At 33.1% G+C, this 72,089-nt stretch overlaps 4 protein-coding genes and 2 long non-coding RNA genes across 10 annotated transcripts in view; 4 read left to right on the top strand and 2 right to left on the bottom strand.

Annotated features, from left to right (window-relative positions):
* The window catches only part of LOC132755024 (hillarin-like), a 15,340-nt gene extending 3,491 nt beyond the window's left edge, over positions 1–11,849 (bottom strand). Inside the window, exons 1-7 of the mRNA XM_060745810.1 lie at positions 11,823–11,849; positions 11,109–11,338; positions 10,088–10,612; positions 9,674–9,844; positions 8,528–9,018; positions 7,741–7,800; positions 6,982–7,149 (exon numbers count right to left, since the gene is read on the bottom strand). Of these exons, the coding sequence (XP_060601793.1) occupies positions 6,982–7,149; positions 7,741–7,800; positions 8,528–9,018; positions 9,674–9,844; positions 10,088–10,612; positions 11,109–11,338; positions 11,823–11,849 (1,672 nt within the window). The remainder of the gene's footprint in view (positions 1–6,981; positions 7,150–7,740; positions 7,801–8,527; positions 9,019–9,673; positions 9,845–10,087; positions 10,613–11,108; positions 11,339–11,822) is intronic.
* Positions 11,850–18,007: 6,158 nt separating this feature from the next.
* On the top strand, positions 18,008–20,830 carry LOC132755029 (uncharacterized). The gene is made up of 3 exons (XM_060745812.1): positions 18,008–18,760; positions 19,751–19,944; positions 20,445–20,830. The coding sequence occupies exons 1-3, from the start codon at positions 18,285–18,287 to the stop codon at positions 20,735–20,737; spliced, it is 963 nt and encodes a 320-aa protein (XP_060601795.1). The 5' UTR covers positions 18,008–18,284; the 3' UTR covers positions 20,738–20,830.
* Positions 20,831–25,004: 4,174 nt separating this feature from the next.
* On the bottom strand, positions 25,005–48,917 carry LOC132755022 (uncharacterized). Of its 5 annotated transcripts, XM_060745800.1 has the most exons (14): positions 48,572–48,917; positions 47,940–48,314; positions 44,634–44,831; positions 43,649–43,878; positions 42,847–43,380; positions 41,295–41,465; positions 40,367–41,011; positions 39,451–39,614; positions 39,142–39,204; positions 36,226–36,393; positions 33,275–33,401; positions 28,052–28,205; positions 27,367–27,552; positions 25,006–25,454 (listed from the first exon to the last, which is right to left on the bottom strand). In XM_060745800.1, the coding sequence occupies exons 2-14, from the start codon at positions 48,192–48,194 to the stop codon at positions 25,308–25,310; spliced, it is 3,042 nt and encodes a 1,013-aa protein (XP_060601783.1). In that variant the 5' UTR covers positions 48,195–48,314; positions 48,572–48,917; the 3' UTR covers positions 25,006–25,307. The 5 variants fall into 5 exon arrangements, with proteins under 5 accessions (XP_060601784.1, XP_060601783.1, XP_060601782.1 ...); XM_060745799.1 differs by lacking the exon at positions 48,572–48,917 and having other exon boundaries at positions 47,940–48,520; XM_060745802.1 differs by lacking the exon at positions 47,940–48,314 and having other exon boundaries at positions 25,012–25,454; positions 48,572–48,911.
* Positions 48,918–55,871: 6,954 nt separating this feature from the next.
* On the top strand, positions 55,872–61,344 carry LOC132755018 (tryptase-like). The gene is made up of 7 exons (XM_060745798.1): positions 55,872–55,964; positions 56,834–57,041; positions 57,275–57,323; positions 57,879–57,996; positions 58,273–58,437; positions 59,298–59,443; positions 60,052–61,344. Exons 4-7 carry the CDS (start codon positions 57,900–57,902, stop codon positions 60,211–60,213), a joined length of 570 nt encoding a protein of 189 aa, XP_060601781.1. The 5' UTR covers positions 55,872–55,964; positions 56,834–57,041; positions 57,275–57,323; positions 57,879–57,899; the 3' UTR covers positions 60,214–61,344.
* Positions 61,345–62,161: 817 nt separating this feature from the next.
* On the top strand, positions 62,162–63,937 carry LOC132755028 (uncharacterized). Its single transcript, XR_009629157.1, has 3 exons — positions 62,162–62,321; positions 62,696–62,840; positions 63,835–63,937. It is a non-coding gene; the product is annotated as an uncharacterized LOC132755028 (long non-coding RNA).
* A 1,832-nt stretch (positions 63,938–65,769) lies between these two features.
* On the top strand, positions 65,770–70,281 carry LOC132755026 (uncharacterized). The gene is made up of 3 exons (XR_009629156.1): positions 65,770–65,950; positions 66,847–66,977; positions 70,193–70,281. It is a non-coding gene; the product is annotated as an uncharacterized LOC132755026 (long non-coding RNA).
* Positions 70,282–72,089: the final 1,808 nt, after the last annotated feature.

Genomic DNA, 72,089 nt, shown 5'->3' with positions numbered 1-72,089 from the left:
CCTGTGTCCTTGGGACATTAAGGAGTCCGTTTCTCTCTATATTTAAAACCCATAAGAAACATGCATCATCAGAGGGGATTAATACCTCGGCATGTCGGAAATTAGATAAAGACTAGAAGTTGTAGCTACAGAGCAGCTGTTAAAGTATGCTACGTAAAGTTTTCAAAACACCATGTCTTTACTGTGAATAAAGAAAAATGCATGAAATGTCCCTTGGGTAGTCAGTGTGTTCATAACATTGAATGGCATCAAATTATTTGTGCATGTTGTGTAAGCAAGACGACCATGTATTTATATGCACTAGAAACATGAGTCTGATACTCAATCTTTGCTGGCACTTAATAGAAAACGTTCATAAAATTCCAATTATCACAAGAGGGACAAAAAACAAAGATGTTTAACTTATTTATGTTTAATGATATTTTGGCAAGATATGGCCATGGCTGACATAAATTCTAAAACATGACACTAAAAATACAATCGCAGTGTATGTAAGATTCAAATATCGGAAACTATTTAAACTTAGATTTTAGAAACTGCAGTGTAGTCGTTAAGTAGTAACTCCGGATCAATCGGAAGTACGTTTAGACAGTAGAGTAGCTCCGGAACATCGTGAGCTAAACATAAGATGTGAATCACGCTTCCTTATAAGAAAGGCTATATGGCGATCACATTACTCCGGAAAATCGGGAGAAGAACTGGCTCCGGACTATCGGCAGCTTGTAATATTACTCCGGAAAATCGGATGCAGAACACCGGAATATCGGAAGTAATTAAAATTACACTGCATAAATGTATTTAAAATTCATCAATGATGATAAAGCTTAATATTTACCCTGCGATTGTATCTTACTATATATGAAATGTGTTATACATAAATATAATGTAATGTTATAAGTGACAGTACGAATCGACATTAAGCCGTAGTTATAAGTTCACTGTATATGTCCATACATATGTCTAGTTCATAATAACGTAAATCTCACTAGAGTTAATGCTGTTAGAGGGTGATCTGATGAAAAATTCTTATAATGTATGTAAAACATGCACAATCACATTATGATTATATAACTTCAGCAACATGACAATGAATGTTCCTTTGCAGTAATGTCCTATATTCACGAACAAGACATCAGATCTCAAGAGAGCCCTCCAACGTCAGCCATGACAATGTTGATGCAACATGCACATATATAAACGTAGTTGACTTGTGCAGCAAATTCTGAAAAATAAAATTAGAGGGCAGCGAGAAGTTTTGTTCATAAAATTGCATATAATTTGGGTTGGGTGGGTGGGAAATAAAATATTTTTCTCCAACCTTTCTCTTCTATGTCCAAACGAAAAAGAACCCCGTTCTCAGCTTTTGGCTACGCTATGACGAAATTCATAATGACGTCACAAGTACCATGCGGCCACCATGTGCGTAATTGAAATAAGGTCTGAAGATTTGTCGCCCTTGGTGATAACTACTATCATTTAAAGACACGCTTGAAATGACAGGAAATTTATCACAAGAGGGACAAAAAAACAAAGATGTTTAACTTATTTATGTTTAATGATATTTTTGGGCAAGAAAATGGCCATGGCTGACATAAATTCTAAAACAGGGAACTAAAAATACAATCGCAGTGTATGTAAGTTTTAAAAAATATCGGAAACTTTTTTTAAATTTTAAAATTTTTAAAACCCTGGCGTGAAATTTCTTTAAAAGTGTAACTGGGTTTTCCCAACCCGGGAAGTAACCTTTAGACTTTAAGAGAAAGCTCCGGAAATCGTGACTAAACAAAAAGATGTAATCACCCCTTCCCCTTATAAGAAAGGCTAAAAATGGCGATAAACATTACTGGGGAAAAATGGGAAAGAACTGGCCCCGGACTATCGGCAGTTTGTAATTTTAACCCCCGGAAAATGGGAGCAGAAAAACCCGGGAAAGGGAAAGAAAATTTAAAATTAAAACTGAAATAAATGTTTAAAAAATTCCCTAAATATGATAAAGCTTAATTATTTTAACCCCTGGCAATTGTATCTTACTATATATGAAATGTGTTATACATAAATATAATGTATGTTATAAGTGACGGTACGAATCTACATTAAAGCCAAAGGCGCAAGCTCATTTGGCTAGAAAGTAGCCAACAAAGAGCAAGCCCGCATAAAGAAACTAATCGTATGGGGGTGATGATTCGGAAAGCTGTCACTGTCAGCCGGATTTAAAATATGCTAGGAAAACAGTTACTGCTCTGTAAAGATGATATTGTAAATCCATTCCTGAGAGTGTCAACCATAATGTCAAGAACCCTTAACAGATAAATGAACATTAATCTCTAAAGAATTCCTGAGACTCTTGAATATCTGGATACCTAATAATATCCGACCAACCGTTTGTAATACAGAATTTAGCGCAAAGAACTAATTTAATCTTTTTCTAGCCTTATCCAACTTTTGTGGTTATTTTCTCCTCTATAAATATAATCTTGGAAGAACCCCGGACCAGACAAGACGTACTCCAGGAATACTAGATAATACAGTGGCAAAATTATTTGTAAGTAGCCATTTACAATAGTCTAAAGGGGTTTTCCCAATATTATTGCCTCCACAATGTATAATTATGGCAAACGGTAATTTAAATTACAATTCAACATTGTATTAAACTCATGAAGTAGGCCTTCAGTCAGCAAACCAGGCTTAAATTTCCAGGTAATAGTTATATTTTCTAGACCGAGGTCCTTCCCATACCTTTGTTTGGCATGATAGAAGGCATTCCTTATAATAGATGAACCAATAATCCACACATGTGTGTTATTTATTTCTAATAAAGAAACATTTGGGTTAAACTTTTAAGTATTTTCAAAATAGTAATAATAAAGCATAGCTTTTTTTCTTTATCATAATTACTGAGCCATTTACTTAGGGAGCTCGTGTCTATTGGGTGTTTGACCTAATACCAAAAGGTTTTTTGATTAGGTTGGAATCTTGCTGGATCTCCGGTCTGAATAATCTTGGGTCTGAAAGGAATTTGTTATACTGGTTGAACCCCGACCCAGGTCTGGTCGAATGGAAGGTGCACGACATACATACAAAGGATGATTGCACTGCATTTTTTACACTTGTGTTGATAAAAACAACCTGGTTTGTTACAAAAGCCTTTTGTATTGTAAATCAAAACATATATTTTGGGTATATACTGTGGTACAAAAGCATTATGATTTGCTGTCATTGTAATGAGCCAAAGCTCAGCATCAATTACTGACCAAGGCGTCACCGGGTGTTGCGCAAAATATTTCTTCTAAACATTTTATCATATTGTGCCCAACCAGATGGGTTCCTTTTTAGCAGCTAAACGTAATTGTATTTAAGTACTGCAATAAATGTTTAGCTAATAATGGACTTTTTGTAACCATAAATAATATGTATATAAATCAAAAAGGCATCAGTCTACCTTTCGATATTTAAAACTGTATTTTTCTTAATGGCATTAGATATCACCAACTCGCCATTCACTAATTTGATGGATTGTTGTCCATCTTCTTCTTTTTGCAAGAGAATAGATAAATCAATGAATTCCCCCTGCCATATTTGTTCTTTAAGTTTTTTGGGAATATGAAGTGACAAATCATTACAAACAGAATTGAAAGGCGAGTTAGTACATGTATTACTTATTGAATTATTATTAAAACTATTACCCGATATAGCAGTCTGGTCAGCTGATGCGGTCTGAGCCTGTGGTTGCCACAAGGTATGTTGTTGTATTGGATTACCACCTTGACAATATGTAGGTGCTATCTGAGCCTGGGGATAGGTGTAGATTCCATCTTGGCATACTGGACCATAATTAACATGTGTTGTCTGTGTCTGAGGTTGTGGATGATAATAACCTGTTGTGTCCCAGGTACTGAGTTGTGCCAATATTTTGATCATAACCAAGGTTATATTTGGTAATCATAGTCCCTTGTAGGATGTGCCCAAATAAGGAGATGTGATACAGTGCACATTGGGTTGTTATTACCTGGTTATCAACACCTGTGAATGAAGGACCACCCGAGAATGAACTACATGTTCCATGTTGTTGTTCTGTAGAACAAGACATGTTCTGACTGGTGACTGGATTTGTTTTCCGATGGCAATGTCTGATTTTGTATAGTGCTATTTAGAGGAACTGTCTGTGACTATATAGAGCACTGTACAACCGAAAGAAATTCTGCTGTATACCTGCTGTATTACTATTAGATTCTAATACGTTTTGCCCCTTTTCTGGTTGACTTGAGTCGCCAATAGTGCTCTTTTCCGTGGCATTTTTCAAATCAAATGCAAAAAACCATTCAGAATGATATATGAAAAATAAAAAGATAGACTGTAAATTTACAACCAAAAAAACAGCAAATTCATTCTTAGAACTATATCGTATTTGGTTTAGGCAAGTCTGAATCTATTTTAATATAAACTTCAGTACTGTATAAATGTTTTTTCAGCTATAAAAATTGTATGCGCCTTTTCGTATACCAATTTGCCAATGCGATAACATACGGGCTGAAAAATTACCAGGTCCGAAAACCCTGCCAGCAAACCTGCTTCACGCTCATTCTCAATAAAACACAGCACTTGATGTTCCACTTGGTAGCTCTTATACGAAAGTTTTTTCTTGAGGTCAAAATGTCGTTAGAAAGGTGGCTGCCACTTTGTCTATTAGGGACCACTCTCAGTTTTTACATTTCTATCTGTTATTTTTCTTTTTACAAGTACCATTAATGCCTAAAAATGTAACATACGTTACTGTCGCCACCTAGAATTTTCAACTTTGAAATTGTGTCCCAGAAAAATAAGTTCCAGAATAAACGAAACATGTGCAATTAGTCATTGTGGTGTGTATATGAACTTTGATTATTGGTAAAAATTATATTTGACTGTTAAAATCTCATTGATATAATGGATGATCAAATGTCGCCAAAAGCATATAAATAAATAGTGACAAAACCTTAAACAATAATAAGTGGAACCAAAATTACATAATTGAATCGATGCATGCTTAATAATACAGCATATATATTAATTATAAGTAAAAATAAGCTTGCAGCCTCTCAAATATCATTATATTTTCGGAAATTTTCATTTTTTTATTCAAATCTTTTCAACAGCATTTTAAAAAGAAACATACGTTACCATTATTTAAGAGCCAAACCATTTAAAGAAGAATCCAAACAAGAATAGAAAATTAACATGTGTGTAACTCTGATATATAACCGCAAATTATGGCGGGTTAAACGGTCTTGCGTCATTTTTTTAACCCACTTTCAATGTAAAATGAAACATACGTTAAACTTACAGAAACAAACGTTATCAACTTTTTAAAGTAAGTTTATAAAAAGGGGGATTGAAGCAGAAAGCACGTATAACAGTAACATTAACTTCTATTTGACATTAGTAAGTAAATTTTGATAACTTTGGTCGAGTTTTAACTTGTTTAAGTAACCACAGTGAAACAAACGTTACTTTTATCAAACAGACTTTACATTGTATATTGTTAATGTTAAAACATGCATATATAAAAACATAAAATCGCATTTTTACAAAAAGTAAAATTGTTTTCTCAACCTTTACTTGCATTTGAATAAAATGAAACATACGTGACATCCTATATAGGGGTAAATATAGAACTGCTTAGCAATAAATTTTCCAAATATTAAAGAAGTTAAAAGTTGAATGTTTTGAAAAAAAATTGCTAATACAACAACATTTGTGAATGCATTCGACCTCTCATATATTATATATAATATATAGTGATATCCTTTGAATGAAGACATAAAATAATCATTTCCAAAATTGGACTATTTTTGCTTTCTACGAATATTTAAAACTTTGAAGAAATTAACTGAAAATTTAGCAAGGTACCCAACTTCCTTGAAATTTTCCTTAGGGTTTAGAAAGTCCCTCTAGATAGAGAATTTACAGATTTTGGATATATATTAAAGAACATTTGTTGTTAATATGCAGCCAATATGTTACATTATTAGATCTGAAATCTACGTTACGAAGAAATACAGTGTCATTACCGAAATAAATGCCATCCTGTTATATCATAGTTTCTTGTTCAAAAATATTTCTGGCAAACTTGCAAAATAACCTCTAAAACTTTTACCTCAGCGATAAAAAAAAAATGACACAATGACATCAAATTTTTAAAAATTTTCAACCTCAAATGCTTTATTTTATTGAGAATGGGCGTTAAAGCATCACTTTAACTTTCTTTTGACCTATACAGTAGACCATAAGACAAGCTGGAATAATCTCAAAATTGTTTGTCCAGCTCTATAAAAATATTTCATTATACTTACAATCCATTTAATAGATTTTATAAAAGCCTTAAGGCGTGTCTATTTTTTCAGTCAACATTCATTTAGATCTACCTCCATTGCTAAGCACGAGGCAAATTTCTTTATTTCTAATGTAGATCTTACATTCCAGCTAAATCTGATTAACTATCTTTTTTCCTGACAAAGCACAAAACATTTTTATCTAAAGAAAGTAAATTTAGCTTCTTTTTTACAGAAATTTATAACAAATAGAAATAAAAAGTAAAAATATTTTTCTCCAACCTTTCTCTTCTATGTCCAAACGAAAAAGAACCCCGTTTCTCAGCTTTTTTGGCTACGCTATGACGTAATTTCATAATGACGTCACAATACCATGCGGCCACCATTGTGCGTAATTGAAATAAGGTCTGAAGATTTGTCGCCCTTGGTGATAACTACTATCATTTAAAGACACGCTTGAAATGACAGGAAATTTGTAGAAGGTATTTATCGAATTGATTTTTTAACGGGTGGTTAAAAAAGTGGACAAGGGCTCTTCATCGTTAGACTGGCGAGGCACGTGGTGTGCACAACGCGGTTATACTAAGATTAGAGCATTAAATTATTAATTTTGGGAAACCACGCTTCGACATTACTTGCAAGTAATTAAGAAAATAAGTACAATATTGATTACCTTTCTTTAACTCAAGCAATTGTAACGATTCCTCTCCGTATATGATGTCCGGTTGAATGGACGGTTCTTCTAGTGCCTTCATATCCTTTATAACCGAACTTAATTCTTCCGGACTATTTTCTTCTATCGATACGCGCATGCGTTGACGAAGCAAATCATTCAAGTTTTCTGGAAATTGAAATTGTAGATGTTAAAAACGTTGGTATGTTTTAAAAATGTAACTAACAAAATATTAACCAAGATATTCAATGTCAAAGGAGGGTATTATTCAGAAAATGAAATACATTTGTATATCAAACAGTTATTTGCACTTTAAAATCTATTCTGATTCAAAGACTAAAGAAGTGTTTCAAGTCTGAATTGACTTACTCTGACAGTTTTTGAAAAAATATGATCTGAAAAGAAAAGAAATGTAAAAGGGGCATTACTTTTCAAAACTATTTTTTAAGATTATCTGCCCTTATGAGATAGTGTCATATATTGATAGTGAACATGTATATCAAGTTTGAAGTGGAATACTGTGGTAGTTTCTGAGAAAATGGAACCTGATAAAAGAACACCAAGGTACCGATCATTTAACATTTCAAAGTCAAGTAGAAGAAGTACTTTGTGAGAGGGACACAACCGCAAGAACAAATAATAAACAATAAGCCAGGAATAAATAAAGACATTCGTGAGTATCTAGTAAGCATGCAACAAGAAATGATAACAATTGTTAGTTCACCAAGGTTATAGCTCGAGTTTTTTTTTTTTTTGTACCTGACTTTTCAATCGGCTCTTCAGTGTCCGCTTTGTCCATACTTTTATCTGTTGTCTCATCTAAATATGTTATTGAATTTTGACAATTAATTAAGTCATATTATGACTTAAGGGCATACTCAGGAAAATTAATGACACAAATATATATTATGATTGTATGTACTCAAATCACGCTATATTTAAAATAACATTTTTTAAAGTCCAAGCATGAATTTCTGTATTATTTCCATATATTTTTGGTTTGAAGCGTGAATGTATCTTTCTATATGTTGAACGAAAGTTAGACGCCGACAGAAAGGCCGAGTAATTTTAAAACAAGTCATGTGGCTTTAACAAACCCTGGAAGTTACAATAACAGATATTGTGGATAGTGTATGATTAAAAAGTGTAAGTCATTCATTTGTTTTCAGAGTTCACTGTGACAACAATTGTGAAATCATAACGCCCTAACCTGACTCACGTAGGTCAAGTTAGCAAACCACCATTTTATTCTTTATTAGGAGAACAGTTTGTTCCTGTGACAATCTAGTGTTTTAATCTTGAGGACATTTACAGAAAAAAAAATGAATGAAAAAATCAAAACTAAGAAATGAAAATGTTTGTGTCCCCCTTAAAATAATTAGTTTTTGTTTTTTCTGTTATTTATAATTTGATTTAAGATCTTCTTAACATTATTAGAAAAACATCACCAATACACACGATCCATTCAATCATCGTTTTTTCTTGTAATGAGTTTTGACAATCTACAAACTGTTTTAATAATAATCAATAAACACTTTTAAAATACCTGTTATTTCAACTGTTTGCGCTTCTTGCTTGATCGTAAGGTCCGATTTGACATTATTCTCTTTTCTTTCTTGAAAACCTTTTGGATACCTCTCATTTCCATCTTTTTGATTTGATATAAGTAAAAATTCACAAAATTCTTGCAGATTACCAGCAGGGCTATCTTTAACAGACAGTTTAAGAACAAATTCTCCCTTTTCCGGTGTCACGACGTTAAACATGACGTCACCGTTTTCAACTCGATGAACGCAATAATCTTGAAGTTCTTCCATTGTTTCTCCACCAGTATATACCCTTGCTGTAAAGAACATGTCACCAATCCTCGTCTTGTCAGAAATCCGAAATTTAATTTCCGCTCGTCCATAATCATCCATGTCCACCTCACCAGATAAATGACTGAGGGGAACCAATCCCGTTTCTATAGCAACGCGGCCTGGACCCCATCCTATAGCAGGGTATGGTGGAAACGGTTTGCGTTCATATTTTCCTTCGCTTTAAATGTATTTTAAGCTGATATTAATTAAGCGCAAACAGGCGTTTTGAAAGAACCAATGTTAGATGTTTGTATATCATTTGTTAAAGACACTTTTATCATTAAATTAGGTTACCTTTTGCTATATTAAAATGAGATAAAACGTTTTGTCAAAGAAAATTTGAACTCGGTTGTATCGCAAAATATATATAAAAGTTTCGATTTCATTTGACAAAACATCTAAAAGTGAACTGGTCTATAATTGCAAGTCGGTAAAACAATAGTAATAACGTTATATTATTAAACATGAAAATAAAACAAGAAAGATTTGTATACATTTGTGGCTTTTGTTGACAAATGTTAGATACATTATCATATATTATAATTATGTATTTATAATGCAGATAATTAAATATTCTAGAACAACATAATATTCTATCATCAAGAAATATTGCATAAGAATTCCCAAATGATACAATTCTTGTTTTTACCAATAATTGAAATACTTAATTGAAAATGTGCTTATTGTAGACCAATTCACTCTAAGTTTTTCTTTAAAATATTCATGTATTACCAACACTAAATTTGTGACAAAAAGCATCATTAAGCCTTAAATATGAAACACATCTATAAAAGTTTAGTGATCTTACTCTTTCAAAAACAGTTTACCCTTACTTAAAAATTAATTTATAAATCACTATCCAATCATAGTCGTAGTAATCTCCCTTGATTGTGACGTCCTTGCCAAAAAGCTCGAACCTGTACACGTGCCTCTCCGGTGGCCGTATCTTCACAGTAAGAGTCTTGTTATTGTTTGTGCGGTGGATGAACACATACCGGTCTTTTCTGCTGAAAAAAAATAATACAAAAAACAAACAAAACAACAACAAAAAACACAACACCCGAGTGATGATATGTGTGTGCTAAATTAAAATATCAAGATTATTATCTACCGCCTCAGTTGCAGGCGTTGATAATACATACGTATTTTAATTTTATATCAATTATATATCTTAAACTTAACATCTTTTGTTCCACAATATATGAAACATGTTCCAAGATATGAAAAAATAGCTTAGAAATGGTTACCTTTTCTCGACACCATCCTCCAGAAGGAACAGACGACACTTGAAGTCTATGTTCAATGACGACTGTTGTGGAATCGCGAATTTTAGTTCCACCTGGTTGGAATCACTCACTATAATACACTGTGTATGAGTCAATGTTTGTATATGCAAATTAAAATATCCATCCTTTACATATGCCATGGTCTCAAACTCTGTTTGCGTTAGAGGATCTTTTCTTAGCTGCCATTTTTGACACATTGGTAAATGCGTTGTACCAAATTGATCAGGATCAGTCAAAAAGTAATGGTCATCACATAAATAATACAGTCTAAATGGTGAGTCGCCATTTTTGATGACGTCATCTCCATTCGGATTAATGACATCGTGAGTGACTGTGCCCCAATAAGCGTTAATAAAACGCCAATGTCCGTCGACCAAGACAGCGTTCCATTCACCATAGTGTTTGACCTCGTCGATTCGGTCTCCAACCTCGTATGTTGATCCCTTAACAGCCCCGTGTATGATGACACAGGGTATGTCCGCATATCTGCATATAAGGAAAAAGTTGGTTTCTTCTTGTATTAGATCTATAAATGTTTCTAAAATAATTTATTCTGATATGTCAACAACCGTTTAATGTTAAATAAATATGTTTAAAGACTAAGTTTACCACAAAATTTATTGTGCTTACGGAAATCTAACTGTAATGCTTTCCCGCCAAATCGTAAGAAATCGGTTATTTCAGAAACGTTATGTTTTTTTTTTTTTTTTTTTTCCAAATCTTGGGCATTAGATTATTTAAGATCACTCATCATTTATCTCTATGTACTATATTTCGATTATAAACGGTCAGAGATATTATAAAGTTATTTAATACCGAAGATTGAGAAAAAATTACGTTCCGGAAATTACCGATTTATTACGGTTTTGTCCGATGTTAGAAATTTGGGCGGGGAAGCATTGCAATAGACCGGATTGCAATATTATAACCTGGCCTGGTGTGTATGTATATTAAATTAAAGTATCTGCCATTTTTGATCTACCTGCATAGCTTAGAAACAAGCTCAGCATAACTTTTTTCTTTATTTTTTATACGCCACAGTTCAAATAGAACATGACTCTTGGAAGGTTTTTTCTCCAGTGGAAGGTGATCAATAGGCTGGCCAGTTATCCATCGGTAAATGGCCCGGATTTTGGACATTTCATCGTCATATCCGGCGATAAGGTAGTTCACCAAATCCTTAAATGGTTTTTGATAAAACTTGGTTGGTGTCTGAAGGAAAAAAAAAAAATATAAAAAAATCTTTTTTTGTTTTTTTTATACAGGTTTTTTTCTTTTTAAATATTTTCTTATACTTATTAGAAATGTAACAGATTTAAAACAGTTTAATATACAAATAAACAAGGGGCTGTGGTACAGTAAAATAATCCCGGGGGAATACTGTTATATGAGCGCTAAATAAAACACGCAAATGAGTTTTGTTTCATTTAGAAATCAAAACACAGACCCCTAAAAATAAAAAAAGAAAGATTATTAGCCGTGTACCAAAATAGTGTCCTACCTCTGTTTTAAATCTTCAGTTGTTGCAAACTTTAATCGTCTGGTTTTATTTTGATAAAAATGTGCTAACGATGTTTACTCTTTGTTTTGCTATTTAACCAAGGAATGTAGACGCGAAAAGTACTATTGGTTAAAAAAATCGCTTGAACTACAATCACTTTTATCATGACCTAAGTACTTTAAATGTTGATAGTACTGTAACAGCAACGTGATACACTAACATCTTAACTCCAATTGGCCTATATAATAAAGTGATGAGGTAATAAAATATTTTTTTTTTTTGGGGGGGGGGGGGGGGGTTATGTCAAAACCAAAAAAGCAAAAAACTGGGGGGTTTCCCCCTACTAGCAGGGGAACCTTTAGAACATCGACGCCCCTTAATTAGCTATAAATCGTCGGAAATAAAAGAAAAAAAAAATTTTGAATAAGAAGAATTCAAATGGTATTACATTTGAAAAAATTTTTTAAAATGAACATGTCTTTGACAATAAACGATTTTAATGAACATTCCTTAAACACATTTTTTTGCCCCTTAAATAAATCAGCCCCGGATTAAAAATATTTCAGCTTCTTTGTCGGGGGGTGGGTTGGGGCCAGACCGGATCTGGGGCACTGAGTCGTCGCTAACAAACAATTGTCGCTATATTTAATGTCGGCTGGGGGGAGTAAAACCCCTGAAAACAACGAACTTGCTCTTTTAAATTGTAAATCGTATTTTTTTGTAGCAGTCGTAAAATTTAAAGTGTCCCCCAAAATAGAATTTTGTCTTTTTAATTATTTTTTTTTCTTATAGAAAATGGCATTGGGGATGATTTCATTTTGTTGTAAATTGTAAAGGGGAACTAAATTTGAAAAATAAGCGTGACGGCTTTCAATAGCAATTTGGTTGAAACGTTTCTATGAAATAGTTGTTTAAAAGCTTTTTTTAAAGAAATAGTTTTGAAACAATAATTAAAGTTTGATTTTTTTTAAAAAGAATGTATTAAGAGATTGGGTTTTTTTTGAGACATAAATCATTTAATGTTTGCGGGTTTTTAAGTTACCAAACCCGAGTTTTCGGAATTTTTTGAAAAAAGGGGCTGTGCTTTTAATTAAATTTAAAAATTTTTTGGACAGTTAATTGTTATAAAAACCCCCACTTTTGATTTAAGGTTTTTTTAAATCTTTAGGGTTTAAAGTATTATGTTAGCCAAGTTATCCCCATTTTTTAAGTTTATTAATATTGGAAATTTCATTTTTTGGAAAAAAATTTTTAAACCCATTTCCCTAAGCTTGTTTTTTTTTAAATATATTTTTAAAATATTGTGAAAAGTGGTTTACTTTTTGGAATCCCAAGTGCGTTACGCACTTTTGGCCAAAATTTCCCCAAAGTGTTTTCCAAAAGTGATTTTACATCGACCAAGTTTACGAATAGAAATTTTACTTTTAAAAAAATTAAAAAAAGGTAAATTAAAATTAGTAAGGGTAAAAAATAGCAAGGGGAAATTTTTATTTTTGTTTTTTTTTAATTAAAGATTTGTTTTTTGCAATTAATTAAAACTTTATATTCAGTTATGTGTCTCAAATAATAAAGGCTTTGAAGTGGAAAAGATAAATATATTTGATGTGTAATGAGTGCAATAAATAATACATTAGATCACGTAGATATAACGTTGTTTAAACTTTGTCCATTAACTAGCATTGTGTACCGATAGTTGTAGTGGTTGCGTGATAAACATAATTATTTCAATCTGATTAAAATACCATTTGAAGCGGTGACGACCCATTGAAAACCTGAATTTTCCCTATTGCTATAAGGTTATATATCCAAAGGAGATAACATTTGAGCCGCGTCAAGACAAAACCAACATAATGAGTTTGCGCAGTCTGATCAGGATTCATGCTGTTCGCTATCAGTTTCTTTACTTGTTATAGGGTATAGGGTCTGTAAGCGAACAGCATGAATTCTGATCAGACTGCGCGGATGCGCAGGCTGGTCTGGATCCATGCTGTTCGCAAACCCATTTTGTTGGCTTTGTCATGGCGCGGCTCATATTTATATTTATAACTAATAATCGTTCTTTCTCTGTTGAATGTTGTAGTGCAAGTAAGGTGCCGGGAAAAAATGCACGTTTAAGATGGCTTCGAAGATGGGTGCCAAATAAAATGATTAAGTTGTTAAATCCATAATATGGTGAAATCAATGCCATTTATTGCAGGAATAATTGATTAAACATGATTGTATAAGGTAATTTCTGGAAAGCATTAAATTTATCTATTTTCTGAATTGGTGGTCATTAACGTTTACATTAAATTACTCTGTGTCATTGATATACACTAACGGACTTTGAAAACGCACCAGTTGAGCTTTTGCTTTTTGATAGGGAAGAGCATATTTGATTTTTATTTTTGCATACTATGAGGGACACATGTGTTTATAATTCTCACCTCAAAATTGTTACTGTATCACTGCTTCTTTTATTGAGTTTAAGCCGAAAATACGTGGTAACCGCATAAACAAAAGTCACAACGCAACTTTATTATAAAATATAACAAGTTTGGGTTTTGGCTTAAATCTTTATTGCATTTTATAGGTAACATTTACTGGAAACGTTTTCGTTTTTAATCTGGATTGATGTTTATATCAAAATATAAGGCAAAAGTATTATTTCTAAAGATGAAACACTCTATTTCAAGGCTAAATTAGCAAAATGGGAAGCGCCGCAACATTTACTATATATTCAAACAAAAATTCATCAACTTCGCGTTTTCTTATCATGTCTATATAGTATAGCATTCTTCAATGCATAGCTTGCAGAAAACATAAGACAATATTGTACCTATGTTGACAATTGAATTCGGCGACATGCACTCGCTCGAAAGTAGCGATAGAGCGATTTACCGAACGCAACCGAAAGAGATAGCTCTGTTGCTTTCCAGGCACGGGGTTGGTGGTTAACAGACGACCCGGTGCACTCATTGCCTGTAAGAATGGAAAAGAAATTTACATATAATTTCAATCTATGTCAAGCGTTTGTGTTGATAATTGTTAAAGACACATTATGCTTCTTAAATGTTTTTATTTTTATTTCTCAAAAGCTTTTTAATGTTGGTTTACTTTTATAGTATCACAAACGTTACTTATTGGCCAATTACCTGAACCATCTTTTCATCTGTTGCTTTTTGGCAATTGTAACTGTTATAGTGAATCAGTATTTTGTATGGAAGTCAAAATATTACTTAATTTACATTTTGATACATTTATGACAAATTATTTAACATTTATTGCCTCTTTCTTTAAGTAACACACACATAATATTTTCTAAAAACATTATCTAAAAGTAAAAAAAAATCATGTCTGCACTTTCTAAAGTCGTAAAAAAATTTTTGTTTTGAGGACTAACGTGCCTTTAATTGAAACCACTAAAGGTTTAACGAGGAAGTTAATGACCTCAGATCCCCTTTCAAAGTTCCATTTTATTTAGTTCCGTCATTGTTTTCTCGTTTAGGGCACACGCATTATTTTGATTAATAAAATACGCCGCTATGGAATGGCACGTTAGTGTCACATTGAATGTTCCATGATAACCGCCGTATGAACACATCTGCGGATGTTTTTCAATTCAAAATGTTACCGTTTTCATGTTTAAATTATGAATTCTGCTTAAGCCGGTGCTAGGGGGCGTGGACGGTAGTTTGCACTTGACAGTCCATGAACAGGCTCAATCAAACCGAGCCTCCAACTTTTTCAATTTTGCCGTGTTGAGCTTTCCTTAGGGATTCTTACTTGATTGATTTCCGTGTGATTGATTATCAACAAAAGAAAGAAAATAAATAAACAGGCAAGACAACAACACAAATCAAATTCAAACTACTAGTACATTCAACCTTGTGTCCTATAACTGTGTCCAAAGGACAAGGTTGCCCACAGTTTCATTGTTTGGCCAGTCTACGGACAGACTGCGATAACGTGACAAAGTGACGGTTGGACAAGGGTATATCTATATGTCCCCTAAAGTTGTGAGGAATAAAACCTGCTATAACCAACATAATGGGTTTGCGACCAGCATGGATCCAGACCAACCTGCGCAACCGCGCAGTCTGATCAGGATACATGCTGTTCGCTTACCAACCCTTTAACAAGTAGAGAAACTGATAGCGAACAGCATGGATCCTGATCAGACTGCGCGGATGCGCAGGCTGGTCTGGATCCATGCTGGTCGCAAACGCACTATGTTGGTTTTGTCGTGACCCGGCTCATATCTTAAGCGTTCAAGTAACCGCTCATTATGAAACAATTATTAACACGCTAAAATTTATGATCTGATTGATATAATTAAATAATTTAAATGTTTTAAAAAGAATACCTGCTTTAAGATGCCAGGCGTTACCCTGTCAGAAATCTTTCTTTGTATAACACCGTCTTTATAATTAACCAATACACTTTATCAAGATGTTAAAACTTATAATGAAACAAAACACTTTTATTTAACTTTAACTTTGTCCATTTATTTACACGTATATAATATCTAATAATTGATACTCCTGTAACTAGTTTGTTAAGGAAGTATCGATCAACAAATTTAAGAATTCTTTGTTAAAGATTTTATGTGCTGTCTATTGATATTATCACATTCAGCGTACATTAAACAATTGCATTGTCATATTGATTAGTACTTCAGATTACAATCAAATGATCGCATTTCCTACTTCGTGGTAATTTAATACGTCTATAGTTATGTCAAACTGGCATTTATTATAAGTTTACACTTACAAACTTGCTTGCATGATTTCAGTCGGCCATATTCCCTAGCCATGAATGATAACTCCCTGTTTTCCCTGTCTAAAATTCCACCAAATCATTCCCCTTTCAAATGAACTCGAAGGATGGACCTTTTAAAAGACTTTGTATTTTTTTATTCGATTTTTATTCAGAAACGGACAATTTTTTCTTTACCTTTGTATAATTTGCTTTCTATCTATAATTATATGGTTCCTATGGTAAACATATGAGTTTTGATGGTAAACAAATGAATTTTCTGAACCGAAAGTAATCTAACACACAGCGTTGCTGTCATCACATGTAAACAATACATTAAATCGGTAAGAATATTGAGATATTTGTTTGACTATCAGTTTCAAATGCAAAATATTAATATGGAAAACAACTATGTGTAGTTTATGTGTATTGTTTTAATGTGTTTGTCTGATATTTTAGTTGTAAAAGCCATGTACACTTAGTGTCGTTTCATAGCAACCGAGTTTAAAACGTGAGCGGTAACTGAACGAGATATGCCAAAGCGCATGCTCGCGCACTGACTTCCGCTCTATCGAAATACTGCATATACATATAGCGAAAGTTCGTAAGTGGTTTATTCTGCTCCTCAAATGGGAAAAACTTTATAATGACCGTCTTGTTCGTCCGCCCGTGTGTCTATGTGTCTATATGACTGACCGTTCCTCGTCTTTTACACACTCATGTACGGTAATAACTGAAAAGTATTGAAGGAAATTGATGAAAATTTTACACAATGATAGAGAAAAGTCGAGATTTTACAAGTTAAAATGGCGAGGGCTCGGGGCGAAAACACGCTCAACAGCTGGGGCGCGGGGCGAAATATCAGGATTTAATTATAATATTAATTAATTAATTGTAATATGTATTAATTAATTAATTGTAATAATATATTAAAATGGGCCGCGAAGAGAAATATTTATTGTTATAGGGCGCTAATTAGCGTGCTGTTGTTCGCGCCTATGGCAAATAATTCTTAAAAATCCCGACTTTTTGCTCCGCGCCCCTGTTTATTAGCGCCCCGCCGTTTTAGTAGTTAAAATCTCGACTTTTCGCACCGCGCTCCCGCTAATTAGTGGGGCACACATCACCACAATAACATTCTTTTTTGTACCTTTTTTTTTTGGTTCTTTTTCTCATATAGGAGCTATTTTATTCTAATATACTTTCCTATATTTTATTGTCGTATTTTTGTACCGCTTTACCGGCTTACGAGGTTTTACTGTGTCATACAAGCGCGTTAAAAAACGTTTTAACTATAGACAAAATTATACTTATCTATCAGAAAGTCAATTAAAGCTACTCAATCTTCCTATTAGTTAATGGTGATATATTACATATGTGTGTCAAATTATTTTCAAAGTGTCCCTTCATTCTACTACAGTACTATATCAAGATACATGTATATATCTACACACGTATATGTGTTTACTTTTTTATCTATATTATTTCATCATAAAATTTGAATGAAAATAGTTTTAAATTTTACTGTAACATCTCTTATTAATATTATTAGGTTAAAATATGTAGATATAAATTATTGATCATCTGTACCTTGATAATGTTATCATTGATAAGATAATTGTGTGAGTAAGTGTGATAGAAAATGTGACTTCACAGTCATAGGATCGCAAACTTATCAAATTTCAAAATGATTTTGTTTTTAATAAACATTAAACATAAAGTCACAAGACATTGTTTTAATGAAAGTAGAAGTTGGATTAAAGATCTCATAATATTTTGTTAAAAGTTTGTTAACATAAAGTTGTTGTTTTTTTCTTTGAGTTGTACGTTAATTTAATTTTGTTGTTCGTTTGTTTAATTGTAACAAACATTTTGTTCTATGTTTGTGTATTTTGGAATTCATTAACATATTCAAAAGAAATGGATAAATCTGTTTTAAAGAGAAAAATATTATTCTTGTTTGGAGTTTTAGTTTTTGCTTTTCTAATCTTTCTCGGGCGGATAGCCGAATATTTAACATCCGAATATATTTACTGTACTCACAATTATAATGCAAACGAGTCATGCGCAGAGTGTATAAACAAAAAGCCTCAAAACCCTTTACCGGGTAAAATACCACAACACATTCATCAAATCTTTTTCTATGAAACTAGCAGTCAACTACCAGATAAACTAGTAAAAGCCAAAAATAGTTGGATACAGTACCATCCGAACTACACGTACACTTTATGGAACAAAACTTCTATAAATAGCCTTTTAGAGAGAGAGTATCCGTTCCTTAAGAAACTGTACGACAGTTATGGACACTGGGTAAGACGAGCTGATGTTGCTCGATATCTCGTGCTCTATCATTATGGAGGCTGGTATGTGGACATGGACGTTGCTTGCCGTCGAAGGTGAGTGGGATTGATCCTTTATTTTATATTGTAAATCTGTTATCAAAAGTGTCAAAATTTTAACTTGAAATAAACATTTTATGATTAGTGTTAACTTTGATCGAATATAGTAACTATTTTAAATTGTAGACATTTTGTTTTGAAATATTATTCAAAACGGAAACATTGGTCAATTGTATGTATTTTTTGATTCATGTTATCTAATTGAATCATTTAAAGAACACTTTCTTTCGTTTTGTCTATTGAAACATCAATTTAGTTCTTGTTTTTTTCTGTTTGCTGTGATATTTAGAATTTGTAATAGTTTAGCCCTTGGTACAAGGTATAATAAAACGTGTAATGTGCTCATTTCTCTTGTCATGTATCACACATACTTATTTATACGAGCTCTTTTTTAATAGATTGTATGTAAAATAAACCTGATTGATAATATCTTTTAAGAAACTACTTACTGGTATGTACTAAATTGATAATGATTTGTCATAGGAAAACAGAAATTTAAGATAGTAATTACTGTTACTTATTTACTTGATTGGATGCGCAATAAAATATTATGTACTTCATTATTTTTGGCTCGATTTTAAAACCACATGGACTTTTTAAGCTGTTGTTGTAAAGAAGGTCTCATAGACGAAGGTAAAGCCTTGATTATAGAAAAACTAACTATCATGTTCCTTTATATCGCAATATCAATACTGGAAATTTATTTATTTTTATTATACATGTAGTAATTGTCTATGAGGCAAGAACCTGTTACCACCGAACTTTAATGAATATACTGTCCTTCAAGAGGCTGATGGGATAGCTTTTGTAACGCAAAGAGAAACTGGTATTGGTAAATAAAAAACAGTCAGGGAAATCGACATGCACCTCGCAACTCAAGATGTCTCCTTTTTATGCTATTTATATATAGGGATTCATAAAATTAACACACACTTACAGGTCATCTACATATGTAAAATTTAATAGGTTTATAATTTTATCTTACAGTGTGAGAAATTTAGAGCAGGAGGCACAGGAACTCAATAAAACTGCTATACTCAGGGTAACCGAGCCAGTTGGATTTTCTAACGATTTTATTGGGATTACTAAACGTCATCCATTTTTATTTTCCGTCCTGACGTCACTCCACATGTCTAACAGATGGTTTATTTTTCCATACGCCAATACTATGTTTTCTACAGGTAAGAGCGTTAACGCCTTCTTCTTTATCTAATATGTCAAAGACAAATATAAAACTCGAAAAAACTAACTATAGTCCTGCGGTTTGTGTTTAATGAATGTTAGAAATTGAAATTGGAATTTTAGAATTCTCGAAATCAAGATTATGAAATGAAAACTGTGGTGACATGTTCTCTTGTAGAAGTGTCCTTTTTTCATTCATAAATTTTTTTTTCAAAATAATCCCTCCAAAATACATGTATTTCTTTATCACCTTTTGCTCATTTTCTGTTTCGAGGGTCCTTTCGGTTACATTTTGTGTTTTTAGGCTATTAGTCTCAGTGGGGCTCCTTTATCGATATCGAAACTGACAGAATACACCGTACTTTCACGAACTTGAAAATTGTCAACTACCATCTGTTTTCTGACACAAATGGTGTGAATATATAAGATATAAAAAGCAGATATCATTTAGTAAGTACACGAAGGCTTTTATCAACATTCTAATGATCTTTATTTTCAGGACCAACGTTCCTATGGGGACGGTACCTCAACTATCGGGACCAGAATCAATTCTACATCATTAATAACTCGTCCTACAGCAACTACCTCGTTTTAATGCACAATTCATCATGGCACAGTTGGGACGGCATTATTGTATGGTACCTGTTTCGGGACACGCGCATGCTCCTTGTCGTGATGACGTCATTAGCGTTGTTTTTATGCATGACGCTGTTTTTGTGTAAATATAGAGGTGTTTGCCCAATAAGAAATAGAACTTACAAGTATACTGGATATAGAAAACGTTCGGTTTAAGTTCGGACTATTAGCTCTATGTTATATAGCAAAACATCGATGTTCAAACACATTTTGTTTTGTCAATAAAATAAGAAGCTATAGTAAAACAAATGTCTTACCATTATATTCAATAGATCTGCATTGCTCCTTGTGGCAGCGTTATACGAGGATTGATCAAAAAGTTCTTGGCGCAATGTACTTCCGGTAGTCTGAGTATCCAACTAATGGTCTTACTTTTCAATATAATCGCCCTCTACATCAATGTACTTTGCCCACCCACCTGTGCTCTAACTTGTTTTACCCTTCAATTAGAACTCTCTATTTTGGTCCCCAAAAAACTTATTGACCGCCTCCATGACACCTTCATTGCTTCCAAAACGTCTACCACGAAGCTTGATTTTCAGTTTCGGAAACAGGTAGAAGTCAGAGGGGGCCAAGTCTGGAGGATATGGGGGATTGGTAAGAATTTCAAAGCCGCAGGCACTTGCAGCAGCAATTGCAACTTGGGATGTGTGAGCTGGCGCTATGTCATGCAGGAGCAGAACGCCTTGAGTCAGTTTACCCCTCCTTTTACGCACGATTTCTTGACGCAGACGTCTAAGTTTGTCTGCATAGTACGTATCGTGTATGGTACGACCTTGCTCAGGACAGTCAATCATGATTAGTGCCTGACCATCCCAAAAAATTGAAGCCACCAACTTCCCTGCTGATGGCACCATCATGAATTTCTTCGGAGGGGGTGAACCAGGGTGCTTCCACTGCATGCTCTGTTTTTTGGATTCTGGATCGAAGGTATGGACCCATGTTTCATCCTGAGTTATGATCCAGTCTGATCCTCGTAGCGATAAAAAATATATCTTGAAATGTCAAGCCTGAACTGAACCAAAGCTTATACCCACTTCTCTAGCAATGCTTCGCAGGTCTCGCCTTCTGTCGCACAAGATACGATCGTGCACAGCTTAGGCAGTTTCATCGTTGATGGCCTCTTTTGGCTGCCCAGGCAGCTCATCATCTCCAATGCACTCCCTGTCCCTCTTAAATTCAGCAGCCCATTTTTCACAGTGCTATAGGAAGGGTCTCCTTTCCAAGTGTATCCATGAAGTCTTCATGGATTTCTTTTGGGGACATCCCTTTCTTACAGAGGTACTTAATGACGACTCTGATTTCTGATTTGTGTAAATGTCAGTGTTGTGGCTAGAAGTATATCGGGCTGAGAACTTTTTGATCATACCTCGTATATCACAACGCCTATCACTAAATGCCGCACCATATTGCCCCTAAATATCGCAACCGCCACTAAACATCGCAAAATATTCTGCCAATAAATGTCGCAATATTGCTTTATCTACTTGCCCCTCTCCGATGAGGGTTAAAATCCGGCCAGGGACTTGGGATTATTTTATGTGAAGAAGCTATCAAGGTAGCTTGCGAGACGTCGGTGGTTCTGCTCAAAACATGAAAAATCTCTATAGTGTTGTTTGACTTTACTGTGTTTTTATGACGTTTTTAATATCTGAATACTAATTAGTACGTTACATGTCCTAATTAGAAGTTATAAAACTCATAAGGAGAAATAAATGTTTTATTTGTTCTTTATGTAAGGTACAAAGTTCAAACTAGGTTTTTATTTCATTTTTAGTCTTATAAAACTCCTCCTACTTAAGCTTTTATTTCTCAACTCCTAATAATATTCTTATTTCTCCTTTTAAAAAAATATAATCAAGAGTTAACAAGTTGTTATTATGTTTATTTCTCCTAATTACGAGTAAAATGAATATTTAATTGTAACTGGTAGCAACAAGTTATCATAAGTATTTTTTAATCTCTCCTTTTTAGGAAAATCAAAGTCCTAATTTGGTTTTTATAGCTCTTAATTAAAAGTGAAAAGACCTAACTAGGCTTTTAAAACTTAGGAGTTAAACAGTTTTTTAAGAACATTAAGATTAGGCACCCTAATCAATTTTGAAAAATGTTGTCATTTAAATAAAGATTTTCGACCATGCAATCACATACATGCATCGAGGATATGTGGTAAGGAAAGTGACCGTGCGACCACATACACGCATCACGGGAATCCCCTTCTCATACAAGAAAGGGACAAAGTGTCCACCCTTTTGTTAAATTAAGGGCAGACGATAAAAATATAGCGTTTCCATATTGATAAGGAATGTAACTTTCATGGTCATGTTTAGAATTGGTTTATATACAACACCAGTAATGCAAACCAATCGGGATATGACGTCGACTTTACTTCATTTTAAGTCCGCAATAAAATTTTGAAAAGATCAGTTATATTTTTTTTAGTTTGACGTTTTTTCTACTCTTCATTCTATGTATATAGCAAAATTATTAAATTTTTGCATAACACGAACGTTTCAAAAGGTATAATACAAATAAAACAATAAATAAAAGATAAGGCTTGGTCATTAGCTCAATATATCAGCACAATTCTCAGTGTTGAGCAAAAAGACCACATTGGCTATATATAAAAAATGACACAGAATCTAATTTATCTTAGCTGGCCATACAGCAAAGTATCTAAACTGAAAAAAAAAACAGGCCTATAAATAAAACGCTTAGTATACTTTTATATCATTTTGAACAGATAACAAATAAATCATAACTTCAAAATGAGATTTACAATATATAAGCTCCATAGTTATAAACTGTTGTTATTCAACGCAAGAAACTCTTATTTCCTTTCCATTGTTCCATTACATAATTTTAATATTAAATTAGTTCACTTTTTTTCCATTCTCATAATTCTATTAAGAAATAAACCCATCGGGACCAATACCTATGTTGCTATTCGAAATTTGACGAAATATGGAAAAATGACTGAAAACTTCTGTACACATAGTTGCACTTTTATTGAAATTCAATAGTGAAGTATAACATATTGTAATAACAAATCAATTACATATATAAATGAGCCGTGTCACGACAAAAGCAACATAATGGGTTTGCGACCAGCATGGATCCAGACCAGCCTGCGCATCCGCGCAGTCTGATCAGGATCCATGCTGTTCGCTTACAAACCCTTTTACAAGTAGAGAAACTGATAGCGAACAGCATGGATCCTGATCAGACTGCGCGGATGCGCAGGCTGGTCTGGATTCTTGCTGGTCGCAAACCCATTATGTTGGTTTTGTCATGACACGGCTCAAATATAATATAAAATTATTTAAACAATCAAGCAAACGCTAAAGTATGTAGAAGAATATCATTGATTTAATGTGTCGAAATAACTAACACGTGCCAACTTCAATATTTCATGTACATTTAAAACATTCAACATTGTCATAATAAAGGGATTTTATTGCAATCGAAGTCCGCTCCAAATATTTTCGCACGTTTAAAACTATGCCTTTTGTTGTATTCTTCAATTCTGAAACATTGAACCATTTTCATAAAAAATAATACAATAATTCGTTGTCAAAGTATATAAATAATGCTCTTTAAAAATATGGACACAAGAAAAACAGTGATTTAAAATATGCACCAGTGTACGTAAATAGTTTGTATTAATATATTTATTAAAATTTCACTCGAAGGCCAAAGCGACAAGAGGGATAAAACAATGGGCAAAACCCTTGTCAATCGGGAAGCCTAAATGCTCATTATTTCACATGGTTTGTGTTATGCAATATCGTTGATATGTAATACTAAGTAAAAACATAAATTTTAAGAATGTGTTTGTTCGTCTTGTACTATTAAAAACGAGGAATGTCGAGTAATATCACGCAAACACGGAAATGAACGGAAGTTGCCGCAACTGAACTTAACCAAAGATCGTTTTACATTATATTATCATAGTTTTGGCACAGATGAATCATGAACTCATTTAAAAGCCTATTAATGTAATTTTATTATATCTGATCGACAGGCAACATATACCAACTCAACAAATATTTACATACAATGGTATGGAAAAAAAGTCAATGATCGTAAATATTCGACAATATTTTTGTTTCATTTCCATGTCCCATCATTATCAATTAAGCGTAAATGTGATAAGAAGCCTGTGATCAATCAACACGTGAGTGACGACGTTACAACTACACATGGTACTAAAGGACGGAATATCTTTATATATACAAAGTTCTTTAATTTTTTATACGTTTATTTCTGTTAGCGCTTTCAAATGTTTCTACATATCTTCAGACAGTAACGTATAATATAAACATAACAAATATATATTTGTTTATATTATACGTTACTGTCTGAAGATATGTAGAAACATTTGAAAGCGCTAACAGAAATAAACGTATAAAAAATTAAAGAACTTTGTACTGTGCATTTCCCAAAACATACTTTTTTTATACATGAGATCCACACAAGGAATCGAACTTCTTTTTTTTATATATATATATATATATATATTACAAAATCCTAAACAATATCTTTTTGAAGAAAATAGTAACGCATTCTGACACAGTCTCGTATAAACTTAATTGCACAAACATTGCAATAAATTACTGCATACATGAATACATTGTTATCAACTATGCATACATATAATCAACTATACCCTTTTCATAGTTCATTATTATAATGTTTCCATAAACAAACAAGTTCACATAAAAAGCTATCGTGCAGAATTTATATCCAGATCTCCTAAGAAAGTCATTTCTCTTTTGTTTCTGCGATTTGGACGTGATCTCGAGGTCAAAGGTCGTATATTGTTTATTTCATCACCAGCCCTCTTCTCTAGTTCTTCAACAACACCTTTCACCTGCAAAAGTAACAACAGAATATTTGGATGTGAAGTTTCTTATAAAACGGTCTATTTTCAAAGAATATACAATCAGAAAGACTTTACATGTTTTATGTGTATTACGAACAAACCAAATGTAAAAATATAAAGTAAAAAGACTTACAATGTATAAATAAATGTATAGCCCATGACAGGACATAACGTAGGCTAAAACTCAAATTCAGGGGATGTGGGATTCATAAAAAAATCATCGACATTAATTATTTTTACTTACAATGTTTCTGTTTTCAGATTGTAAGTTTAATAAAAGTAGTTCAATATAAGAGGGCCATGATGGCCCTGAGTCGCTCACTAAAACAACTGCTTTTCAGTAAAAGATAAAAAGACTACCTTAGAATGCTACAGTCAAAATTTGGTGATCATCCATCAATTAGTTCTGTAGAAGCAGACGTTTACATGTATTTCTATTTGTAGCTCTAGCGGCCTTTAAAAGGGACCAATCACATTAATATCAGCAAATTTGATAAAAGACTATCTAAGAATGCTACAGACAAAGTTTGGTGATCATCCATCAATTATTTCAGTAGAAGATGATGTTCAAATATTTTTCTTTTTTAGCTTTAGCGGCTCATAAAAGGAGTCAATCAAATTGATATGAGCAAACTTAATAAAACACTACTTAAGAATGCTATAGACAAAATTTGGTGATCATCCATCAATTATATCAATAGGAGATAATGTTCAAATATTTTCTGACTTTAAATTTTAAGCCCCTAAAAGGGGCCAACCAAATTAATACATGTATCAGCAAACTTGATAAAGACTACCTAAGAGTGCTATAGACAAAATTTGGTGATTATCCATCAATTATTTTAGTAGGAGATGGTGTTCAAAGGTTTAACTATTTTTTGCTTAAGCTGCCCTTAAAAGGGTCCAATCAAATTAATATGAGCAAACTTAATAAAACGCTACCTAAGAATGCTACTGACAAAAATTGGTGATCATTCATCAATTATTCCTGTAGAAAGAGAAGTTTAAAGGTATTTCTATTTTCAGCTTTAGCGGCCCCTAAAAGGGGCCAAACAAATTAATATGTGCAAACTTGATAAAAGACTACCTAAAATGCTACAGACAAAATTTGGTGGTGATCTTCCATCAATTATTTAAGTAGGAGATGATGTTCAAAGGTATTTCTATCTTTGCTTCAGCTGCCCCTAAAAGGGGCCAATCAAATTTATAGGAGCAAACTTGATAAAAGACAACCTAAGAATGCTACAAACAAAATTTGGTGATCATCTATCAATTAGTTCTGTAGAAGCAGACGTTTAAAGGTATTTTCATTTTTAGCTTTAGCGGCCCCTCAAAGTGGCCAATCAAATAATATGAGCAAACTTGATAAAAGACTACCAAAGAATGCTACAGACAAAGTTTGGCGATCATCCATCAATAAGTTCTGTAGAAGAAGATATTTAAGATTTTTCCTATTTTAAGGGACCCATAAAAGGGGGTAATCAAATTAAAGTTATCAAATTTGATACAAAATTACCCAAGAATGATACAGACAAATTTTGGTGATGATCTATCATTTAATTTGGTAGAAGAAGATGTTTTTCTATTTTTAGCTCTGTTGACCCATTAAAAGAGCCAATTGAAATGGCATGAGAAAATTTAAGTCTGACTGTCACAAGGATGCTGTAGACCAAATTTGAGGTAAATCTGTCCATCAGTTTCAGAGAAGAAGACGACAGTTGACGTATGACGATGGACAACGGACGCCGGAGTATCCCCCTTTGATACCAATAACGCTCCCCGAACCTTCGGTTTTGGTGAGCTTATTAATAAACAGTTTTCATTCTGCCTATATGTCTATTTCTATCTGTAGCAAAAAGTCTTTAAGCTCTTTTGCACACATAAATATCAAATCACGTACCCATACAAAGAAGGTAGCACATCCAGCACTGACTAGACGAACCTGGTCGATACTGTAGTCACGGAGAAAGTCTTTAGCTCCCATGGCAACCTCCAGTGGGCACTTCTCTATCTTAAACTCCACAATCAGCCTCTTAAGGGACTCCTTGCCTGTTTTCCCGAGCACTATCTGTATATTCTTCCATTCCTTAAATGACATACAGATGTTCAATGTAAAACATAGGCAATTTTAATTCCTAAAATAATAATATCCGAATATGTAATGTCCGAAATGACATTAACTATTATCAAATTTCAAAAACAATAACCTATTAAGCACTTATTATAGCACTTTCAGCACATAACATTATACAATGTTCTTGCGTGATTTTAAGGGAACACACGTAGGCTCTCTTGAATCTCTGTTATAATGCCCCTATTCGCAATAACTATAAAACATATAGATGTTTAAATATTTTTTTCTGTTTACATAAACTTCATTGTTTACATATACATGCACTTCTTTGTTTACATATATTTCATTGTTTACATATATTTCATTGATTACACTATTGTTTATATATGTTTCATTGTTCACACATATTTCATTGCTTACACATATTTCATAGCTTACACATATTTTAATGTTTACATATATTTCATTGTTTATATATATTTAATTGCAAACATATATTTAATTGTTTTACCTTGGTTTCGTCCTCCCAGTGACCAAGGAGAAGCAATGTTGATATCATCACTGTGTGGACTATTTTAGGTGGACTACTGTATCCTCTTATTTCAGCTATCGTAGACTGGTCCAAGTCTAATATCGCGTGCAATAACCGCTGGAGCTTTTTCAATCTATAAATAGATATTTAAAATCTATTTTTAGATAAACCCAATTACATCAAAACTTACTTGGGATAGCATTAAAAAAACTGCGGGAAGTGCAATATCAAATGCAACTTCTTTAATGTTATGCATTGCCTTTTTAATATGTTTCCTTTTGTCCTAAGCTAAATGTAATAAGATTTTCCAAGCAGTATACTTAATATATACGGTGTACCGTTTGGACAATCATCATTTTTTATTTAGTCTGTACCCGCGATGCACGATGGTACGATGGTGAAAACGCGAGAACACGATGTTACGATGGTTAAAACATGATGGTACGTGATGAAAACGCGATGGTATGATGGTGAAATCGCGATGGCACGATGGTACGATGGTGAAAACACGATGGTACGATGATAAAAGCGCAATGGCATGATTGTGAAATCGCGATGGCACGATAGCACGATGGTGAAAACACGATGTGACATCGCGTTTTCACAATCGTATCATCGCGCTTTCACCATCGTGCCATCGCGTTTTCACCATCGTACCATCGCGCCATCGTGTTTTGATCATCGTACCATCGCGTTTTCACCATCATACTATCGTGTTTTCATCATCGTGCCATTGCGCTTTCATCATCGTACCATCGCGTTTTCACCATCGTACCATCGCGTTTTTATCATCGTACCATCAAGTTTTCACCATCGTACCATCGCGTTTTCACCATCGTGCCATCGCGTTTTCACCATCGTATTATCGCGATTTTATCATCGTGCCATCGTCTTCCTGTGGTCATGCGCAATGGTACATTTTCATCAACAATGTATGCCTCCTCATTATTTATCCCCGCCTCCTTTCTATTTGCGTATCTTTGGTATCTTAGTATTTAAAACATGAAAAATAGCAACAGGCAATCGCTCAAAAATTTAAAAAGTTGTCGTCCTTGTGCACTGTACGTACATATGAAAATTCAAGTTGTTATCTTAAATACAGCAAAAGAAAAAAAAGCAAACATATATTAAAATACATAAACATATATTATACATGTATAAGCATATATTAAATGGTCTTTGATCTATATACTGTATAATGAAATAAATGGAAAGTTTAATACAAAGTTAACAGCTTTTATTATTTATAACTAAAATTATTTATTAAGTATTCTAAACGTGTTTTTTTTTATCTGCCGTATCAGAATCTGACATATTTCTGTAAGTGTACTGATTCTACTGAACGAAAGGCGATGGTACGCTGGCGCGATGGTGTAGCGCCGATATATGTCCAAACGTCGAAAAATGTCCAAACGACGATAAATGTCCAAAAATTGACGATAAATGTCTCAATCGCCGATAAATGTCCAAAACTCCTTTAACGATAAATGTCCAAAAATTAACGAAAAATGTCGCAACAAATTAGGTGCTCATAAATGTCCAAATCGGTCAACGATAAATGTCTCGACTTTTCATATGTTAATTGCATTTATTTCTATGATCAACAGTTATGCATCAGCCAGTTATAAAGGTTTCCATAGGGATTAAAAGTACCGATTTAAGTAGCGTTCTCACCAGCATCCCGGCAAAGCCCAGGACCACCCCAGACGATCCGGGATGAAAATATTGTTGCAGCCTCAATAACCCCGGTAGCACTACGGCGATACCCAATTTCCATACTTATAACAACCAGGATGAACTCCGGGCCATCCATGCAGAGTCCAGTTGAAACTACGGATAATGCAGATAGTGAGTGGACGACGGATGACCTAACACGATATTCAAACGCTGTTAAGTCTTCGACCAAAGAGATCATAAAAGCTGAGATCCATGCTAGCACAGCCCCGGATGATGTCGGCAGAGTCCCGGATGATCCCGGCAGAGCCCCGGTACGGTCAGATAGAGTGCCGACAATCACCGGTAGAGCCCCGACAGAGCCCTTGATCATCACGGACGTTGCCGACAGAGTTACGGACGTACCCCGGTCGTTCCTGGATCACCCGACCGACCACCGGGACTCTAGCGGGATGCTTGTGAGATTGTTAAAAAAGTTTAAAAAATGTATTTGAAAATAAGTTGATTGTTGGATACAGTCTATCTCCCTTACTATTAAAAGGGGAAAAAATAAGTTAAACCGAGGTGCATTGTACTGGTGCTTTACACCGGGCACTTAAAAGAACCAGAGTCGCCTCTGAAACGGGGCGTCTTCTGTATCATGCACTATCCCCCCGAAAAATAATATACTAACAATCTTCAGGGGACGTTGGTCATATGGGCAACCGGTACCAACGATAAAAAAAGTCAAATAAAATAAGTTATTATGCCCCCTTCGAAGAAGTGGGGGTATATTGCTTTGCCCATGTCGGTCGGTCGGTCGGTCCGTCGGTCCGTAGACCATGCCATTTCCGCTCAATAACTAGACAATGCTTTAGCTAATGGTCCTCATATTTTGTGTGGAGGTTGGCCATGACTAGTAGATGACCCCTATTGATTTTGGGGTCAGTAGGTCAAAGGTAAAGGTCACAGTGACCTCACCATGAAAAGCTTGTTTTTAGAAGATATTTTGTGTGTAACATTGTCTCATTGACAACTACAGGGTTTACTCAATTCATGGACCCATGGGTCATATTGGTTCTGCCCCATGGTAATGATATACATGTATTCCATAACAAATTTACTATGCATTTTTTATACACATTTAAAAATATAATGTTATAATATTAAATTGGCTGTGTTTAGGGTGGCATACATGTTTGTTAACATCTGCATTGCGCTACTCTACACTTATAGCTATATTCAGTGTCGTCACTCGAACTCAACCTCCACTCAAACTCGGGAAAGGCTTCCTTAAGGACGAATTGAGGACGCCTTGGTCAAGGTGAACTCAAGTGTAGAATTGGTATTCATATTTGAAAGTCTTCCTCGACTTACCCAGAAAGGTTTGAATAGCAAATCACCCGTAAAATCACTGTTATAGGTGATCTGTTCAATAAAATATACACTAATTACATAATTCGTACTACTGATGCCCTTTGTTGGTACGAGATTGCAGATATATGGTACAGAAGACCGTAAGAAATGGCATCAGTACATTACCGAAGTTGCAACCAAGACATAACCAAGTGTAAACAAGTTAATATATGTGTAAAAAACAGTTTAAAGATGAAAATATTCATTGACAAGTTGTGATAATTTCAAAATAACGTTTGTCGGATGGAGAAGAAATGTTAAAAGTTTTTGTCAACAGATTAAAATAAATATTACACAGTATTCGAATAGTAACATTATAATTGCTATATGATGGTGTCATTTAAACATTTATATTATTATACCTCAATATATCCTTCAATGTAAAACTCCCATAGGGCTACAATGTGTTCTGATCGAATATCACCCTCCTAGAATATATTTCCCGGGGAATATTTCTTATATCACCTTGGAGCACAAAACTCTTACATAACTCATTCATAAAGCGAAAATGCCTTAGTACCCAGTTAGCATAATATTATTTATTTCCTAGTCTGACTGTCTGTCTCTTGTTTTTATCTACATACATTATACTATTTTTGTGTATATGATCAAAATAGCTATAATTGTGAAGTGATGATCTGTATTTTCTTTCAGGCAAAGACTGCTGACCTAAGGGTTTTTTTTCGGTATAATAAAAGAAATAACACATGGCTGTCGGGGTGATAGAGGATATTGCCAACCCTTGAACCGGCATATTACCCTCGGCTGCGCCTCGGTGTAATATACCAGCTCTCGTGTTGACAATATCCTCTATCACCCCGACAGTCATGTGTTAATTATATATTATTATAACGTTACTTCAATATATCCTTCAATGTAAAACTCCCATAGACCAATGTATGATACATTTTACGTCGGGGGTAAACCAGAGGGTAAAATCACGGGTTAGTTGGATAGACTGTTACAGTATCAAATACAATAAGTTACAAATTAGCTTATGAAAAGTTGAGACATTTATCGTTAACCGATATGGACATTTATGAGCACCTAATTTGTTGCGACATTTTTCGTTAATTTTTGGACTTATATCGTTAAAGGAGTTTTGGACATTTATCGGCGATTGAGACATTTATCGTCAATTTTTGGACATTTATCGTCGTTTGGACATTTTTCGACGTTTGGACATATATCGGCGCTACAGATGGCACGATGGTGAAAACGCGATGGTACTATGGTGAAAACGCGATGGCACGATGATGATAACGCGATGGTACGATAGATAAAGCGAGATGATACGATGGTGAAAACGCGATGGTACGATGGTGAAAGCGTGATGGCACGATGGTGAAAACGCGATGGTACGATGATGAATACGTGATGGTACGATGGTGAAAGCGTGATGGCACGATGGTGAAAACGCGATGGTACGATGATGAATACGTGATGGTACGATGGTGAAAACACGATGGCGTGATGGCACGATGGTGAAACATAACGTTTTAACCATCGTACTATCGCAACATCGCGATTTCACTATCGTATCATCGTGTTTTCACCATCGTACCATCGTAATTTCATAATCGTGTCATCGTACCATCGCGTTTTCACCATCGTGTCATCGTGCATCGCGGGTAAAGATGAAATAGAAATCACTATTGTCCAAACGGAACACCGTATATATAAGCATTTACGATTATATTTCGGATATTAAAGGGACTCCACTGAGGTTTTTTGACATGATGGGACTGAAAATATTTTTCCAGATAAATGTATCAGTTGATGTAGGTTTAGACCACTAAATTTCAGATCATTCGCGCACTTCGTTTTTCCAGAAATAATTATTCAAATTGTAAAATAATGTCCAAACATGAAAAGCGTTTAAACGCTTTTCACTCAAATCGGGCTAAGGAAAGCATAAAAATACGATTTTCAATTTATTTCAAAGTATATTTCTAAACTATCTTTGCATATGTTTCTCTTTAAAGTGCCCCAACTCATTTATGTAAGACTTTAAAATGTTATGTTTTTAGACTTTTAAACCTCAGTGGAGTCCCTTTAAGTGCACATGTATTTACTGAAGAAATTAAGTGTTTCCGTAATGAACGTGAATTAAGAGACAGATTGTAATCATGCCTTTGGAGTAGACTCCTTGCTATTGTGACCTCCCTTTCAAGTTTGTCCTCAACGCCAGCGGCCTTGACCTTCTTTAATGCTGCTTTGATCTTTTTTGAGTCTTTGTCCCGGATTCCTATTAGTAACTCTGTAAGTACATAAAGCACATAAGTAGTAGTTTTGTCAATATTAAGATAGCTAAAGAATCTAATCATGAAACTGAAGTATTAAAGTAAAGAAAAGACTTAAATATAATGACATATACATGCTTCACTAACATGTCTTGATAACTTAATATACTCGACGTGAATTGGTTGTTTTGGGTTTAGTTAAAACTAAGGTATACCTGTATTTATGTTGCTTGACTTCAATTATGGTTATGGATTAATCTTTTGTCGGTTTTAACTTTCGTATTCATACTGTTTTCATTGCTTTTAAAGATCTCCGTTTTTCACGATATGCATCATCACTATTGAGTGATACCTGTGTCACTTTTAAGCAATTCTATATACTTTCATTTTTATAAAAAAAATCGCTTGGAAAAAAGGCTCTGTTGCTAGACAGTGAATGGTTAACTGTTGGGGCCGCTGATTTCAAACCATTGACCGTTACCGCTGTCAAGGTCAGGGAGAAATGTGGATTCCTTCATTTGAGAAAATTATCCATCTGCCTTATGAAAGATCGGTGTTTCTATTCAGGTGCCCTTTCGTGCTTAAAATAATTAACACATGAGTCCGCTAACTAGTACTGAATTGCAGGAACGTGACACAACCTTTGTCCGTGTCGTTATGACATTCCTATCTACCTCTCCTTCAAAGAATCTCTATTTTTTCACTTACTTGTATATCTTGAATATGGACTAAAGTTAAAATTTAATAGATGACTTTCCCTGTAAATCAATATCAGAATAATAATGTAATCTACATAACTTGTAATTTACTTGTGCATTAACACTGCATCGCACTATCAGAGATTTTAGATTTCATAATTATAATCCAAAATTCATATTATAGTAACTATGTAAAACAATAATTATTCTTACTATCGCCTTCGTCAATCAAAGTTATTATCTTGATGTGTTAAAATGGGCGAATAATATTTCACATTCAACAAAAAGTACACGTAGTTCACAGGATACAACGGATTGCATCGTGCAGTATATATAGTAAGGGAGTTGAATCAATATTAAGTGATATTTTGGCACAGTAAAGTACATTTATTCATCTAATTACAGATAAATCTTACCAATGTGCAGTGTAAGGAAATCTACTGAAAAATAATTTTATATCTTTGCTACATTTGTAAACTTGGTTTGCCTAATCGATTCACAAAGTGGTAGTAGTATATATAGTTACATAGTTTACTGAAACGTGTAAAAATAAGTCTAACATGAGCGTCAAAAGCTAGAGAAAGTTTCTTTCAACAGATTTCAGTTGTAATTTTTTTTATTGGTAGAAATTTCTAAAAGATCTACACATTAAAACAGCTTATGGAAATAATGTTACTGTATTAAGTAATACAAAGATTTTCTATTTTTTACATGATTTGTCCAATACCACAATTTTCCCTGAGCCTGCATGTTAATGACAACAGTTTGTTCCCATGCGACCAGTGCAGACCAAGATCTACCGGCTCATCAGTGGTGACTGTTCGCGGTCTGCACTGTACGTATTTAAGTAATTTAAGTTATTTTGCAAATTTTCCGCAAAATAATGAATGTTTTTATCCAGATTTCAAGATGGGCATGTCCACTTATAAAATTTAGCAAGTTATGGGTTATTTAACTACTTCAAAAAAGTGTTGTGAACTTCACGTCCTTTGATCATAATTTGGTTTTTTATAACAAAATTATGTCCGGATCAAAGAATTTCCGAACTAATGTCTTTCATTCGGTTAATATTATCCCGAATAAACTTGACATAAGCAAGGGAATTCAGGATTAAGTGCATATTTCATTTCTGATAAGAAAAAAAGATATTTGTATTTTTTTTAAACATATTTATGCAATATTGAAATCGCAAAGGAGGTGTAATTTTAACCTGGTGTCGAACATCAATATGATTAGCTGTTATCAAAAACGAATCCCCGACTATTTACACTATCTGTGTATACCCACATATCTATAAAAGCATACCAGATTTAAACTCCGGGTCGAGTCTAATTTAAAATCTAGTATATACGTAACAATGTACTTCGTTATCCACGTTTTATTTGATTTTGGACTGTAATGTAAATTTTTGATAAGCTAAATAAACTCCAAGTAGTTTAGAAACCAACTAAATTTCAAGAGAACCAGTTTAAATTCTAGCTATGATAAAATCCGTGTGTAACCGAACCAAGAACGATTCCGGTACATACCAAAATGTCTAGAATTGAGTACAGGCCTTTGTTTATACATTAAAATCCCCTGTAGGAAACTGGATCAAAATGAAGTTAAGGTGACGTGTATTTGCTTTGAGACTCGCTCTAATGATGAATGCTTAATTCATTATGTGTACATGAATGGGATTCGAACCGAATACAAAAATTATCGTTAAATAAGCTCCAATGAGGTCCAGCAACTTAACAAAATTAAAATTGAAATTATTGCCTAAATCATTTAGGGCACTGAAAAGGGAAACATACTTAAAGAAAAATGAACAAATATACTTTTCCTTTCAAAATAAAAAAATAATTAGTTATAATTCTGGAGAAACAGAGCAAACAGATGATTTGAAAATTTACACAAAGTTATAGGTCCACACCTTCGTCAAATGCTTCACAATTATAAAAGTTATGATTCCAGGCCCTGTTAAGTCACCAGACCTTAGTGGAGTCCCTTTAAAAGGATATCCACAAGATCAATCCGAGTTGACCATTGATAAAAGCAGAGATGTTCCGATTACCATATGATACCCAAATCTTCTACTTTTCTGACTGGCTGCAAATTCGAAAGAAATAAAAGCAAATTAAATCAAATAAATAGCAGTTACCTTTCTTAATCTTCAATAATTGCAGCATTTCTTCTGCGTATTTGATGTCCGGTTGAATGGACGGAAGTTTTAATGTTTTCATTTCTTTAATGACAGCATTTAATTCCTCCGGACTATTTTCCTCTATCGCCATGCGCACGCGCCGACGTAGAACATCCGTAAAGTTGTCTGAAATCGGAAATGCATTTACTTCAGGCATAATGGAATTTCAAAACATTGAAAATATTACTTTCTTATTTTTTGCTTTCTTTTTATTTATTTATTTATTTATTTATTTATTTATTTATTTCCTTTTTTTTAGACTACGACATCTGATCGAAAATAAGTTTTTTTTTACGACAAATGACGGAAATAAACTTTAATCCTACAACACTTGAAATAGCCCAACCACACAAATTCTGAGGCCGTCTTGATTTGATGGTTATAACGGTAAGTAAATATGAATAATGTTCTGTTAACTATGACCCAACTATAGAAAAAAGAAGTATAAGAGATCTGTTTCACAAGAAAATATTCTGCTCCATAATCTATTAAGATATTTGGTCACATTTTAGTTACATTCTCAATTGACGATATATTGGCACCGCAGTATTTCTACCATAATTGCATATATATAATATCAGATTTTGACATAAATTTACTCATATGGCATATACATCAGTGATTAACTCTCGAAATAGTTTTACTTCTTAACTCATAATCAAGAATATCTGAGGGAAATTAGAATATGTCATACATTTTGAGCTGTATTTTATAATTTGTCTTTCTTTTACTTTTTTGGGCAAAATTTACAAATTTTCGACAACTTTCGACATAAATAAATTCGACCAATAGTCACATTCTACAAGTTGTACAATTCTATCAAATATCGGATTCGATTGACTGGCACATTGATGCAAATCATATTACTACTATTGATGAAGAAATGAACACTTTATCTTGGAATTCTATTATTAAAAATGAAATAAAAAGAATAGAAAAAATGTTTAAAATTCTTACCCATTTATCTAGTTAAAATGGTCATAAAAGCTAGAAGAACCGTTCTTTCACAGTTTTAAATCTTAATCCCTCACAAAAGCAAAGTGATAAGAGCTCAGGTTTAAATCAGACTTTTGCATCTGTTTTCTTTAAAGATCGTGTATTTGTACAAAAGTATCTTTAATCCGACAGGATTATCTCTTAAATTGGTAAAAAGTTATCGCTATTATAGATTACCACCAACTTCGTAAATATGAACGTTGTAAGTTTGATAGCAGTTGACAAATCAAGAAGCGAAGCAATTACGAAGAGCTTTATTACCTCCCTTTAATGAGGTGTCATTAAGCTAGATGCATACGTCCTTCATAGAACTTAGGAAAACTATATTCAGGATGTGTCTTTTGTTTAACATCAAGTGATCATATGTGAAATATTTTATGACAGCTAATCACACAAATTTTGTATAAGTAGTAAAGATTTCTAACCAAAAAAGTAGAAACAGCTTACGACGTATACAACGTACACGTATACAGCTTACATGTATACGGTTTACGACTTATACAGCTTACGACTTATACAGCTTACGACATAGACAACTTACGACATAGACAGCTTACGACATTAACAGCTTTCGACGTATACAGCTCACGACTTATACAGCTTACGACATAGACAGCTTACGACATAGACAGCTTACGACATAGACAACTTACGACATAGACAGCTTACAAGATAAACAGCTTACGACGTATACAGCTCACGACTTATACAGCTAACGACTTATACAGCTTACGACATAGACAGCTTACGACATAGACAGCTTTCGACATAGACAACTTACGACATAGACAGCTTACAACATAAACAGCTTACGACGTATACAGCTCACGACTTATACAGCTCACGACTTATACAGCTAACGACTTATACAGCTTACGACATAGACAGCTTACGACATAGACAGCTTACGACATAGACAGCTTACGACATTAACAGCTTACAACGTATACAGCTCACGACTTATACAACTTACAACGTATACAGCTTAAGACGCATACAACCAACGCGTAAGCTTTAATCGTCGAAGTATGCAAACAGAGTAACATATTTAATTTTTGTATGTAGACACCGATTATTACATAAGATTGCCATATTAACTTCTACATGTAAAATAATAACTACATGTACCGCAGGTAAAACATGAAAAACTTGTTTCAATATTAAATCATGACAAGCCACAACTATATCTATAACAACTTATATACTATTTTAAAGCAACATTATGCCATGGACCTAATGGCAAGCAACAAATATAGAAAAATGAAAATATGGAATAAATAACAACGTTCTTAAAGCTACATGCCTCCAGATGACTCCATTTCAATAAAATCAAACTTAAGAAAAATGTACTAAGATGTAAGGAAAAGTAAACAGTTTCAGGATTCAAGTATACTATTCTACATACCTGTATTATGTGCGATTAATGACTGATTTTTTTCAGTATTAACAACTATATTTCTACTGCGTTACTAACGCAGTAAAGGCATTTTATGCATATTTTGACCATTTTTTGGTAATTTACGTGGTTTATAAGTGCCATTGCTAATGTGTTAATTGCTTCCTTTTGGTTACTTCACAATATTACACATTAATAAACATTTTCAAACTTTTCATGAAAATAAGCATGAATCTGGAGGCGTGCTGCTTTAAACATCTAGAAAGCAAAACAAACAAGAAATAATAACAAGCGCCAGATGCTAGTAGGCCAAGACTTTAGCTCGAACATGAACAAACGTCATAGTAAAAAAGAAAATAGCCAAGAAAAAAGAAGTATTTCCTAATGATCTGGTTGGAAAGCAAAAAAAAAAAAGAAATAACAAGAAGCTTTAGCTGCTGATAGGTCAAGGTCATAGCTCGAGCAAGGTTAGTTTAATCTACCTGACTCTGATTCTGCATTAGGTTCCTCAGTCTCCAAATTTTCTTTTTCCTCAGCTTCTTCATCTAAAGAAATGATGTCAGAGGAATTTTACAATAAAAGGAATTAGCTTAGGACCCTGATAATTCGTCTGCGCTTTGTACGTTATTGAATGATACGAATAAAGATTGTTTGATTATCATCATAAAACATCCTGAATCTACCTTCAAATTACTTTCCGCGTATATTTGAATTTACAATAAATAGTAGAAACATTTATGTTAAACTGAGTCGTTAATAATTGGCAAAAAAGCCAATATATAACAAAATACCTGTACTTCCAAACATTTTCGCTTCTTGTTCGATCGTTGGGTCCGATTTGACTCTTTTCTTTGGTTTTCGGTAGTCTATGACGTAATCATATAATGGCTCGTGCACATTGCCATCTTCACGGGTTCCACGAACTTTTATTCCGTACTGGCCTGTTTCTGGTAATCTGATAGGTAAAGATGATATTGACATGTATATGTATGTATAATTTAGAGTATATTTGGGGAAAATGGCGTTCAGAAACTGCATGCTTGGGAACTGAAGGTTTACAATAACATCTTAAAGTGCCATCAACAAATCAAATGACAGGTCAATCTACCAACTTTAAACAGACCTCGACACAATGAAGACAATAAACAAGGCTCTGACTAGGTGCTGACTTCTGCGCAATAATATTCTACTGTGTTATTTTTTAAGTGTCAAGGGTGGTATTTGAACAACAATTTAAGATTTCTTTTGTATAGAGTTAGAGAGAGATCAACATCCAGATCAAGACAGAAACATGAATACAACAACAAAAGGAAAAAAGGAAACATGGAAATAAGTTTGTTTGTTTGATTGATTGGGTTTTACGTCAAACCGACACAGTATAGGTCATATAGTGACGTTCCAGTTTTACTGGTGGAAGAAGACCTCAGGTGTCTTCCGTGCATTATTCAGGCACGAACAGGCACCTGAGTAGAACCACCGACGTTCCGTAAGCTTGCTGGATAGCTTCCTCACATGAAGGAATCCAAAGTCCCTAACAGGATTCGAACCCACAGCGGTGAGGGGGCAAGTTGTTTGAAGTCAATCACTCGGCCACGGTCGCCCCCATTGAAATAAGGCCTAGTTCTCAATGTGTTAATTGATGAGACCACACTAGGCTTTTAATCTATATGTCTGTAAAAAATTGGAAGAAAGCAAGAGCTGTCTTACCTTACAGAATAGTTGACAACTGGTCCATTTTCTTTCTGAGTTAATAATAATGGTGCTTCTGATGGTTTAACTTTTTCACCTGAAAAGTTCACGGACAGTTCAATATCTTCATCACGAGAGAATCCGATGCTAACTTCGTCCATTTCCGTTCGGATGAATCCGGACGCCTTCGTAGGGCTAAGACCAGAAATTGCAAAAGCCGGATTTTTAGGACCCAGTCTTGCTTGAAATCCTTTCGGAAACCTCCCATTTTCGTCTATTTGATTTGATATAAGTAAATAATCACAAAATTCCCGCGATTTACCATCATGGCCATCTTTAACAAACAGTCTAAGAACAAATTCTCCCCTTTTCGGTGTCATGGCATTAAACATGACGTCACCGTTTTCAACTCGATGAACGCAGTAATCCGGAAGTTCCTCCATTGTTTCCCCACCTGTATATACTTTGGCAGTGTAGTACATGTCACCGATACTCGACTTGTCTGCAATTCCAAATTTAATTTCCACTTTTCCATAATCGTCCATTTCTATCTCCCCGGAGAAATGACTGAGTGGAACCAATCCTGTATCTAATGCAACGCGGCCTGGACCCCATCCTATAGCCGGAGATGGTGGAAACGGTTTACACCCATACATTCCCTCGCTGTTAATGCAATTGTCAAAGTTAATAAAAATCCTTACAAGTGTAACATACATATTCAATGAGCTTATTCTATAACGAAACAATAACTGTAGCAATTTATCAAAGCCATAATCAAACTTTAAAAATGCTTACAATTTTCAATTATAACATATATTACAAAACATTTCCTTTTGTGTAAATACTTTACTATGTTATTAACAGTCGGAGATAATAAAACCTATTTATGCATAATTGTTTGTTATTCTTGGGCTAAATAAGCTAATAAAAAGCAATGGACCCTTACTTAAAAATGATTTTATAAATAGCAATCCAATCATAGTCATAGTTGTCTCCCCCAATGGTAACGTCCTTGCCAACAAGCTCGAACCTGTACACTTGCCTCTCCGGTGACCGTATCTTCACTGTGAGATTCTCGTTATTGTTGGTGCGGTGCATGAACACATACCGGTCAATTCTGTTGAAAAAAGTGCAATCAGTGAGGTATTTTTACCTTAATATTTAATATGTAATAATACGGTTTGCCCTGACTTGACATTGTGAAGTGGTAATGCAGCCTTACTTTGCGCTTATTGATAGGAAAAGCATATCATTAGCGTCGGTGAAGTTCAAAAGTGTAAGAAAGGGCAAACATGAATTTATAACGTTTAAAAATGGTTTAAGACCATGTAAGAATCTTCTTACAGCTAAATGTGACAACATTTGTCATAAAAGAAGAAAATGTACACAAAGTGGTATTTTGACTTCCAAACAAAATACACATTACTGTAATTGTACTCATTGTCTTTGACAAAATGTAATAGAAGAAAAAGATTGTTCTGTTAATTGGCCAGTGAGCAGCGTTTTCGAAACTTAAAAAGTGCACCAAAAATTTAAAGTTTTTGAGATGTACTTTTGAGGCATTATGGGCATTAAAAAGTAAGGTATGAGAATTAAACGACACGATCATGGAGTATGAAAAATCTTCTTATAAGGTTTTAACAAAAAAGAGAAGGAAATGTAGCAAAACACATATAAACGATGCTAGTATCTGCAAACACATAAGTAGTATATAAGGAAATATTCATAAAAGAAACAGGTTTTTTTAAAGCTGTCATTTGTACTTGGAATGTACCATGGTTTTATATATTTTATTACATACCACAGTATGATCTGAGACATTTATAAGCTGAAATACTGTCTGTCTAAATTACAAGTCCTTTGTCCTTTGCATTTTCTTTTTGCAAAGAAAGTTTTTTGTCTTACGCAATTCTTCATAGTTTTCACAATAAATAAAAAAAAGAACACTCAAACAATGTTGCTGCCAAAGATTCGCTATGAAGCATTAATCAATGGCTGGTTCGATTGTGCTCTTCTAAGTAGAGAATTAATAAGTTACAAGATCTTTGAAACAAAGAATCGGACGGTCGGCAGTCCTTTCAAAATGGCGTCCAGTCAGACTTTAACGACCTTAATTTTAGCTGACGTTTGTACTTGATTTGTGATAAAATATTTATTATCTCAATCAGATGAAAGAAAAATGTAAGTACTCCCAGTATTAAAATATTTTATATTAGTCAGACATGCTGTTTGATAACGTGACTTTTACCCTGTCCAAGTTTTCTGTCTATCGGATGGAATAGACAGAAGAGCTTCTTAAGATAGAAGGCGACCAATCGAACAGTCCGAAAGAGCTCTTTAATTCAGTTAGCTCTTTCCGTATCCCAAATCGAACAGGCCATCCTTAGTATACTTCTGTACATACAGTAAGGGCACCAAATGTTTGATTATACATACATGTCATAATATAACTAACTAACATTTGTTAAATGACAGATAGGCAATTTTAAATAGCTTACCGTTTCTCCACACCATCTTCCAGACGGAAGAGAAGATATTGAAAGTCTATGTTCAATGACGATTGTCGAGGAATCGCGAACTTTATTTCCACCTGGCCGGAATCGCTCACGACAACACACTTTGGGTGAGTCAATGTTCTTAATTTCAGATTAAAATATCTATCTTTAACAAATGTCATCTGCTCAAATTCTGTTAGAGTCAGGGGGTCTTTTTTAAGTTGCCAGTTTGGCAATGTCGGTAAATGCGTTGCAACAACTTGATCTGGGTCAGTCAAAAAGTAATTTTCGTCACAGAAATAATGCAGTCTAGATGCAGAGTCGCCATTTTCTATGACGTCATCGCCATTCGGAATGAAATCATCACCAGCGCCCTCTGCGCATGTGCCCCAATAAGCGTTGATAAAACGCCAATGTCCGTCGACCAAGACAGCGTTCCATTCACCATAGTGTTTGTCATCATCGATTCGGTCTCCGACCTCGTATGTTGATCCCTTAAGTGTCCCATGTATGATGACACAGGGTATGTCCGCATATCTTGAATGAAATATATATTACAATGAAAACATATAGTGTGATAATAGACCAAAGGTGGATTGTGTTTGCTTTATCCCTTACTTGAGATTGTGAATTTGGTTTATATATCTGGTTCTATGATCATAAAGTGCTTCAAAGTACGATATTCACTCTTTTAAATATTGTTTGACACAAGTTAACTAAAACAGGGGGTTTCATTTTATCTGTTGTGAATACTTTTAAGGTGATATAAGTACAGAGACCAAAGGGTCAGTATGGTTTTTCTTACCTGCATAGCAAGCTAACAAGCTGGGCATAATTTCCTTTCTTATTTTTGATACGCCAAAGTTGAAATATAGACTGGCTCTGAGACGGTGTTTTCTTCATTGGCAGGAAGTCGATAGGCTGGCTAGTTATCCATCGGTAAATGACCCGCACTTTGGACATGTCATCGTCATAGCCAACAATAAGATAGTCCACCAAATCCTTTAACGACTGTCGATGAAACTTGATCGGTGTCTGATTGAATAAAAAAACGTATACATTTGAAATAATTTTGTCGTATTGGTTTTTAAAGTCAGTCTTACCTTCTTAATGCCTTTAGGATAAATTTACAAACAGTTTAGAATAATAATGTATTTATATTAAGATCTGCATTTATTGTCATGATCTTTAGCAATAGAAATTACTGCTTTATAACTAGGAAAAACCAGTAAATAAATATGTGTAGTTGTCGCCGGTTTCCAAATGTTGCTGATCTGGAGAAACCGGAGGAGACCGGACATCAGAGAGGGGCTATATATACATAAGCACGATTGAGAGATAGAAGAATGTCTTCAGTTCTGTATTGAAAAAAAATGTTATCTTGGGAATTTGTTTTTTTTTTAATTTTAAAATCAGATATCTATTAGGTAAAACGAGCCGTTTCTTCTATACATAGTTATCGGCGCACACCATCGTTCGTGCAAAAAATGCAATTCGTAAAAATCCCTCGCCCGTCAAAAATTGTTTCGATGTGTCTTTGCCCTGCTTCTCAATAAAGGATTTAATGCCCAACAAAAGTAGTTAAACGGGTGTTTTAACATTGTATTGAGAAATTTGTGTGTCCAGTAAAATGAAAAATATCAATCATTAGATGAGATAGAGGACTGAGAAATCCCAACCCTCGGGAAATCGGTTTCATCCCCTGTCCTCTATCTTACCCAATGATATATTTTGCCACGTTTAAAAGATTCATGAATTTAGTTACGAGGCTTTCAGCGAGCTTTACTTACGTTCACAGCTCTATTGTCCACATCAATATAGTCCGCCGGATTGAATATTTCAGCCTTCTTTGTCGGCGGTGGGTGTGGTCCAGGAATGTCCGGATCTAAGGCACTGATGTCGTCGACATAACAGTCTAGCTTGTCGCTATATTTGAATGTCGGCAAAAGCGGATATGTCGCTAGCAGACGACCAGGGGCACTCATTGTCTGTAAGTAAAGAAAATTGATATTTTAAATTTTGTAACTTGTGTTAAAGAGTTCTTGGCGGGGATTGACTGTAGAACTATAGAACAATTGTGACGCTTAGTTTGAAATATCGAAGATCTCATCCTTGTGTTTCTTTTTCGCAAATTATGGTTACCATTATATATTTTTTATAAAAAAGAAAGATTAGGAAAATCTAAAAAAAAAAAATGAATTGTCAATTTGAGTTTGAAGATTCAGTGATAAGAAATATTCATATATTAGACAGCCGGCATGAGACATTGACCCTTAAAAATATATGCATATACATTGTAAGTTTTGCTTTTTTGAAAATATAAATGTCAGAATCGGCACATTACATTTCCTTTATAAACTCGTTTTATAATTTGATGCACAATTCAATTTTGTTTTGTATTTTTTATCAAATATTGATAAGAGTTTGTTGGATAGAATGATTGAAATGTTTATCAAAATTTGAAAATGTCAACCTCCCCTTTTTATCCTACTAAATAACACTAATACTGTGTCATTTCCTTGTGCGCTCTTCCTGATTTGAATAAGAATAATAGGTAACAGTAGGATTTATTATAAAAAGGAAACAACTTTAGAAATACAGTTTGCTAGAACATCGTTTTGATTTTGATTTGTGATAGAAATAAATTATCCTAATTTATACCTGAACCGCTTGTTGTCATACATACATTGTATATGTCTTGACAGTGAGACATTTATCTTTTAAAATTACGTGAACGAATTAACAAAAAAAAAAAAAAAAAAAAAACGAAAAAATGAATAATTGAAAGTATGAATGAAACGAATGAGAACTAATTGAAAGTATGAATGAATGAATGAGAACTTTTGAAAGATGAATGAATGAATGAATGAATGAGAACTTATGAATAAACAGATGCATGACTGAATGAATGAATGAATGAATGAATGAATGAATGAATGAATGAATGAATGAATGAATGAATGAATGAATGAATGAATGAATGAATGAATGAAGGACTTATGAATAAACAGATGAATGAATGAATGAATGAATGAATGAATGAATGAATGAATGAATGAATGATGAATAAACAGATGAATGAATGAATGAATGAATGAATGAATGAATGAATGAATGGACGAATGAATGAGAACTTATAAATAAACAGATGAATGAATGAACGAATGAACGAACGAACGAATGAGAATTAATGAATGACTGGATGATTGAGCAAACAAACGAAGGGAGGGATGAATGAATGAATGAATGGATGAATGAATGAATGAATGAATGAATGAATGAATGAATGAATGAATGAATGAATGAATAAATATGACAACGTATATATCAACATTTTTGACTTATCAACTTTTTCTTTGATCTATGTGTGGCATTTATATTCATGAACCAGTTCCAATTCTTTCAATCACTGTTCCCTCTATTTTTAAACTGTTCGTCTTTCACCATTTTAACTGTCAATTTGAAATTTATAGTAAATTCAGCTCAAATTGACAAAGAATAAAACTGTGCATAATCTCACTTTAACAAAAATAAAAAAACAAAACAAATAAATACAGAAGAAAAGGTATTAAACTTAAAGGAACATTTTGGCCCAGAAACGATTGAATTTTTCTTTCTGTAGAAAGTGAAAAAGCGTGAGTTTTATAACGCTTAACTTAACAGATACTGTAAGAATAATGATATTACATGATCAGAGATACAATTGTCACATGAAAGAAAGGTAGGCCTTAATGTGAAATTATTTTCAACAAAAGTAGCAAAATATTAACACATGTTTAAACTTTCAACCACTGTAACTGTGTTAACTGCCAGAGCTACAAAAACTAATTATGGTTCAGGAAATAAAGCAATGGATAACGGTAAGGAAAACTACGGTGGCGCAGAGATGACATGTGTAAATTTTTATTTATAATCTCGTCCGAAGGAGATACTATATCGTACGCATGAGTTATTTAGTCGTGCGCTCGAGGTGATTAATTAGTGCGCACGAGTAACTATGGGTACAAAAGAAATTGAAATCTTTTGATAAATAATTATAAAAACATATCTTGGGCATAATTCATGTAGGCATTTAACTTCTCTACAATTATTTTAGCGTTCGCAAACCCACTCACGCAATGGTCATAATACACTCAAGGCTAAGCTCGTATCGTGAATGATAATTACTGTAGTGAAATGTTAACCTAAAAAAGTACTTAATAGACCTTAAAGTTAGAATATTTTAAAAAATGAAGACTTCACTTAAATACCTGCAAAATGATGCCAGGCGTCGACCTGTAAAGTCTGTCTTTGTATATAACCGTTTGTACGTTAACAATTAACTTGACTTTATCAAGATAATGCGTTTCCAATCGGCTGAATTACAATAAAAACAAAACACTTTTATTCAACTTTAACTCTATCCATTTATATAGCTATATATCTAATCAGTTTTAATGAGCGTAACCATAATTAAGTCCAGTAAAACAAAAACATATTCTATTTAATAGATCCCATGTGTTATCTTTATGTAAAATCACGTGCACCGAATATTTTAAACGAATTACAAATTAGAATAATTTACAAACATGTTAAACCATTGCATTGTGCAATAGTCGCATATTGATATGGTTAAGCAAATAACATTAAAATCAAATGATCGCATTTCCTTTTACACATTCGATACGCGGGGTATAGTATTTTTACGTTTCCTCTGCTATATTTATGCGTTATTATATTCTTTTTTAAATCAATATTTATCTACGGTGCTATAGATACCAAGTCGTTTAACTTTCGTGTTAACCGTATAAATTGTTACAACAACAACAACAACAACAACATTATTATTATTATCATCATTATTGTATTTTTTGTTTTGTTTACGAAATGACAGCACCTGAGTGTTTGAAGTTTGAAGACAGAAGCTATGATCATGGTGAAAGTTAATTGAATTAAATATCTCACTTATCTCTAGAAATTTAGAAGACTCAACCCAAAAGCCCTTGACCTACAAATGAAGAGTACTCTTAAATATTGGCGGAAACATGAGATAAAACATTATGATAGACTCATTTGTATAATTTGAGACTTTTTATGTAAAGACCTTACAACCTTACCCTTAATTTTGAGAAGTTGGACTTCGCTTGAACCTGTGGCCTATTATTTACCACAGGAGCTGGCCCAGTCGGTTGTACTTCCTGTTTTTGAAGCACAGGATCGGACTGACTATGGTTTTCTTTTGGTTCATCGGGGATCATTTTCCCCGGAACTGGCGTCAGTGGTGCGTCGTCTCTGACAACATCTTTAGTCCGTTTCCGGTTACCGCATAGCGGAAACACTAGTGTGCTTCTTTCACTAGCGCAGCACAGCATTTACAACAGAATCTGATGATGGTTCACAAATATTTCTGTGTTCTTCATGATTTGGTATAGTGTTAGTATTGAAAAAAAAAGTGTGTACTTAAACTACATTTTTCTTTTTTGTCCTCGAACCTTGTCACAAATGTAACGGTATGTGTAGATAACAATACGTAAAACAAATTTTTATATAGATTTTATGTTATACAAATGTATATCTTTTGCCGGGTCGCAATATAAATTATCTCTGGTTAGAATGCCCTTTTTTACGTTTAAGCCACGTGTACAAGTACAATCTGCGTTTCTCAAACTGAAAAGCCACCTGTTTAAATTCAAAATTACTAAAAAATGTTATAAAAAATAATAGATAAAATAGAATAATAGCTACATACCTATTACTATTCCAAATTATTAAAGCAAACAAAAAATAACCGTCTGCATGTGATAAATCACCATTCTTAAATATTTCAGTTGGTTAAAACGTAAAGGGTTGATAAAGTCTCGATAATAAATTGGAATACAATTTGTTTAAAAAAGGCCTCTTCCATACACGCTAGCGAAACGATTGTCGACAATTCAATAGATAAATGTTTGTTTTGAACTAAAAAAATGACAGATGTATACGGGGAAAGAAAGGAAGTAAAATGAATAGGCGATAAAGAACTATTCTTACTTGACACGTTTATTTATATATATATACCTTTTTTCTTATTGATTTATTGAAATCCTTTCATTTTGAATACGTGACGAGACTTAATTGTTAATTTGTAATACAAAAATTTAAATGACAATTGCAGATGGAAGTTATGAAGAAAAAAAATGTTCAGTTCAGTAACTGATAATTAAAGGGACTCCACTGAGTTTTTTTTACATGAAGAAATTCCCTTTTCGAACTTTGTTTACCAATTTATTAAGGTCTTGACGATTAAGTTCAGTGATAATTTAATTTTCCAATTGACCAATAAATGAAAAGCGTTGAAACGCTGTAAACTTAAAATGGCCTATCAAAAAAAAAAAAAAAAAACAAAAAAAAAAAAAACCTGCACAAAATCTGTTTCTAATGCTACTCCTTAGTATATGTCATCATCATTTTTGTATATTTTTTACCGTTTTTAGTGAACATTTCAAAATGTATGTGATACAGCTTTTTGACCTCAGTGGAGTTCCTTTAACAATAAATATTGCTGGCATTTTTATTAGCTATACTAAAATAACAATATGAACTATACGGTTAGGTTATATCATGTCTTAAGCTACAATATATCTTATATACTTCATAGCGTTTATACGTTTTAATAAAAAAATGAATAACTACTACATTTTGTCTTCTTTTCTTTTACTCAACAAACGTACTTTTTTTTTTCAATTTCGCCACGCTACTCTCCGAATAAATTTATATATAATAATTATACTAATTATGCTTTAAGAAATCCGTATAGTAGATAAATCACTTGAATGAAGTTTGGTCGTACGAACACAATGCAATTTTCCCCATGTCATCTTATATTCAAAACACATATAAAACCATTTATTAATTTCAATTCAAATTAAATTATCCACATTTTTCTTTTTTCATATCATATCATATTCATATCATATTCTTAACACTATTATTATAATTTCTATGCGCTGTTCTCCCACGTTTATTTCACATCTTACTCAACATAGATATATTCTATGGTACGAGATCAAACAGAATTTGGTTCATGATTTCATTGTTTAATTTCCTTTATTTGTGAAAGTTTTGCATTACCTTTGCAACTTGATATAGATTGAACAACAGGTCGATAAAAGGGCGAATTTACGTATTCTTAAGTTTTATCTTACCATAGAAATACAGGAATTTTTTTTGTGCACTCCTTTATGGTAGTTTACGCACTTTGGGTTCATTTGTTTTGAATTATATAGATTTTGACACTGATAAATGAAAATGGAAATTAGGCCGGTAAACAACTGTCAACAAAAGTGGAAACTACATTAACACCTAGTGTTAAAACGAAGACGCACAAAAAGCTTTCGTTTCTTTTATAACTTCAATGTTTTTAAAAGAAGCTTTGTCAATTTAAAATAAGATGAGGTTTTAATTATTACATTTAGAGATGTAAATACTTTTCTTGTTTTGTTTTGATGCGTGTACTAAAGGTCAGAATTCGCGCCATGTGGGTAAATATTTATGTTTGCAGAATTTAGAATCTGAAAAAATAGATGTGCCGAAAACAGTAAAAGTTTCTAAATTTATAAACGAAAACACCATTTTTGACGTGTTGAACAATTTTGGATAACGAGACATTTCTTTAATTTTTACGACAATAAAGATGACGTCATTGTTTGATTTGATATTCTTCCGTGACATACACCTCACAGACACGTGAGATGTGGTGGATCGAACTTGTGTCAACCATCCCAACTGGGTGAAGTATACACGCCTTTAAAATCAAATAAAGTCCATCTTAGGTAATTGTCAAACAAAGTATACACTACAGGTTGAAATATGTTGTTTTATGCAAACTTTCTCAAATTATTTGCTACTGGCTAAGGGTAAGAGGTTGAGATGTACCAAAATGGAATTTATTTGGTAACTCGTTTTCGAGAAGGGTCATGTTCAACGAATATGTGATAAATTCCGTCCCAGACGCAAAATTTACGAATAAGACAGAACTTATACTGATATTTATTTGGTTAATTTTAACATGTTGAAGTAGGCATAAGTATACTAAGTCTTTACCCCACAGGTTATCAGCGTTGGACCAAGCCCTACTACTATACCAAACCCTTCCCCTAGGATACAACCCAAGGGTCCTTTTAACTACCCAAATATACTTCAACCAAATATAGTATCAGAAATATATTTTATATATGTTATATATTTTTTATTAGAATTGTTTGATTTTGTATTGACATTATTTTGAATGAGTTGATTGGTCCCACGCCGATAGCTTGTGCTTTATCCATTCACATCCTACGTTTCTGTGAAAGAGACATCAAATATCACATATACATGGGAGACTTTCACGCAAGAGTCACAAAAGAGTTTTCACAGAAGACGAACATTATTTCACTCAGACGACAAAACTTATGCAGACGATATTTTTTACGCAGACGACACAATTTTAGGGCGTCGGCATCAATGGCATTGTTCTGTTATTAGGAAGATATGAGGATGATATGAGAATTAAAAATGAGTAGATCTATCTAACTAAAGAAATTAAATAAGCCTTGAATTTTAAATAAAACTTAATTTCGTTTTACCTTCTAAAATTACGTTTTCAAAGGTATGTTGAAAACTTAATTTATTTTTTCAAATGGTAAAACTGGTATGCTGAATTAATAAAAAGATCTCTACGTGCATTTTGAAGACTGTTTACACTGTAATCATACAAGAACATAATATATAATTAAATACTATTTACAAAGTTAATTTGAAGTTTAGCGTATCGAATTACTGTGATTTAATCAATTACACTAAATTTATCTTGATTATTAAGTAATTTTCAAATGTTAATTGTGTTTATTTATACTGTTAACGCTTATTACGTTTATTTATCTTGGTGTACGTATTTGAAAATTCATCAATATGTCCCGCCACCGGTTGAATGAAATTACCAAAGCAGCGCCCTTGGCGTCCGCCTCATTTATGTGGCTGGCTGCAAGCTCGATCCCCTGTCGAGTCATGTCATAAACTATAATATAATGATTTATATAGCATTTTGAAAACTTAGTAAAAACAAAACTTTTTGAAAAATGGCAGTGTTTTGACTGTTGCTTACGTAATTGAAAAAAAAAATTGAGGGAGACGCTTAAATCAGGGTGATGCTAAAATCAATCCTCTACTATACTGATTCGTTCTTTGTGCTTATACATATTGTTAAAATGCTAGAGGACTAAGCGGAAGAAATACTTTTGATTTTTAATTAAATTTTCCATCTTCTTTTTTTTGTACAAAATTGAGTGAATAAGAAACACGTAAAACAGATTGATTTTCTGACAAACTAAAGATATTATAGTATTAGCAGCTTCTTAAAGGACTTTGAGTGGTTCGGGTGTCAAAATGATCAGTTTCTTTTTGGTTAATTACAGTTATAAAAGATTTCGATATTACAGTATCAGCAATTTCTTCAAGGATTTTGTGTAGTTCGGGTGTCAAAATGTTCTATCTCTTTTTGGTTAAATTACAAGTATAAACGATTTAGTTTATGCTCATTGACCAAGTGTTGCTAAAAATCTTAAGGCACTTGCTGGTTACACCAGCTAGACCAGGTCCTAGATTACCAGGCTGATAAAGAAGATGAAGAAATACCAACATAAATGTAATAAAACGAACCGTGCAATAAATTGTGCGGAATGTCATTACCTTGGATGAAGATCGTGATTAAATTTCAGTAAAAAGTTTATTTTATTAACAAAGAGAATGTTTATTTTTATAAACATAGAACATTTGAGCCGCGTCACGACAAAACCAACATAGTGGGTTTGCGACCAGCATGGATCCAGACCAGCCTGCGCATCCGCGCAGTCTAATCAGGATCCATGCTGTTCGCTTACCAACTCTATTACAAGTGGAGAAACTGACAGCGAACAGCATGAATCCTGGTCAGACTGCGCGGATGCGCAGGCTGGTCTGGATCCATGCTGGTCGCAAACGCACTATGTTGGTTTTGTCATTGCGCGGCTCATTTGTATTCTCAAACAAATAAACATAGAAACATAATAATTATAAAAGGGCATCAATATAATTATTATGAAATAAAAGCGGCAACTACCTTTGTGTGCGTTGCTTCTTCAGTAATAAGAATCCTTCATTTACATTCCAAAATTAGAAAAAAACAAACAATATCAGCATATCAAACGGAAACGATAATCTATCATTCACCGGTCGTGTATATTAATACATAATGCCATGAACGGCTTATCAACATGTAGATCAAGGGATTAAGCTTAGTTAATGTTGGGGATTAAAGGGGGGATAATCCCTGAATTGTCCGTACCATAACTTATGCTTCACATACATGTACATAGCCCGGTCAAAACTATTGAATTTCTGAAGGTTTGTAATTGGATTTTGGAGTTTTTCAACAGAACTTTGATCTTTCTTAATTCACTTGTATAGGGATATTAAATACGTTGTATATGTATGGAACTAATATATTGCAGTTTTTTTTTCAAATGTCAAGCACTGTACGTCAAAAGTTTATTTGATAAATGAGCCGCGTCATGACAAAACCAACATAATTGGTTTGCGACCAGCATGGACCCAGACCAGCCTGCGCATCCGCAGGATGCAGGATCCAGGCTGTTCGCTTACCAAGTCTATTACAAGTAGAGAAACTGATAACGAACAGCATCCATGCTGGTCGCAAACCCATTATGTTGGTTTTGTCGTGACGCGGCTCAAATATTTGTTCCATTGACGCACCTTTGAGACTTATCAATTAAAATATGTCTGATATTTGTGAATTACTTTAGCTACTTTAAGTGTTAAGTGTTATATTAAGTGAAAATTTAAAACAAATGTGTGTAAAATAAGTTTCTGCGAAATGAACAAAAAGGGTATTTTACACTTTATAATTAACGTAAATTACCAAAAAAGAAAAATATGCAAAAAGAAGCCCTATTACATGTAACAGAAATAGTCAGAGAAAAACTACAAAATCAGTCATTAATCGTTCATAACATTTAAATTATTACTTGAATCTATTCTTCTTTTTTTAAATCGTAGTACATTTTTTTTTTCTCAAGATTGATTTTCTTAAAATATTTTCCCCTTATGGCTCATCTTGAGGCATGCAGCTTTAAACCATTCTGGTCCAATGTTACAAATTACATGTACCTCTTAATAGCGATCACTTTTTTTTGTCAAAGACTGGACTTATGGTTATTGATAGATTAAAGGGACTCCACTGCGGTCTTTTGACATGAAGGGACTGAAAACATTTTGTTCAAGATTTTTGTATTACTAGATGTATGTCTAGACCAATAACTCAAGTACAAAATTTCAGATCATTTACTCACTCCGCTTTCCAGAAATAATCAATTTTATTCTGCAAATTGGCACAATAAATGAAAAACGTTGCAACCCTTTTCACTGAAATCGGCCAAGAATCGCATAAAAATCGATTATCAATTTAACACCGTGTTTATTCATATATCATCTATATTTAAGTGTACTAGTTGATTTAAGAAACTTTTATTTAGAATATAATTTTAGGCTATTGGACCTCAGTAGAGTTCCTTTAATATATTCAACGTATTTATTTTATGGCTGATGTCATACCGTAGTATTCCAAATTTGAAAATGTAACAAACATATATGAGTTTTTTTTTATTCATTACCTTCAAGTCACGTGATCAACGAAATGTTACGTTACGTAACATGTATAACGCAGCAACGTTTTGTAACCATGCCTCTATATGACGTATATTGTTTAACTTTGAAAACCTGACACTGTTTTTAAGTTCCGCAGCAGTGCGCGTGTTAACTTCATGTTTACTAATAATAATGAAAATAAAATAATAATAATAATAATAATAATAATAAATTAAGAATGAATGAATTAATGAATGAATAAATGATGATGATACGATGATGACAATGATGATGATGATTACTTAATTTCATGAAAGTAACATATTATGAAACAGTAAATGTAGAACACAACGGAGAAGTTGTAACTTTCTCAACAATCGCAGTTTTTATCTAAAATGGTATATATATTTCAACTTTACTAAAACACTAAAGAAATAACATAAATTCCTATATGATCATCAAATACAAATGTGTCACATTTTCGGAAGTGTAAAAAGTTTAAACACTCAAGTACGAGTCTGGACTATGAATAATACTATTGTTTTTTTCAGCTCGTATTCTCATTGCTTTATTCAACTATGGTGTCTGGTTTTCGCCATATGAAAAAAATATATCTATAGGGTGGAGAAAAAAGGTTTCATAGCAGCCGAGTAGGCTAGCAGCCTGAAGTTGGTTTATACAGATTTTTTTCAGTTCGATTGTGTAGGAAGTTATAAGCTTATAGACACACTCTCGAATATGTTCCTGGAATCAACCAGTACTGAGCAATGAGTGTAAAGTTTCTTGCTCAAGGAAACAACGGTTCGTCTGCAGTTTACAGTCCAGCAGCGTAGTAGCTCATACGAAGATGGCAGAAAATGCATTTATAATTCCGTCCTAAGCACCTAACAGCCTAACAGCCTGAAATGTGGTGCAAACGTCCTAAGTTATTGTTGATAAGTGATTTATCGGTCATTTCTATTCGTCGAATATATATGTCACTATAATTTGAGGCTGCCGGGGAGCAAACTTCACGTTGCCTCTCTGCTCGGCTGCTGCTAAGCTTACATTTATAAAGGTTCGCACCCCATCAGATATGCTTCTACTTTCCCTAAGAAGGGATTACAATGCATTTCGCTTGTTTCCGTATTTCTATAGAAATCCCGTATCTCTCTTTTACTTCAAACTGCTAGGCTTCCAAAATTCACGAACATCACATTTACAGTTTTTTTTCGTGTTTATTTTTCTATCTTTAGCAGTGTCATCTAGCCACACGAAGCTTTTATGGCAAGTATGTGCCGCCATAATTTGACCGTGTTATTACATGGACTTTGCCATTACTTATATTTTCTTATTGAACCCCCTTAAATTTACAATAAACACTTTTATGTTCAAAGACAGGCAAGTCCATAATAAGTAAAGGCAGGGGGTAAAGGTTGAGTTTATAGTTTCAAGATAAAAACACGGTGTCATCAACCCGGTTTGATAATCATCAAAACAATGTAGGTGAATAGTATTATCATATTATACAATATTTCGATAAGTATATGAAAACGTGTTCTTTTTATCGCGTAAATATATGACAAATAAAACTGTATATGCTGTAATAACGTGCTGATATTTAATACGAGGAAATAGTGTCAATAAAGATGGAAACTGTTAGATACACGTGCATTTTATTGATTTGTGTTTTGATAACAAACGTATTTGGTAAGTTTTTGAAACTTTCACATGTACATCAAATGTTATAATCTTAAAGGAACTCCACTGAGATCCAAAACCTTAAAAAAATCATAAAGAATTATACATCTATCAGCTAGGACTCTTTAACCGAGATTTGCAAATGATGATTTAAGATACATATTAATCAGAACTAAACTACTATACTGAAAATTGTATTTTTTAATGCTTTATATAGGCAGATTTGAGTGAAAAAAGTTGCAACTCCTGTCAATTTGGCGTCAGTTTACATAACTAGAATAAATAATCCAGATAAAGATGGAGTGAGAGAATGATATGAAATTTTGCACAAAAGCTATAATCAAATGGAACATTAATTGCCATATAATGTCATGTCGGTCATGTCAAAAATATCAGTGGAGTCCCTTTAATAACTTAAGGGATCATTTCTTATGAAGCTCATCAATAAACGACAATCTGATAAAGAAACATAGGAAATTTCACAGAAGCTATAGCGGTAACGTTTTGAATTTCTATTCTTATAAGTATGGGCAAATCTTACTTATTTTAACTGATTCTTGATTAATGCTGTATGAAATATTAAAAAGAAATCTAAACAACATTTTAAACTAGCTCAAGATATTGAAAATGATAACAAACTCATGTTTTATGAATATTGTATACGTTTAAGGTGAAAAAAAGCTATCCAGGCACAAGCGTGTGATCGGAGGAACCGAGATCTCAAAGGGTGACACACCTTGGCTTGTATCCTTGCACGGGAAAATCGTTACAGAGAGGTTATTCGGTATAATACCTATTGGTCACAAGCACGTGTACTGCGGGGGTTCTCTCATTAACGACCGATATGTCCTGACAGCTGCACACTGTTTTGATTCAGGGTAAGAAATCTCGAAATACTAGTAATGAGCTGTTGCACAATCTGCAATATATCCAAGAAAATTATCATGCCAAGCTCAAATAGTTAGAAATCCTATCAAGGGAGGTCAGTATTTTAAGTCATTTACAGTGTAAAGTAAGCTTTTATACAACTTTTATAGTCTAATTAACAAGGGAAGCAACTCTCATAGTAAATCGCAAACATATATGCCATTATTACTTCCCTTCATTCCAGACGCGATATTGACGAATGGGAGGTCCGGTTAGCAGCTGTAGATTTAAAGGTAATTTAGAAGAAAACAATTTGATTTGATATTGTAAAATTACGGATATACTTCCTAGTGAACATAATGTTATCACCATGGGTTCGAGCTTCACTGTGGTCACGAGCTTGACTCCTGTAATGACACTGGTATTTTTCGAGTCAGGAGAATGGCTAAATAAACTTGAATCTTACCAAAATATTCTTAAATTATTTCAGCTTTCATATTTTGAAAGAAGTGAATTTGAGATATAAGCTTAAATATGTAAACGTACATAATAAGCATGGAGAAATGTATTTAAGAAAGAAAATCCACTCACCTTGAGAAGAAAAAGTAATAGAAATAGAAAAAGAAATAGAAGACGAAGATTAAGGAGAAGAAGAGGAATAGAAAGCTGTTTTTCCTGTTTACTGTTGGAAGAAATATACACAATGTACTTTTTAATACAAAGACAGAAATCTCAGAAATATGTCCCAGGCATCATTTATTCAAAACATTTAACATAACTAAATGTTGTTTTTTTATCAATATATATTGTTTTGTCTTTGATTTATCCACTTATTTGATAATCACCAGGTGGCGCTTGCTGACAGATTTATGGACTTTCTTGGGAAAACTCTCGGCAAGAAAGACTGGCGAATATGGGAAATAGATGTGTCTAAAATCATCATACATCCGGGTTACAACAGAAATGGTAAACTAGTGGTTTTACTTTCTTACAGTTTCTATAATTGTACAAATGAATGGTGTACGATAGTTTTTAGTCTGTTGTAATTTTGAAAATAAGCAGATTAAACAATCCACATTTGGCTTTAGGTATTGCTTTGTGTATTGGAGATATAATATGGCAAAAAATGTTTATATTTCATATATAACAACTAATCAAGTTAATCAATTAATGTATAACAATTATAATAATATAAATATTTATTCTTATGTATTATTTCCTTAATATTTATTTTGACTCTAGATTTATGGTATCAGGACATAGCTATCGTAAAATTGGCGGACCCGGTGCCGTCTGGTCGCAGGTTCGAGCATATCAAGAGAATCAAACTTCCGGGCATGTTTGATTTCAGTTTTCCGGACAAGGGAAGTAACTGTCACATGACCGGATGGGGATGTACGTCTGCTGGTAAATTTTAAATTTAATTTTAACCTTTGACCTGTGATGTAGCATGCAATAACTATATAAAGAATCGGCAGTCGCAAGTCCGATTCCCAAGATACTAGAGCGTCTTTTGAATGACACCGTAAAAGACATGGTCACGTGATTTACTTTTACCCCGACTAGACTTTAGAATATTACTTCTTGACAATCGCATTTTCTCGGCCATTTCCTTCAAACTCCGGATTGGTCTTCTTGGGAATTGTCAATATGTGTTTCTGGTGACAACTATTAATTAACGTATGTAAAAATTAGAGATGACATCTGGAGCCGAAACGGCCATCGTGATGCGAACGTTCGGATAACCGGACTCCGAATGACATCCCTAGTAAAAATGTATGATATTCCTAAAGAGGTCCGAAAATATATGTATGAAAGACATCAGCAACAATGTATCATCATTTCGTTTCACTGAAATTACCTTACAGTATTATGTATTAAACTTTACGTAACATTCACCGCCCAAATATCTAATTTTACAAGATAATAAAGGCCCATTATGCCCCAGAAATGCTTTGAATTTTATTTCTCAAAAGCTCTTTTCATCTTCTTTATAGTCTGAAAGCTACTCATTATAATGATTAAGTATTTTGTATGGAAGTCAAAATACTGCTTTGCTACATTTTGCATCTTTTATTTTGTGAAAAATTAATTCACATTTAGTGCTACTTTCTTCAGGTATCAAGTATTTAACATGCTCTAACAACATTAGTTATATTAAATGTTATAAAACTTATGTTTCCCTTTTCTAAAGTAGTAAAAAATTATTTGTTTCTGATACATAATGTGCCTTTAAAATTTGTTATGTATATACATGTATATTTTAGGAGGGGGCTTATCACGATATGCCAGATCTGTACAGCTGCCTATTTTAGCTAACAGAGAATGTGGGTACTATTACAATCTGAGATCGTTGTTCGGTAGACTGTGTGCCGGTTTCAAGTCCGATAATGACAATGGAGGAATATGCCCGGTTCGTATTATCTTTCTGTCACCAATAATTATCATATTTGTTGTCCTTTATTTTTTCGTAGATTTTTTTTGTCTTGGTGAAATTTTAATGCTTTATTCGCAAAAGCTATAATTATTATTGCGGCAGACTATATGTTCTTTTAAAAATACATATCGCTGGGACCAGCTGGAACGGCGTGGTTATTATGGCAACTATAGCTTTGTGAGTTCGAATCCGGGCACGGAACACATTTATAAAACAAAGAAATTTATCGCCTGTCCCTAGTCCTTCATCTCAACTAATTTTTGTTATGACGTCATTAGTTACTTTCCGGAAAACAGACAGGTACTCTGTAACTGAGCGTTGAAGGTTGATTACATCCAGTAAATAACCTACTTTTGTTAAGTTCTTTCATAACAGACAGATGTTTTGATAGCTGTTGAAAAGTCGTTTGCTCCTGAGAACCCCCCAAAAAAAAAAACAAACAAAAAAACCCCCCAAAAACATAAAGGCTTTACTTTAGCAAGTTCCAAAAATATTTGCCACCATTTAACATTTACAGAATCAATGACGCAAATAAGTAAGGGAACTAGAAACCGGAACTTGACAAGTTTAACTTTTTCTTACAGGGAGACAGTGGAGGACCTCTAGTTTGTCAGAATGATAACGGAGAATGGACACAAGTTGGTATAGCAAGTTTTACCAGTAAAACGAGACCAGGAAAGTTTCCGGCGGTGTTCACGCGCATTTCTACCTATGTCACGTGGATAAAAAGTTACACCGATAATTAGAACGGAATGGAAAAAAAAATTATATTACATAAAGAATTATAATATTGTGGCAGAATATTAATTTTGTAATCAGAATTTCAGTTGAGAAATAAGAATTGTATGTACCAAGAAAAAATAGGATGTGGATCGACGAATTAATTCATTATTATGTACGGTTGTGTAAATTTGTGCTGAAAATGATGACGATTTCCGGTTTAAATGATGTAACAATTTTGTCTCTTTACTTTATTTACTATGACAGATAGCAATGTCACATTGATGATCTAGATTGAAAATTCATATATAAGAACACTCAACTGAAGGGGGTTCTCTCTACCTACGTTATAATATATGATTATAGAGTTGTCACAAGAAAAATCGAGACAACCATTCGTGCACTCTACATCAGCCTCAATACTTTAAACTTTTGGAAAAATGAGCCGTGTCACGACAAAACCAACATAGTGGGTTTGCGACCAGCATGGATCCAGACCAGCCTGCGCATCCGCGCAGTCTGATCAGGATCCATGCTAATCGCTTACAAACCCTATAAGAAGTAGAGAAACTGATAGCAAACAGCATGGATCCTGACCAGACTTCGAGAATGCGCAGGCTGGTCTAGATCCATGGTGGTCGCTAACCCATTATGTTGGTTTTGTCGTGACGCGGCTCAATTATTATATTATATCATTTGTATCTATAATCTTATCACATTTATGATGATATTGTTAATTGTACGACTATTAACTGTTAAAGCTGAACGTCTCCAGATGAGCCAAATTATTTCAAGAAATTCATTTTAAGAAAAATGTATAAAGATTTTAAGAAAAGATATTCAATATCTAATTAATGATTAACATGTTATGTGCGATTAATGACTGATTTTGCAGCATCAATCACTTTAATTCTACTGCGTTACTAACGCAGTAAGAGGTATTTATGTATATTTTGACCTCTTTTTGGTAATTAGCGTTGATTTTAAGTGCCGTTTGAAATGTACAAATTACTTTCTTTATTCACTTCACAATATTTAACTTTAAAAAAAGATTTTTGAAATTTTCACGAATATGAGCATGAATCTAGAGGCATGCTGCTTTATATTATGTAACTTGGTATTTAAAAAATATGTTTTCCCTGGATGTGATGTCATTTGATCGATTGAAAAAAAAAGAAAAAAGAACGGCGTCTTAAAAGTTTTAAAACTCCGACTTAAAGTTGGGGTTTCACCATTTGAATTGAGTTTCTTTAGACTGGACGGTCAAGGATAACCTAGGACAGTGTAAGCTTTAATTTCCAGTCGTGTCCTTACCTCAGCAGAGTCTAGAGACAGCAATGAGATACAAGGGAAGTCGGGAACCAATCCCTAGCTCTTATTGAATTGACCCTTTGGTTCTTTTACATGCTGAAAACGTTTCTGAAAATCCCCAAGTGTTTCACTCAGGATCGAACCCGGAACCTAACGAGTGACAGTCAGTGGACTAACCAACTGAGCTATCGCACCACCTGGTTATAACAATCCGAAAGGATCCATTCGAAAAGGTGCTATGATAGAACTAAACGATTTTGGCATCTATGTGTACGATAAGAGACCTGGTGACCGTTCGACTAAGTTTTCGTAATTTTTTTTCTTAGTATTATCATAAATGAAAGTTTACGTTAAAACGGTAATTTTAGGCGTGAGTACGTTAGTAAAACGTTCCCATTGTTTCAACATCGAACTTCTTTGGTGGCGTAGTACATGTAGTAAACATAACCAATGAAGGGGGCATTTGAACCCTGTTTGTTCTGGTGTAGAAATTCCAAAAAAAAGCTAAACGGGAAAATCAGAACATTCACGTGCGTGTTCCGCTTTGGGGCGGGGAAGATGGATGGATGGGAGAGACGGGTAGGCTGGGTTTATTGGTTTATAGGAGGAGCGTAGACACATACTAGAAAAAAAAGAAAACAGATGTCGTAGATATCGATTGAAAATACATTACTTCATATTAGTTTAAATGTGAACATAAATGCACAATAATAGTGTGATAGTATTTCCGATTTATTTGAAATCGCCAGTCTAGCTATGTTTAAACTAGTTTGTTTAGTACTTGGAATATGTTTTATTGCAAGTGTTTGCAAGTTCAAAGTGGGTAAGTGCCATTCTGTAATGTACGATACAAGTCATATAAAATAATTTATGTAATGGACCTCAAAATTATGTTAAACGTCTGTATCTGAAATAATTAATTTAATATAATGCTGGTTTGAGTGAACACCCTGAACCATCAGTTTGTTGATATTTTAATAACAGTTGTTAAAGAGCCGTTCGATCGTGTCTGAGTGAATTCTTATGTTCCATTTAAGTTATATTTTTTAAAGTTATAATTTGAGCTTTTCAAATGTATACACTATATTTATAGATAAATATATCTTTAATTTAGTTGTATAACAGCGAACTTACACTATATATAGAGGCTTGTGCTTTCGACAAAGTAATTATTTTAATTGACGATTCTACACACAGAAAGTCTCGGATGTGATTGCCTTCCGCAAGGACATTGCGGCTTTAAGCCAGACACAGAAACAGTTGGAAATCACTTTTGTTTTGGCTGCCCTGGCAGTTTTGAATGTTGTTGTCCCACGAACACTATACCGAAGCAATAAGTAAAGTAAGTATATAAGTCATACATGTATAAAAATATCTAAATAATATCATATAATCAAATTGTGTTGGTAATAAAAACAAATTTCAACGCAAAATACCATATGTCCGTAAATTAGTAGATTTGTAAAGCACCATGCATCCACCCACTGAGAAATTATCATGCGTTACAAAAGGTAAATTGCCAGTGTTCTTACGGAGGTAGATTGCCATGTGTTCTTATGAAGGTAAATTGCATTTGTTATTATAAAGGTAAATTGCAATGTGTTCTCATAAAGGTAAATTGTCATGTGTTTTTATAATGGTAAATGGCCAGGTGTTATAACAATGGTGAACTGGCATGTGTTCTTAGAAAGGTAAATTGTCATGTGTTCTTACAAAGGTAAATTGCCATGTGTTCTTACAAAGGTTAATAGTCACGTGTTCTTACAAATGCAAATTGTCATGTGTTCTAACAAAGGTAAATTGTCATGTATTTTATACAGGTGAATTGTCATATGTTCTTTTAAAGGTTAATTAACATGGGTTCTTACAAAGATAAATTGCCATGTGTTCTTTTAAAGGTTAATTGTCTTGTGTTCTTACAAAGGTAAATTGTCATGTGTTCTAAGAAGGGTAAATTGTTATTTGTTCTTATATAGGTTAATTGTCATGTGATCGTACAAGTATGAATTGACATGTGTTCTTAAAAAATGTAAATTGCCATGTGTTCTTATATAAGTACATTGTCATGTCATCTAACAAAGGTAAATTATCATTTGCTTTTAAAGGTAAATTGTCATGTGTTCTTACAAAGGTAAACTGTCATGAGTTCTTTAAAAGGTAAATTGTCATTTGTTCTTACAAAGGAACAATTATCATGTGTTCTTACTAAGGTAAATTGTAATTTGTTTTTATAACGGTGGATTGCCATGTGTTGTTACAAAGGTAAATTGTCGTTTGTTCTTACAATCATAATGATAGATTGCCAAATTTTCTTATTTCTTTCTTTTTACTTTCAGATGAAGAAACTAAAAAGAAGAATACGACAGGGAGAACTCCTTAGTAAAAAAATCGATAAATTGAAAATAATTGTATGCTATTTTAAAATAATATGAAATCTGACTTTTCTTGTTTTCTTGTTCATTCGAAAATAAAATTAAAAAGAAAACGGTATTTCATGTACGTTGGCTGTGTCCAAAACAACAGTGACATTTTCCGTTGAAACTGACACAGAGGTATATCATATAAAATATAATCCCGGATTCTCGTTCGTGATCATTCCGGCTTAAACAATCTTTTTTATAAAAGCTTCTTAAATGCCTTTCAAATAATAATAGTAATTAAACATATATAAATAAATGGAAAAAAAATAAAAACATGTAATTGCATGAGGAAAATTCCAGGTAGTACGGACTGTAATAAAAAACTAATGTGAGTCTGCTTTGGTACCTCACAGAAACTCTGAGTATATGAGATGATCGTGTCCTTTCTTTATATTTTTGTTATATAAGATTTTACTTGTAACTCGTTTAGACATTTGTATAAATTCATGAAATATATTCACAATAATAATGTAAAATGTTTGCAATATATTTGCCCGGCTGTTAATCATCTGGATTGATTTTAAATTATCTTGATAGCTTTATGACAACCAACAGATGCATGTTAGATATATCATATCTGATCAAATATGAAAATAAAACACGATTTCGAAAACGGTGTATCAAAAGATGTATATCTAGAATCGAAACCCACTCCCAACTGCTTCCATGTTAACTTGCAAAAACTTTAACTTCTACTAATGTCAAATATGACGAAAAAAAAAAAAGAACAAACAAAAAAACATTTAGTCGTTATAATTTTCTGGTATACTAGTATCTGGTTATCTACTTGATACATATAATTTATGCTAGAAAAAGGACATTAGGCATTTAAATTTGCCGTTAAAGATGTTGGGGTGCTAAACTTGAAATGCGAGGACATGGAATTTATTATTAACATACATTATTATTGTTCCAAGAGAATATAATAATAACCGTGGCTTGTTAATTACTAGAAATTGTCCAGCAATAATTATAATGTATACTGAGCTCTTTAATATACCGATTATATGTGAAGATTGGGCTTAGATCATTGACTAACATTATATCCTATGAGCGAACCAGAAAAAAGAGGAGAAATTAAGATCCTCCCATTCTCTCCCCCCCTACACGAAACAAACCCCCCTACACGAAACAACCCCCCCCTACACGAAACAAAAAACATCAACACCAAAAACAATAAAATGTAAACCTGTTGCACCGGTTCTCAGATACTGCAATTCAACATTTCATTTTCGAAAAGTTTGAGAAGTAAATGGTTTCAAACAAAAAAACCGTATAGCTATTGAGTCCAGTAAACCATTTATCCATATGGAAATGATGCTCTTATGAATGAACTGTTTTTTCGAAGAATCCCAATTGTAACGGAATATTTCCAAGGTTTTCCAAGGTTTTCTTTCCTTCAGTATATGATTATCCGTTGACACATGCTATATTATATTATCAAATTTGATAATTTCTGGCAAGGCATTTGGATTCATTCATTGAAAGCAGTTAAGAAGTTCCTAGCTCATCATAAATGATCCAAATTTGGCACATTAGTAGAACCAAAAATGTTTTATGAGTTGGGAGGAATTACTTTGCACATGTGATAATCCTAACACTCTAGCGGGATTCGAACCCACACGGATTATAAATCAGTGACCAAATTAAACTACTCAGCCATTGAGGGAACTCAAATACTTTAAGTGTAAAGGATTCTTATAATACAAACAATTATATTTTGAAATAAAGAAAAGATTAAATTGTGTATACTTTTAGAAACTTGTTTGAAACGTTTTTTTTTATAGATTTTGTTTGATAATTTTCACTGGCTAGGTCTTTACATATCTGGTATTGTTTACTAACTTTACAATCTGCTGCAAATATTGTCAAGGTTTATATAGAAAAGCGATATTTAAATATCATTTATTATTAAATAAGAATAATATACCAGTTATTCAAGCTTTGATAACTTCAATAACAATGGCTAGTAAATTTACATTTATACTTCTCGGATTACTTGTTATCACAAGTTTTTGCGAATTCAAGACTGGTGAGTTGTTTTTCTTTATATATTTTCCTTCTTTCCTTTTTCGTCAATTTCAACAAAAAGTGATATATTTATGGATGCAGCATGAATAAGCAAAGGCATTTAAATTTATGTATCACAATTTTATGCTAAATAATTAACCTTTTCCACGCTCAATATCTTAAAATGATTTGTCAACCTTTCAATCAGATTTTTGTGGTCTAGTCTATCCTCAATGAATTAATGAACTATCTACGAAAGACCCGTTGGGGGCATTTCAATTTCATGAATTCCGGATTTCAGCTTCATGAAGTTTAAATCGTGAATTCATGAAGTTGAAATCGTGAATTCATGAAGTTGAAATCGTGATTTCGTGAAGTTGAAATCGTGAATTCATGAAGTTGAAATCGTGAATTCGTGAAGTTGAAATCGTGATTTCGTGAAGTTGAAATCGTGAATTCATGAAGTTGAAATCGTGAATTCATGAAGTTGAAATCGTGAATTCGTGAAGTTTTAATCGTGAATTCATGAAGTTGAAATCGTGAATTCGTGAAGTTGAAAACGTGAATTCATGAAGTTGAAATCGTGAATTCATGAAGTTGAAATCGTGAATTCGTGAAGTTGAAGTCGTGAATTTATGAAGCTGAATCATGAATTCGTGAATTCCGTATTTTGAAAACGGGAATTCACAAAATTTAAATTGTGAATTCATAAAGATGAAATCAGGAATTCATGAAGTTGAAATGGCCCTACCGGACTTTCGTTAATATCGGATCATGTATCTTACACTTACCGACATTATCCATATATAATTATTTTGTGGTTTGTTTTGTTGTTCTATATCTTTCAACTTAATTATTTATTGTTTTCTGACCTTCCATTATAGACCAATTCACTTTAAACAAATTTAATTATTTTAGATGCGGGTAATATAAGATGCTATTGTAGCAGGAGCTGTTCAGAAGGGTCAATAGAATCCAACTATTGGTGTTTTCCCTGCTTCCCACCCAAAGAATGCTGTTGCATGAAAACCTTACCGATAGAAAAATAAGTGAGTATTACGATTTTTCAGTTTGACTTGAAATTTGAATTGCCGTTATACGAATATTGCACAAATATGGATGCGTAATATTTCACGTAAACATATATAAATGAGCCGCGTCACGACAAAACCAACATAGTGGGTCTGCGACCAGCATGGATCCAGACCAGCCTGCGCATCCGCGCAGTCAGATCAGGATCCATGCTGTTCGCTATCAGTTTCTCTACTTGTTATAGGGTTTGTAAGCGAACAGCATGGATCCTGATGAGACTGCGCAGATGCGCAGGCTGGTCTTGATCCATGCTGGTCGCAAACCCATTATGTTGGTTTTGTCATGACGCGGCTCAAATTGAGTCTATTTGGCCGAGTGGTTAACACGTCGGACTAACAAGTTATCTGCGGGGACTAGTGAATCTAAGGATTGCTTGCCGCGTGGGTTCATACCCCTTTAAAGACAAACTGTTATTTCCGTGAGCAAGAAACTTTACACTCAATGCTTAGTACTAGTTGGATGCAGGAACGGATTTGAATGTGTTTGAAAAAAGCCTGTAACTTCCAATACAATCAAAATAAAATAAGTTTGTACAAACTAATATTGTGCATTTAGATCCCTTGTGTTAAAACATGACAATCTTAAGTGATATTAAGCTGATATTTTGATATCATCTGAACACATTGAAACAAAAAATGTCGGCAAATGTAGCGGTTTATGCTGCTTAAATCAGGTCTTTCATTATTCCGGTTCTTTAAAACACTTCAACCGACAAATTTTTAACGATCAAAACATGCAGGTTATATAAACTTTTTAATAAACGCGCTCATGTTAGCAACACTTGATGAAGTCATAAGAACTAGAACTCATCGTCATCGACTTTATTTTCTGTTGAATTATTGTGAGTTAGTAAAATCTCAATCATTGAGAATTTTTTCATTCAATTAGTAATATCTCCATCAATTGATGGTTTTTTTAATCAATGAGTAAAATTTCTCAATCAATGAGTTATATTTCAGTCAAAAAGTAAAATATCTCAATCAATGAGAATTATTTCAGTCAAAAAGTAAAATCTCAATCAATGAGTTATATTTCAGTCAAAAAGTAAAATCTCAATCAATGAGTTATATTTCAGTCAAAAAGTAAAATCTCTCAATCAATGAGTTATATTTCAGTCAAAAAGTAAAATCTCAATCAATGAGAATTATTTCAGTCAAAAAGTAAAATCTCTCAATCAATGAGTAATATTTCAGTCAAAAAGTAAAATCTCTCAATCAATGAGAATTATTTCAGTCAAAAAGTAAAATATCTCAATCAATGAGTTATATTTCAGTCAAAAAGTAAAATCTCAATCAATGAGTTATATTTCAGTCAAAAAGTAAAATATCTCAATCAATGAGAATTATTTCAGTCAAAAAGTAAAATCTCTCAATCAATGAGAATTATTTCAGTCAAAAAGTAAAATCTCAATCATGAGTTATATTTCAGTCAAAAAGTAAAATCTCAATCAATGAGTTATATTTCAGTCAAAAAGTAAAATATCTCAATCAATGAGTATTATTTCAGTCAAAAAGTAAAATCTCTCAATCAATGAGTAATATTTCAGTCAAAAAGTAAAATGTCAATCAATGAGTTATATTTCAGTCAAAAAGTAAAATATCTCAATCAATGAGTATTATTTCAGTCAAAAAGTAAAATATCTCAATCAATGAGTAATATTTCAGTCAAAAAGTAAAATCTCAATCAATGAGTAATATTTCAGTCAAAAAGTAAAATCTCTCAATCAATGAGTTATATTTCAGTCAAAAAGTAAAATCTCTCAATCAATGAGAATTATTTCAGTCAAAAAGTAAAATCTCAATCAATGAGTTATATTTCAGTCAAAAAGTAAAATCTCAATCAATGAGTTATATTTCAGTCAAAAAGTAAAATATCTCAATCAATGAGTTATATTTCAGTCAAAAAGTAAAATCTCAATCAATGAGTTATATTTCAGTCAAAAAGTAAAATCTCTCAATCAATGAGTAATATTTCAGTCAAAAAGTAAAATCTCTCAATCAATGAGAATTATTTCAGTCAAAAAGTAAAATCTCTCAATCAATGAGAATTATTTCAGTCAATAAGTAAAATCTCAATCAATGAGTATTATTTCAGTCAATGAGTAAAATCTCAATCAATGAGTATTATTTCAGTCAATGAGTAAAATCTCAATCAATGAGTATTATTTCAGTCAATGAGTAAAATCTCAATCAATGAGTATTATTTCAGTCAATGAGTAAAATCTCAATCAATGAGTATTATTTCAGTCAATGAGTAAAATCTCAATCAATGAGTATTATTTCAGTCAATGAGTAAAATCTCAATCAATGAGTAATATTTCAGTCAAAAAGTAAAATCTCAATCAATGAGTAATATTTCAGTCAAAAAGTAAAATCTCAATCAATGAGTAATATTTCAGTCAAAAAGTAAAATCTCAATCAATGAGTAATATTTCAGTCAAAAAGTAAAATCTCAATCAATGAGTAATATTTCAGTCAAAAAGTAAAATCTCAATCAATGAGTATTATTTCAGTCAAAAAGTAAAATCTCAATCAATGAGTAATATTTCAGTCAAAAAGTAAAATCTCAATCAATGAGTTATATTTCAGTCAAAAAGTAAAATATCTCAATCAATGAGTAATATTTCAGTCAAAAAGTAAAATATCTCAATCAATGAGTAATATTTCAGTCAAAAAGTAAAATCTCAATCAATGAGTTATATTTCAGTCAAAAAGTAAAATATCTCAATCAATGAGTTATATTTCAGTCAAAAAGTAAAATATCTCAATCAATGAGTATTATTTCAGTCAAAAAGTAAAATCTCAATCAATGAGTTATATTTCAGTCAAAAAGTAAAATATCTCAATCAATGAGTAATATTTCAGTCAAAAAGTAAAATCTCAATCAATGAGTAATATTTCAGTCAAAAAGTAAAATCTCAATCAATGAGTTATATTTCAGTCAAAAAGTAAAATCTCAATAAAATCTTCTGCTTGTATCGACTGTTTAATACATGTTCAACATTATATTAATTACAGTACATTCTGCTGATTCTTATTTTCAATCGATGCATAGATATACACGTACAATCAAAATACCGGTATCAGATATTAAGACGCAGAATTCAATTCATTAATTGTTGTTGTTGTTTTCGTTTTGTGTATTTTGTATGTTACTGTGCTATTTTTTTCAGGTTCGAAGCATGCGGTTATTAAAACTGGACATCTGAAGAAAGTATCCATTTTTTCCAGAAAGTATTAATAAATTGAAGACAATAATACATTATAGTGTTTCTTATTTATTCAAAATAACTGTCGTTATGATTGATGTTGAACAAATGAATAGATTTGCACTCTATATGTCCTTACCATTACCTCTACACCTTTCCTAATATCACTATTTTATCCAAGTATCGAAGGACTTTCTTAGTAAATAATCAATAAATTGAAAGCTTTAAAGAAAATATTTGTGTTCAAGAACAAAAAATGCTATGTCAGAAACAAATGGAATCTGAATTTTCTTGTAAAAGTTATCGTTGGAAAATATAATTTTTAAAACAAAACAGTATGTTACGTTTGACTGTGTTCAAAACAACGCCAACATTTTCCGCTGAAACTGACACAGAGGTATATCATGGCACAGGGTTATATAAAATATAATCCGAGATTCTCGTTCGTGATCATTCTGTCTTATAACTTTTAATAAAGCTCCATAAAAGTCTACCAAATAAAATGAAAATAAAATTTATATAAATAGATAAAAATAGGAAAGAAGAAAATAAAATAAAGCAAATACATGGGAAAAACTCTAGGTAAAGCAAGTTGAGTCTGTATTGGTTCCTGTGTATCTAATAACCGAAGCTCTGAATATATGAGATGATCGTTTGGCCTTTTGTTTTATAATTTTGTTTTGCAACTCGTTAATATATTTGGTTGAATTCGTGAAATATAATGACAATAGTAATGTAAACTATTTGCAATGTATTTGACCGGCTGTTAATCATCAAACATTGATTTTAAATTATCTTGATAACTTTACGACAAGCAACAGATCCATGTTAGATATACCAGTTCTTATCAGACAGATATATCATTGAAAATCTTAACATTTATGTTCAGACTCGAAACCCACTCTCGACTGCTCCCATAAGTTTCAATGCAGTTAACTTGCATGACATGTATGAAGAGTTTAGAATATTTGTATTTAAAAGATAAAAATACTAATCTAAAATATGAAAGAAAGCCCTTAATCGTTATAATTAATTAACATATCGGACTATCTGATTGTTACATAATTATGTGCCAATAAGTAAAAAAGTGTGTATTCTATTCTACGTGTCATTCACTTATCATTTTGGATCACTAGCTATAAAGTTTATATTCATTTCCACGTGTCATAAAATTTTTAATAATTTCCAGATGACATATTAAGTTTTATTCATTTCTACGTATTATAAACCCTTTATTTGTTTACAAAATAATCAATGTTCTTTCACATCCTCAAAATTTTCAAAGTGCGATAATCTGTCTGTCCGTGCATTTTGTTAAAAATTCTTTGTTTTTTCTTTCATTATTAATTCTCTCCCTAGACATACTAGTAGTCTCCTTGTTTCCCTTGTCAAGTCTGTTCTGTTCGTTTAATACGTCACACCTTGAGTTTCATATTAACCTCAATCAGTTGACAGCTACCAGTGCAGACCAAATTCAGTTGGTACATTTGAGCAGTCTGACCATGGTCTGCACTATTTGTTATTCAGTCATGACATTATTTGAAAATTTCACAATCATAATTAACTTTTTCTTGTCTGAGACACGGACAAGTGATGTTGTAAGATTGAGAATTCAGTACCGCTCTAGCCGGTGCTAGGGGACGTGAGGGATGTTTCACTTTTTCATTATCCCTCAAGTACAGACTCAACCAAACCGAGCCTGCAATTTACATGTAATTTTAATTTTGCTGCCCAGGGACCACTTTTTTCCAGATATTCGGATAACATAAGAAATCTTTTGTTATTTATCGGATACATTTCAACAAGAATATAATAAAAACCCATGTATAGACTGGATAATATTATCGACAGCATATGTTGT

Source organism: Ruditapes philippinarum, unplaced genomic scaffold, assembly GCF_026571515.1.
Source record: "Ruditapes philippinarum isolate M1 unplaced genomic scaffold, ASM2657151v2 ctg2014_1_1_1_1, whole genome shotgun sequence".
In the NCBI taxonomy this organism is placed as follows: domain Eukaryota; kingdom Metazoa; phylum Mollusca; class Bivalvia; order Venerida; family Veneridae; genus Ruditapes; species Ruditapes philippinarum.
This window is presented reverse-complemented; position numbering and strand designations above follow the sequence as displayed.

Bases quoted from the DNA above. Each gene is read 5' to 3' on its own strand.
- LOC132755029 (XM_060745812.1), top strand. From the start codon at position 18,285: ATGGATAAATCTGTTTTAAAGAGAAAAATATTATTCTTGTTTGGAGTT. The intron at 18,761-19,750 runs GTGAGTGGGATT...TTTATCTTACAG, and splicing joins GACGTTGCTTGCCGTCGAAG to TGTGAGAAATTTAGAGCAGG. The intron at 19,945-20,444 runs GTAAGAGCGTTA...CTTTATTTTCAG, and splicing joins CAATACTATGTTTTCTACAG to GACCAACGTTCCTATGGGGA.
- LOC132755022 (XM_060745800.1), bottom strand. From the start codon at position 48,194: ATGCTGTGCTGCGCTAGTGAAAGAAGCACACTAGTGTTTCCGCTATGC. The intron at 43,381-43,648 runs GTAAGAAAAACC...ATTTCATTCAAG, and splicing joins CTTGTTAGCTTGCTATGCAG to ATATGCGGACATACCCTGTG. The intron at 27,553-28,051 runs GTAAAACAATTA...ATGTCATTTAAG, and splicing joins ACTGGGAGGACGAAACCAAG to GAATGGAAGAATATACAGAT.
- LOC132755018 (XM_060745798.1), top strand. From the start codon at position 57,900: ATGGACTTTCTTGGGAAAACTCTCGGCAAGAAAGACTGGCGAATATGG. The intron at 57,997-58,272 runs GTAAACTAGTGG...TTTTGACTCTAG, and splicing joins TCCGGGTTACAACAGAAATG to ATTTATGGTATCAGGACATA. The intron at 58,438-59,297 runs GTAAATTTTAAA...TGTATATTTTAG, and splicing joins ATGGGGATGTACGTCTGCTG to GAGGGGGCTTATCACGATAT.